The sequence below is a fragment of the Paramormyrops kingsleyae genome, chromosome 2 (assembly GCF_048594095.1).
Source record: "Paramormyrops kingsleyae isolate MSU_618 chromosome 2, PKINGS_0.4, whole genome shotgun sequence".
In the NCBI taxonomy this organism is placed as follows: domain Eukaryota; kingdom Metazoa; phylum Chordata; class Actinopteri; order Osteoglossiformes; family Mormyridae; genus Paramormyrops; species Paramormyrops kingsleyae.
The window spans coordinates 38560082-38632170 of NC_132798.1; the positions used below are offsets into that span (position 1 = coordinate 38560082).

Sequence of the window (72089 nt, forward strand, 5' to 3'; positions counted from 1 at the left end):
GGTGGAAATTAGCGGGAGAACATTTCAAACTGGATTTAAGGAAGCAATTCTTTACACAGCGTGTAGTCAGAGTATGGAAGAGTCTTCCTGATAACGTAGTGCAAGCTGAATCCTTGGGTTCCTTTAAATCAGAGCTAGATAAGATTTTAACAACTCTGAGCTATTAGTTAGGTTCTCCCCAAGCGAGCTCGATGGGCCGAATGGCCTCCTCTCGTTTGTATAGTTCTTATGTTCTTATGATTCCTTAAGCCAATGGTTGATTTTTTTTTTATACCACAGAAATTCCCACGATACTATACGATACGATTTGATTCAGTTCGATACTGGGGATTGTAGTTGAAATGATTTCAATGAAATGCTCCACATTTCCCTTCTTTGGAATAGAAATGGTAGACTGACAGATGAGGCAAATGCACTTCAAATGGTGGAAAAAAAACAGTCCTCCTCCCATTCCGTATGGAAGTGGTAGATTTTTGGCTTCTTACTTGGTCCAGCTCCCCCATTCATTTTTATACCCTTTTTTAAGTTTAGTAGAAATAAATTGGAGGCTGACTAGGCGACTCGGTAGCTTGCAGCAGCTGGCGCGGTTGAACCTGTTGTCCATCCTCTATTTTTTATGACATACGATCTACCCACACTATCTTTGCAATCGACCAGTAGATCGCAAACGACGTATTGGGCACCCCTGGTGTATACACTGCGTTCCAAATTATTATGCAAATCATATTTTTCTCAGATTTTCCAAATTACCTATATGAATTGCAGTCATTGTAATTTTCCAGTCATCAACTATTAGAGTACAATTGAAAGGTTTTTCAACAAACTGCCCAATGATAACAGTATATTTAAAAAAAATAAAGCACTCAAAATGCACTCAAATGCATGTTCCAAATTATTATGCACAACAGAGTTTCCAAACTTTTCATTTTTATAAAGAACAAAAAATGCATTAGCATAAGCATTAGCAGGTTATTACAAACTGAAAGGTAACTGAAATCAAACAGTATTCAAGTCAAAACTTTATTATAGGTGACGTTACATTTGCACATAGGACCCCTTGTTCGAAAGGAGCTTCTGAACTCTCCCATCCATTGAATTTGTCAGGTTTTGGATGGTATCTGCTTCAATTGTTTTGCATGAGGACAGAATAGCCTCCCAGAGCTGTTGCTTAGATGTGAACTGCCTCCCGCCATCATAGACACTCCTTTTGATGATGCTCCAGAGGTTCTCAATAGGGTTGAGGTCAGGGGAGGATGGGGGCCACACCATAAGTTTGTCCCCTTTTATGCCCATAGCAGCCAGAGATGCAGATGTGTTCTTTGCAGCATGAGACGGTGCATTATCATGCATGAAAATGATCTTGCTGCGGAATGCACGGTTCTTCTTTTTGAACCATGGCAGGAAGTGCGCTTTGAGAAACTCCACATACTTTATGGATGTCATTTTTACCCCGTCAGCGATCCTAAAGGGGCCGACAAATCTCTCTCCCCATGATTCCAGCCCAAAACATTACTCCACCTCCTCCTTGTTGGCGCCGTAGCCTTGTTTGCATGGGGTGGCCATCAACCAGCCATCCACCACTCCATCCATCTGGACCATTGAGGGTTGCACGGCACTCATCGGTGAACAAAACAGTTTTGAAGTCAGTCTTCATGTATTGTTTGGCCCACTGGAGCTGTTTCTGCTTGTGTGCAGTGGATAGGGGAGGTTGAAAGGATGGCTTACGCACAGCTGCAAACCTCTGGAGGACCCTGCGTTGGAGGCATCAGCAGCTTCAAAAACTTGTCTGCTGCTAAGACAAGGCATTTTTGCAGCTGCTCTTTTAACCCGATGTAATTGCCTGTTGGAAAGAGTCCTCGATTTTCCCTTATCAGCACGCACACGTGTGTGCTCTGAATCAGCTACAGTGGTGTGAAAAACTATTTCTTATTCCTGATTTCTTATTCTTTTGCATGTGTGTCACACAAAATGTTTCTGATCATCAAAAACCGTTAACTTTTAGTCAAAGATAACACATGGGTGGTGTAGCAGATACTGAACTAGCGGCTCAGCAGCTACAGCGGGATCTTAATTTAATTAGTGACTGGGCTGACACCTGGCAGATGAAATTTAACCTAGACAAATGTAAGGTACTCCATGTAGGGAGCAGAAATATAAAGTACAGGTATTTTATGGGACCTACTGAAATAAAGGTAGCTGATTATGAGAAAGACCTTGGTGTGTATGTTGATGCTTCCATGTCTCATTCTTGCCAGTGTGGGGAAGCAATAAAAAAGGCCAATAGGATGTTGGGGTACATCTCCAGGTGTGTGGAGTTTAAGTCAAGGGAGGTAATGCTAAGATTATACAATTCCTTGGTGAGACCTCACCTAGAATATTGTGTACAGGTTTGGTCACCATATCTTAAAAAGGACATAGCGGCCTTAGAAAAGGTGCAGCGTAGGGCCACAAGAATGATTCCTGGTCTTAGAGGAATGTCATACGAGGAAAGGTTATTTGAGCTAAATCTGTTCAGCCTCAAGCAAAGGAGACTGAGGGGGGACATGATCCAGGTCTATAAGATTCTAACAGGTTTGGATGCTGTTCAACCGAATAGTTACTTCAGCATTAGTTCAAATACAAGAACTCGTGGCCATAGGTGGAAATTAGCGGGAGAACATTTCAAACTGGATTTAAGGAAGCACTTCTTTACACAGCGTGTAGTCAGAGTATGGAATAGTCTTCCTGATAACGTAGTGCAAGCTGAATCCTTGGGTTCCTTTAAATCAGAGCTAGATAAGATTTTAACAACTCTGAGCTATTAGTTAAGTTCTCCCCAAGCGAGCTCGATGGGCCGAATGGCCTCCTCTCGTTTGTATAGTTCTTATGTTCTTATGTTCAAGTAAACACAAAATGCAGTTCTTAAATGAAGGTTTTTATTATTCAGGGAGAAAAAATATCCAAACCTACATGGCCCTGTGTGAAAAAGTAATTGCCCCCTGAACCTAATAACTGGTTGGGCCACCCTTAGCAGCAATAACTGCAATCAAGCGTTTGCGATAACTTGCAACGAGTCTTCTACAGCGCTCTGGAGGAATTTTGGCCCACTCATCTTTGCAGAATTGTTGTAATTCAGCTTTATTTGAGGGTTTTCTAGCATGAACCGCCTATTTAAGGTCATGCCACAGCATCTCAATAGGATTCAGGTCAGGACTTTGACTAGGCCACTCCAAAGTCTTCATTTTGTTTTTCTTCAGCCATTCAGAGGTGGATTTGCTGGTGTGTTTTGGGTCATTGTCCTGCTGCAGCACCCAAGATCGCTTCAGCTTGAGTTGACGAACAGATGGCCGAACATTCTCCTTCAGGATTTTTTGGTAGGCAAATAGTTTTTCACACCACTGTACATACTTCTTGATTGTGCGATGAGCGCGATGAAGTATCTTGGCAATGTTGATTGTTGTCATGCCTTGACCTAAACACTCAACAATTTGTTGCTTCTCAGCAGCCGACAGGTCCTTTTTCTTTCCCATTTTGGTTGAAAATGTAGGCTGCTTAATAATGTGGGACAGCCTTCTTAAGTAGTTTTGCCTTTAATTGGACACAAACTAATTAGCACAGGTGTCTGCAATTGCTTTCAGTGATATAAAGAGCCCGGACACACATCACCATCCATGAGTTCAACTGACAAACAAAAAAATTCTTACCTTATCACTCCTGAACACTTTTTGCATAATAATTTGGAACGCAGTGTACTATGTACAGTGGAGATCGAAAGTTTGGGCACCCCAAGTAAAAATGTGTATTAATGTGCATAAAGAAGCCAAGAAAAGATGGAAACATCCCCAAAAGCCATCAAAATGCAGATGAGACATTCTTATAATATGTCAAAAAAAGTTGGATTTTATTTTCATCATTTACACTTTCAAAATAACAGAAAATTAGCGACTGGGCTGATACTTGGCAGATGAAATTTAACACAGATAAATGTAAGGTAATCCATGCAGGGAGCAGAAATATAAAGTACAGATATTTTATGGTTTCCACTGAAATAAAGGTAGCTGATTACGAGAAAGATCTCGGTGTGTATGTTGATGCTTCCATGTCCCACTCTCGCCAGTGTGGGGAAGCAATAAAAAAGGGCAATAGAATGTTGGGTTATATCTCTAGGTGTGTGGAGTTTAAGTCAAGGGAGGTGATGTTACATTTATATAATTCCTTGGTAAGACCCCACCTAGAATATTGTGTGCAGGTTTGGTCACCATACCTTAAAAAGGACATTGCTGCCTTAGAAAAGGTGCAACGGAGGGCTACGAGAATGATTCCTGGTCTTAGAGGAATATCTTATGAGGAGAGGTTAGCTGAGCTGAATCTGTTTAGCCTTGAGCAAAGGAGACTAAGGGGGGACATGATCCAGGTCTATAAGATTCTAACGGGTCTGGATGCTGTTCAGCCAAATGGCTATTTCAATATTAGTTTAAATACTAGAACTCGTGGCCATAAGTGGAAATTAGCGGAAGAACATTTTAAAACAAATTTGAGGAAGCACTTCTTTACACACCATGTAGTTAGAGTATGGAATAGTCTTCCTGCTAGTGTAGCAGAAGCTAAAACCCTGGATTCCTTAGCTAGATAAGATTTTAACAACTCTGAGCTATTAGTTAAGTTCTCCCCAAACGAGCTTGATGGGCCGAATGGCCCCCTCTCGTTTGTAAATTTCTTATGTTCTTATGTCTATGTGGAGCGATCAGGAAGGTGTCTGGACATAGCCACACTATGTTAGTTGTTAGTTACAGGGGGATAACATTGCTTTCAGTGTTGGGTAAGGTCCTTACTAAGGTCATTCTTAACACGATCCGTGATCACATGCTTGCCTGTCAGCGACTGGAGCAGTCTGGTTTTACGCCTAAGAAGTCTACCATCGACCCTATCCTTGCACTGAGGGTTCTCATCGAGCGCAAGTGCGAATATAGCCAGAGGTTCTTTGCAGCCTTTATCAATTTTCGTGAAGCATTCAGCTCAGTCGATCGAGTTGCCATGTGGGACATCCTGAGACTTTGCGGGATCCCCCCGAAGTTGCTGGATGTCATGGCCAGCCTGTACACTGGTACTGTGAGTGCTGTGCAGAGTGGAGGGAGAACCTCTGCATTCTTCACAGTTAATTCTGGGGTTTGCCAAGGGTGTGATCTTGCTCCTACTGTGTTCAATGCTTATATGGACTGGGTGTTGAGCAGGGTCCAGGCATTTAACGGCACAACCATCAGTAGTGTGTATGTCTGTGGGGAGAATGTCGACTAAGGCTAAGGGGACGTCCACGTAACACCTGGCTGCGGCAGATGGATGACCATTTCTGGAGGGTGTAATGTGTCTGCCTGGGGGATTGCCGGCCAGGATCCTGAGGAGTCTCACCGTGTGGCATCAGCGCATGCTCCCCAACCTGACCTCACATGACCTGACCTTATGACTTTGATGACTAGACTGGGGAGCAGAGGACTGGGAACACCTTTATACCAGGAATAACGAAAGAGAAAACGAGAGGCAGCTGGCATGAATCACACAAGGGCTGGAACGTGAGGCAGGACTAACGATGAACAGATGTGGCTCATTAAGGTCATCCTGGGAAGGAAGCAGGTGGGGCAGAGGAAGGGTGTGACACTAAATACGGTTACATATTGATAAAACACTTTGCTATCTGATTTTTTCAAAACATCAGGTTCATTTTTTTGGACTGCTTGCGAGCAATCTACATCAGCCCGGAATGGGATATTCAGCCAGAGAGTCCGATTTTAGATTCTTTGTGTTCTGTCTATTTAATAAAAGTTCTGCATAGCACTTGCACTTGTGTTTGAGTGTGTGTTTATGGGTCTTGCTAAGTTCCTCGGTCACAGTCAGGTGATCATGTATGTTCCTGACTATATCTACACTCACCTAAAGGATTATTAGGAACACCATACTAATACGGTGTTTGACCCCCTTTCGCCTTCAGAACTGCCTTAATTCTACGTGGCATTGATTCAACAAGGTGCTGAAAGCATTCTTTAGAAATGTTGGTCCATATTAATAGGATAGCATCTTGCAGTTGATGGAGATTTGTGGGATGCACATCCAGGGCACGAAGCTCCCGTTCCACCACATCCCAAAGATGCTCTATTGGGTTGAGATCTGGTGACTGTGGGGGCCATTTTAGTACAGTGAACTCATTGTCATGTTCAAGAAACCAATTTGAAATGATTCGAGCTTTGTGACATGGTGCATTATCCTGCTGGAAGTAGCCATCAGAGGATGGGTACATGGTGGTCATAAAGGGATGGACATGGTCAGAAACAATGCTCAGGTAGGCCGTGGCATTTAAACGATGCCCAATTGGCACTAAGGGGCCTAAAGTGTGCCAAAAAAACATCCCCCACACCATTACACCACCACCACCAGCCTGCACAGTGGTAACAAGGCATGATGGATCCATGTTCTCATTCTGTTTACGCCAAATTCTGACTCTACCATTTGAATGTCTCAACAGAAATCGAGACTCATCAGACCAGGCAACATTTTTCCAGTCTTCAACTGTCCAATTTTGGTGAGCTCGTGCAAATTGTAGCCTCTTTTTCCTATTTGTAGTGGAGATGAGTGGTACCCGGTGGGGTCTTCTGCTGTTGTAGCCCATCCGCCTCAAGGTTGTGCGTGTTGTGGCTTCATAAATGCTTTGCTGCATACCTCGGTTGTAACGAGTTTTTATTTCAGTCAAAGTTGCTCTTCTATCAGCTTGAATCAGTCGGCCCATTCTCCTCTGACCTCTAGCATCAACAAGGCATTTTCGCCCACAGGACTGCCGCATACTGGATGTTTTTCCCTTTGCACACCATTCTTTGTAAACCCTAGAAATGGTTGTGCGTGAAAATCCCAGTAACTGAGCAGATTGTGAAATACTCAGACCGGCCCATCTGGCACCAACAACCATGCCACGCTCAAAATTGCTTAAATCACTTTTCTTTCCCATTCTGACATTCAGTTTGGAGTTCAGGAGATTGTCTTGACCAGGACCACACCCCTAAATGCATTGAAGCAACTGCCATGTGATTGGTTGATTAGATAATTGCATTCATGAGAAATTGAACAGGTATTCCTAATAATCCTTTAGGTGAGTGTATGTCCCTGATGGCTGCCACTAATATGCTGCAGCCAGTTCAGATTATGCTAATAGGACAAACAACTAGAGAAATCTATGTTGCTTATTTTTTTCCATTTCTTTCTGGTTCCACTGATTTGGTTTGATAAACATATAGCTGCAACAAATGCAAAATATGCTTAACTTCATATTTCAGTTCAGAGTAAACAAAAAAATACCAAAATACCATGTCGCTAGATAGCAGCAATTTAAACTAATTGAAAGATAAACAAATATGAGATATATAGGTTCTAGTGTTCATCCAAAAACTGGAAATAGACTAGAGTGTAAGAGTGACTAGAGTGAGGTTACCTTAAATGACAAGCAGTAATTCGAATCATTAACATCAGTTCTCATCAAACCACTAAGCACTGTAGTTTGCTTTACTGTAGACAATATGATTTGCCATAAAATGGCAGGATGAATGAACCAGGCAGTGCCAGAAAATGTAATGTGGTGTATGCATGTAGAGATGTGCAAGGTACAAATCTGGTAGTGACACACTAGAAGAGACTTCAGATGGCAGCACGAGTTGCCAAGTCTAAGAGGCAGAGAAAATATTCTCCATTTGGTTGCATTTGTTTCAATACCGGTAATGGGCAATGTACATGTTATGATAAAATTCAATTTCCATGTTGTGAAACTGTTATATCACTGCAACCCTAGTTGTAAGGTTGAAGATCTGGACCTGATCAAATTTTGAAACAAATCGCACTAAAACTGAAGCAGCACCACATACTGAAAGCAAAGAGAATGCCAGCTCAGACTCTTGATCTTCAGCATAATTATTTGGCTGATCTTTTCAAACTTTGCAGGCACATTGTATGGACAAATATCTGGACCTCTTCAAATTTTGAAACAAATTTAAACAATGGTGCTTATTGATATCAAAGAGAAGGAAGAGATTATTAGAAGCTTATCCTTGTGAACAGGATCATTCTATTTATTATTTACTCTTTTTGATCATTGATGGATCTTATTACTACTTCACAAAAACATTATATGGATAAAATCTACAGCTAAAAATGTACACTAGATCAGATTTAAAATCACAGTAAAGTTGTAACCTGAGCAACAGGGGGCAGCAAAACCGGAAGTGAAATACAAGGCAGCCAGGAGTTCAAATGGAGCCTGCAGCTACCATTTTGTGAACAGTCATCTTCCATCTAAGCTTATTCCATGGATCTTTATACAAACTTCCCAGGAACATTGTACCAGGCAGTAATTCTAAAACTGTGAGGAGTTAGATGATTTTATGAATATTCTATCATAAAGTTTATATTGATTTTTAGTGGTTAACCACCCCATTCAGTAAATTTTATCCATAGCAGTTTGGTGGCCAGTTGGCAAAATATATTGTGGTGAACTTTATTTTGGGAGAATTTACTTGTATCATGGTGTTTTTTTGGAGTGTGTAAGATAAAATATTTTCTTTAGACTGCAGCATTGTCATTTGGCAAAATAAATCACACAAATGCCCTTAGACTCCAAGCTTCACAGCGGTTCTCATCTGTGTATATGTGTGTGTATGTGTTTGTCTGAGTATGTCTGCACGAGAGAGTGATTAACCACGTTTAACTATTCAAAACATGAGTTCAGTCATCAGGTAAGCGCAAGTTACTGGTTTCCTGTTGTTCCAGATGACCCATCCAGTACTTCTATAAATTGTACAGGTTATTGAGTGTGGCATGAGTATGGATTAGATGGGCGGAGCAAGTGACAGGGCTGTCTGAGGAAGACAATGCTGTCGTTTCCAACAACCCCCTTTCCAGATTATAAAGTCTTTTTCACTGATATTTCGCTCTTTGTTGTTGACTTTTAATGCAAAGCAAATAAGTGGGCCATTCTATGAGTTCTTAGACATTTTCATTTATATAAAGACTGATGTAGTTATGTATGTAATAACATTAAATTTAATTAGCTGAACATATGAAGATTCTACTAAAGATTTATACTTTAGAGTTCCTTGCTAACTACAATATTTCCATGTCTAACTTTCAAACTGAAGGAGAACTGAGTTATATCTTACAAGGTCACCGATCGAGTAGACAGCCCACTCCACCCTATAGGAGTTGAGGTTCATTTATATCAATGTAGGTTGCCCTCTGAATATTGTGATTCTCTGAGCAGGAGACGACATGGAACCACATCCAGTCCACTGCAGCCAAGGAGACCCTCCTGCTAGGCCAAATCAAAGTGGTTACACTTAACCTCTTCTACTTGATTGGCGAGAAAACAGGCGGGAAGCATGGAGTGCACATCAATAACATAACAGAGCAGCTGAAGAAGGTATGTCCTCACAAGTGTCATTACTGTTCAGATCATTAGGACATTTTCGAGATTAATACAGGGATTACTTGAGTTATTTTGCAGTGATTCTTTTGTAAATGTATGCAGACTGTTTATTTGTTTTTTATTACTGGCCTGCCATTGATTATTAGACAACATAAATTATAGATATAATGATAGATGTTTATAAGCAAAATATTATTTACCTTGGATTTTGTAGTATTTTGGTGTAATAAATGACGGTGAGACGGAGTATATCAACCAGTCCTTTACTAGTCACATTGCAGAACTCGTACATACGGGTAACATCCTATCCAGCCTCATGCATAGTATATCCTGTATAGGTGCTTCCTCTATTCAAATAAAGGCACAGAACACAACATTTTCCCCTTTTTTTAAGGAGCACCTACCCTAAGTATTACTCAAAACATATGAGGTAAAAACGTCCTGTGGCTTAAAGTAGTAACATTCCGTTAGCTTATTCTTGGTCACAGACAATGAAATAAGGCGCTTTCCAGGAATAGTAACATGGGTATGCAGAACTAACCCTACTGACCGCAACATCACTGTGTAGTTACACATAACTAAAGTACAGTTACATTAAAGTGCATCACCTAAAGTGCATTGATAATTTAACAACGGAAAGTAACCTAGTGAAACACCATATACATCACGATATGAAAGTGTAACATTCAAGTGACATAGTCCTTCAGCAAGGTAGGCTGGCGAACATCTCGCATGGGCCTAGGTTCAGGAGGACGGTTAGCTGGAAAGTGTCCTCCTTTGTAGATGTAGTTATAGTGTCAGAAAATCCAGTAAGGTGGGAGGCATTCCATGTATTGCCATTACTCAGTCTGTATGTACCCTCACCAACCTTCTCACTTATTGTAAGAGGGTCGCTGAACTTCCTGTGCCCCTTAGGCACATGTAGCGGGTTTCTCACATGCACCCTGTCCCCTTTTTGAAAAGGAGGAGGACGAGCATCACGTTTGGCATCAGTGTACGCCTTCATTTAGTGGCGCTGGCTGACCCTGTGACATATGTCCATGTCGGTCTTTGTAGGCACAGGAGCGGGAGGCAGCAGAGTCAGCTTTGTGCGCATGGGCCGTCCACAAAGTAGCTGGAAAGGGGAAGTCCCAGTTGTGGCATGAGGTGTAGCACGGTAGACGTGCAAAAAGTCAGTCACAGCTGGCTTCCATGGCTTCTGTTGCTGAATGGCTATCTGTATCGTTTGCTTAAGCACTCGGTTAAATTTGCCCATTGGCAGCAGGGTAGTAGAGAGATGAATGGTGATGGCGGATTTGTCTGTCTTCTAAGAAAGCAGCAAAGGCAGCAGAGGTGAACTGAAGACCGTTATCCGTCACAATGCTCAGCAGGTTGCCATAACGGCTGAACACAGATGACAGAAATGTAATAACAGTGTCTGTTGTAATGTTCAGAGTAAAGGCAACTTCTGGCCATTTACTATAGTAATCATTCAGTGTAATTGCATACCTGCATGCTGGAGGAGCAAGGTTGAATGGACCCACAATGTCCGCAGCAACCTTCTGCCATGGGCCATCTGGCAGAGGTACTGCTTGTAGTGGAACTGGGCGTGGCTTTGCTGTCTTGTCATTCAACTGGCACCAATGACAAGAACGGATGGCACTGAGCACCTCGGCGTCCATCTATCGGCCACCAGTAGAGTTCACATAATCGCTTTGTCCGCACCACTCCTTGATGAGACTCGTGTGCAATGGAAATCAGGTCAGGTCGCAAAGCTATGGGTACGACCAGCCGAGAGTCACGAAAACAAAGTGGTCCTTGGCACATACTGTAATTCCAAGCGGAGCTTGTAGTACGGCAGCAGGTCAGGTTCAAGGCTTTTAGGTGAAGGAGGCCATCCACACGTGATCTGAGCGCGGGGTTTTGTGAGTTCGGGGCATGAAGCACAAGCAGTCCAGGTCAGTGGCAGACAGAGTATTATGGGCGGTAGAGAGGAGGGCAACGAATTCAGGGTCAGTGTCATCGATGTGAGCAGGAGCAACGGAGCCATCAGGTGATGGAGCAGCAGGTAAGGGCAAGCGGGACATGCAGTCGGCTGGAGCATTTTCAGCACCTAGGCGGTAGATGATATCATAGTTGTAGGACATGAGACGAGCAGACCATCTTGACACCCGTAGGCCAGCACGCCCAACGCCGTTTGTGGTCAGTAGGGTCGTCAACACCTGGTGGTCAGTCCGCAGGGTAAAGCAACATCCCCAAAGGTATGTACGCCATCGCTCAACAGCCCATACACATGCTAGGGCTTCCTTTTCTACTGTAGCGTATTTACGTTCAGCAGCAGAGAGAGTTTGGGATGCAAACGCCACAGCCCATTCAATCTTGTCTGGGCCCACTTGTGACAATACGCCACCTAGACCATAGTCAAATACATCTGTGGACACTATGCTATGCAATGTGGGGTCAAACAAAGCTAGGGCCTGGCTATGAACCAGCATTTTCTTAATGGTCTCAAAACTAGCCCGTGCCTCATTTGTCCATTGAAAAGCACTGTCAGTCAACCTCAGACATGCTCGCATGGGTTCCACCACAGAAGTGTGGTTCGGCAGGAACTTGAAGTACTATGAAAGCAGTCCAAGGAAGGAGCGAAGAGTTAAGGCATCAGTAGGTGCAGGTGCATCACCAATGACCCGTATACGTCCTGGGTCAGGTTGCAGTCCATCAGCTGAAACGATATGTCCAAGGAAAGGCAATTTAGGCTGGCGGAAACGACACTTTTCTTTGTTGAGTTGTAAGCCAGCAGATTTCAGCCGATGCAGAACGACTTCCAAAGCTTTGTCGTGGGCAGGAATGTCACGGCCATGTATAATTATGTCGTCCAGGTAGTTCTCTACCCTTGACAGGCCAGCAAGGACAATGCTCATCATTTTCTGAAATGCGGCAGGAGCTGAGGCAAGCCCATACGGTACACTACAAAAGCAGAACAAGCCATCATGGGTGATAAATGCTGTAAGGTCACGGCTATTTTCATGTAGGGGCCTTTGGTAGTAAGCACTAGCCAGGTCAATTGTGGAGAAGATGGTGGCGCTTTTTAGGTTAGACAGCAGTTCATCCATATGGGGCAATGGAAATGCATCCACAATGACTGCTTTATTGGGTTTGCGCAGATCAACACACATGTGAATTTTTCCCGACTTTTTCTGAATAACAACAATCGGTGACACCCATGCTGAAGCATCAATGTGCTGAATTATACCTGCAGGTGATTCAGTTCCTCTGTTACCGCATTGCGAACAGACAATGGCAAGCGACGGAGCTTTTGGCGCACTGGTGTGATGCTGTCATCAATTTTCAAGTTCATTGCACAGCCCATGGTAGGTGTATGTGTAGCAGCACATTCCAGTAGAAGGCAGGACCATGTTATGCTCTATGCGCACCTGCAGTGATGTTATGAGGTATCGCCCAAGCAGTGGAGTCCCATTGTTCACAATGAAGAAAGTGCATGGAGTTGTGTGGCCATGTAGTGACACATTCACGGACAAGCAGCCAAGGACAGGGATGTGTGTTTTAGAGCAAGACACAAGCCTGACCTTGGGCTGAGTCAGCTGAGCGTGGCTGAAATGGCGCACGTAGAGGCTCTGTGGCAGCATGGATACAGAAGACCCAGTGTCAACAACTAAATCCACTGTGCAGGGTTGAGAGTGGTTAGTTGAAATCTCCACAGTGCATGTAATTTTAGTAGCTGCACTAGCAGCATTGTCTGCAAATAACACTAAAACCTCAGGGAGTACAACTTCATGTACTTCTTGTGTATTAGGCTGAGTAGAACAACAAACTTTAGAAAAGTGTCCAGTTTTTTGCATTGCCTGCATGTTGCTGTAGCTGCTGGGTAGTTAGGTGCATTGGCTAAATGAGCATCTGATCCACAACGGTAGCATATCTCTTTTCCCATGATTGGCAGAAGCATTAGCGCCAGTAGCATTTGTCTTATTCCCTCTCCCCTTCCGTTTTAAGGTGTGCTGCACAGCCTGCACCGCTGCTGCGCGCGTGTCAGCAATCGCCTTGGCGTGGTCTGTAGCCGCCAGTGATGGGAAGTTCGGATCATTTTACCGACTCTGACCTTTGAGTCTCGTTCAGCAAAATGAACAAATCTTTTTTCGAGTCATTTCGTTCATTTTAGCAAAATATAATTAAAATGTTACCTGTTACCTCCCTAACACATCTACTGCTTACACAAATGTTGATCACACTACAAACAAGACAAAACTATAGTGCTATAAGAAACAGAAAATATTAATTCATTGTTTACCTGGGTCTTTAGTCTATGATTCGCTCACCTCGCCTCTTATCTGACAAGTTTTCGGGTTTGAGTCGTTCGTTCATCACGTGACAGCCCAATTAGCTAACCAAGGCAGTCTGAGCCGGAAAAAGAATTTGTTAGTTCATCTCTCCAGTCTTCGGGTTTGAGTCATTCGTTCATCACGTCACAGCTCCATAAGTTTAACCTATGCAGTCTGAGCCGGAAACAGAATTGATTAGTTCATCTCTCGAGTCTTTGGGTTTGAATCGTTCGTTCATCACGTGACAGCCCCATAAGCTTAACCTATGCAGTCTGAGCCAGAAAGAGAATTGATTAGTTCATTCCTCGAGTCCTTCAAGTCGTTCATTCTTATATTATGTGACGTGACAGCACTGGATATAGAAATTAGTTACTAATTTAACTTCCTTACAAACGGGTGCATAGTTTATTATTATTATTATTTATTATTATTGTTATTATTATTAGTTTTTAGTTTATAAATGTGTGAATTTCTGTCCTGATGGTTCTTTTCCATAACACTGAATGTACTAAAAGGTAATAAAGAATTGGTTATTCTTTAAATTTTGCCCATATGATGCTGAAATCACTATTAGAGATCAAATCAAGTATCAGACATACTTGTTTTGTTTTTGTTTTTTTTACAGTGGATTCTAATCTTCATAAAATACAATACCTTGTTGTATGATTTATGAAACATTTTTGAGTCAATTACTATATGTTTAGGCCATAATAAATTACCTTCAATGTTTACAAGTTGTTTTTTTAACTGAAAAGTCACATGTACTTACCAATGATACTTAATAACTTGTAACTAAATAACTTTTATACTTGATTACTTAACTGTGCAGTTATTTACTAAATCAGATTGTCTTTGTAAACTATACTTTTGAAACACTGACACTTTAGACACTGTACACACTTGAATTGTTTTTATTGTTTATTTTTGTGGGAGAAAAGCTTTATAGCAAAAAGGATAACTATTCACAAATGAATTAAAACAATTTACATAAAAATAATTACAAATTAAAAGATACTAAAGCCACAGAGCCTAATAACCTTAACAAATTATCAAAAAAATTGCACAAGCTAGGCTTTTAAAAAAATAATAAAAATAAATAACCTTTAAAATAAATAACACTTTTGTGCCAGAAAGGCTTCATAGCAAAGAGGATAACTATTCCCAAATGAATTAAAAACAACTTAAATAAAAATAGGCCTAAATGAAAAAAATAAATAAATAAAATAAAGCCACGTGGCCTAATAACCTTAACAAATTAACTCACAATATTAAAAAATATATATACTGCACTACAAGCTAGGCTTTTTAAAAATAAATACAAATAAAGAAGCTTTAAAATAAATACACTGTGGCTATATTTTTAGGACTTGCTTTAAGGCATGTCTGCGCTCAAAAAACAAGTTCCCGGACCTTGGATGGGCTTAGTCTGTTAATCTGCCCAGTTTTCGAAAAAATTCTTTCAGATGGCACAGATGTGGCCACAATGGAAAGTCTTGCCTTCATGACCTCAGAAAGGGTTTTGTATACAGCAGAACATCTCCTCCACCAGGTCAGAGGGTCTGATGTGCGGGGTAAGAGTGGCTCTGCAAGGTAGGCCCGCATCTCCATCATAGCATCTGTCTTAGAAGCGGTAGCAGAAGGCCTCATGCTTGCTACCCTTTCATCAAAGTCCTCTCAGAACATGGCCCCTGTACTGGCAGTCGCACTAGGGTCTGAAGCATTCTCCTCCTCCTCACTATGAGCTGGGTTAATAGCTGCTGCAGCTGCTGTAACCCTCTTTACTGTGTCTTTTGCTGCCTGGTGATTGACAAAGGCTTGCTTTTTGAACCTTGGCTCAAGGCAAGTAGCATCAGCAAGCTTCTCAATGTGTTCCACTTTGCCAAACCTCCTAGTCATTTCTGACATCAGGGAATCCACTAGCTTTTTAACAGGGCAAAAGCTGGAGGGATTCCTTTGATATCGGACAACAATCTTCTGAAATGACTTTCGAGGCAGGCACAAACCTATGAAGAGTAAAAATTGTTTATAAATTAATTATAACAAAATCAAAATCAGTACTGCATATACTTCTCTGTTAAAAATAAGGTTACAGAAGAACATACATCATAATAGACAGAGTTTAAAATGTGGTTTTAAAATGAATAGTAATAAAATATATTGGATTACTTACTTTTCTGCAATTACTTCAGTGGTGGCCTCCTCAAATGGTTGATCTTGATTTTGTCTATTATATCACCTCTTAACTTTTCATACAGCCTAGGCATTACAGTTTTTGATAGTGTTTTTCTGCTAGGTAGACTGTATGATGGGTCCAGAAGATGTGAATACTCCTTGAAGCCCTTATCCTCCACTATAGAAAATCGAGGATTATTTGTAATAGCCTTGCTTGCGTTAGCCTAACAGTTCACTTCAGGCTCATTGAGTTCCACGAACAAAATTCAGGTATATTTAATCTCCGCTAATTCAAGCCAAGCTTGACAAGCGAGGCTCGTGCGCGTCCACGCGATATAAAAGGCAGCCTTCTTAATCGATGCTGGATAAGTAAGAATGGAAGGAAAGGAAAAAGCTGTGTTTTTCCCCCAGCGGAGCAAGAATTATTACTGTGTAGCGGGTTCATTAGCAATCAGAATTCTCAGGGCAGATGTGCTCTTATTCTGAAGGCTTGTTCAACTTCCGGTTACAGTTTTTAGTTATCTTGGCGGCAACCGGATCTTGCTCTCTCTTGTTTGTTTGTTGTTAATAAAAAGTGCATCGTCCCTTTCACGGACTAAGCATCTGCCTCCTGCCTTTTTCCTCTCGCCACATTGGTGACCCCGACATCGATCTCCTCGTACGTGTTTCAAGATTTCCCTCAGCATGACAGCTAATGCTGTGGCTTTAAAGCTGCCAGACTTCTGGCGTGAAAATGCCGCTGTGTGGTTTGCACAGGCTGAAACCCAGTTCGCCATCCGGGGCATCACGCAGGACGACACAAAATACTGTTGTTGTTGCTGCACTGGACAACGCCACGGCATCCCGGGTGGTGAGCTTTCTGCAGGATCCCCCAGCGGACGGCAAGTATGGGGCTTTTAAATTGCTGCTGCTAGCGACTTTCGAGTTGTCAGAGCCGGAGCGGGCACGTCGGCTTCTCGCCTTGCCCTCCTTGGGAGATCAGAAGCCATCCGAACTTATGGACCACATGCTGTCTTTGCTGGGCAGTGTAGGAATTATTAGCTCAAATAAATGTTAATATTCTCCACCAATATGTTTGAAATTAATTAAAGTTTAATTAAGTATTATTTAATGCTGATCATTAACCAATTGTTATGCCGAATGGTCGGCTCCTCCAAACTCAATTGAAGTATCCCCGTAAGTCTGTTAATGTGAGACTTAAACGGGATTGACTAATTACCAATATCACTTATAACCTAGGTTAGAAGGCTCGTCCAGCGAGTTGCATCATCAGGTAACGTAAACGATTGGTAGCGAAGCTCCCCTCACGGCCGATGAGAGAGAGTCTCGCGATGTTTCAGGCGAGTTTGAGGTTCAGAGCGTGTAGCAAGATCGCACAGAGGCAAGAACTTAGTGTGAGTACTCAATGACGGAGGCTGAAGTTGTGTAAAAGACATGCATTTATTCCTAACTAACACTACAACTAACATAAGACAGACATTACACCTAACACAAACAACAAACACGAAATAACGGAATAAAACAAACGATGTAATTATGAAAATGCAATGACCGGATTTAAATGAGTAACCTTAAATGGGAAATACTGTTCTGCAAAGCAAGCAGTTTGTGGAACACGACCCTAAAGTCTTATAGCAGGTTAACAGAACAGCTTAAGTTGTTAGAATGAAAGGAAGTTGGTTTACTTGGTTGAAGAGTGGGGGGGTCTTGGCAGTTGATGGCAGAGCTGCTGAGCTGATGGCACTCAGGAAGGCGCGGCGTTTGGAGCAGTGGAGTGGAGTCCATTTAGATCAGGGGTCTCCAACTCCGGTCCTGGAGAGCTACTATCCAGTAGGTTTTCTGTCCCACTTGGCTTCTGATGAGCCACACCTGTTCCTGGTATTTACCTGAGAACGGGTGTGGCTCATCAGAAGCCGGGTAGGATAGAAAACCTACTGGATGGTAGCTCTCCAGGACCGGAGTTGGAGACCCCTGATTTAGATTCTCTCTCCTGGTGAAGCTTTGTCTTGGGTGCTGTTCTCTGTTCAGCTGGGCCTTCACCGGAGGGTTTCTTGTGGGTTTCTCTTCTCCCGGGCTGATGTTCTCCTTCGGGCGGATGGTTTTCTCTTTGGTGCTTTGTTCTGAGGTCCAGGTTTTTATGGTCTAAAGTTCATGAATAGGGATGACCAGGAATTCGAATCCTGGCCCAATGGCTGGCCATCCATTTGGCGGGCTTTCGGAAGGGGGTCTGTATCAGTCCTTTTGGGATTTATGGCCCGACTGATTCTCCCTTTACTGATGATTTTCATTAAGCTGTTATAACTTTTGATACATCCACTTTTATGGTAATCACTGACCAGATTTGGAATCAGGAGTGATTTTCCATCAGTTTGACACCAAACATGCCATACCAGCTTCACAGGTACATACCTCATATCATCTGTATTAATTGATTAAACAATTAATTATTTTATCTATGTGACTGATTCACATCAGTATAGGATACGGGTGTTTTTGGGTTGCACCTCAACAGATGTTACACTTTGTGCAGATATTACATCAAATATTCATATTACAAACAGCACATCTTATTCATAGATAGGCGTGGCCGTTAGTTTGTGGTAATATCAATATAAGTTGCACATCTGGAAACAACATATTTTGTTTGGTGTGGCTTATGCCAATTCATCTTCTCCAGAATGGATAAGATACACCTAAATTCAGTTCTTTTAACATGGTAGCATGGTAGAAACAAAGAAACTTGGTAACCGTCCACCAAGATCAGATAAGGACCACAAAGGAATGTTGGAAGAGAAGGGGGAGGGTTTTAACAAAGCAGACTCTCTAAAAGTTAGGACACATTGGTTACACTCACTTTCCAGATTCTTCTGGTATACCATGAGAACATACATACAATGGTAGCTATACCTATCTATTTATTTAAATTTATATGTGTTCAAGTGCAAAGGGGTGAAATAGGTGATACTCCGTGAACATGGTTATAAGGATGGCACACAAAACACTAAGATTGTCTAAGGACACATACAAACATAACGTATCTGTATATTGAGACTAGTAGTCGTGAGTAAATCAATATACAGGGTACACAAAAGCCAAACTTAAATGAAATTTCCTTTAGGGTGTTCGTCTGTTGGGTGAGTGAGATGTAAAGCAGAGTGTATGTGGAGGGGGACCCCTGTCCGTGAAGTCCACTCTGCTTGTCTGTAGGTCCCTAAATCTTGTGTGCCAAGTCGAGGGACCCCTGTCCGTGAAGTCCACTCTGCTTGTCTGTAGGTCCCTAAATCTTTGGGCAATAAAAGTTGGAGTGCTAGCCTCCCTGGTTATCTGTGTGTGTGTGTTTGTGTGTGTAACCCTCCTTTGGTGCCTCTCGTACCAGGCTCGGCCTTGTCTCAGGCCACCTGGAATTTAGGCCCTGTGATATGTGCATGTGTGATCCTACAGCAGACATCAGCCATGTTTTATTTTTCGCGAGCTATTTATGCAGCGGACGCCGGCTCCCATTCGCTCAGCCCTAGCAAGCTCCCCAAATACAGATTTCCGCGAGTTGGCGAGAGAAGCGGACAGAGTTTACATTGCCAGTCGGCAGTCCTGCGCCGTGCTGGACAGCGGAGGACCGGCTGATTTCACTTTTTCTGCCCCTGGTGTCGTTGCTGCAGCTCAGCGTGACTCTAAGTCCGGTCATTGTTTTTATCATGCCCGTTTTGGTATGCGTGCTAAGAGATGCATTCCGCCCTGCTCCTTGAAGGACCGGCGCCCTGTAGCTGCGCTGGGTGCCGGACGGCAAAGCAGCCTGCTATTCGTTGAAGACTCCGTTTCTGGCCGGCGTTTTCTGTGCGACACGGGCGCTTTGGTGAGCGTCCTCCCCGCCTCACAGCTAGACATGCAGTCAGGAGTGCGTGGTTTTCCCCTAGAGGCTGCTAACGGCACTTCGATTGAAACTTTTGGGGATCGGCCAGTAGAACTCTGTTTTCACGGGCAGCGTTTCCGATGGGTTTTTGTTTTGGCCTCTTTTTCCACTCCATTGTTAGGGGCTGATTTTTTGTGTGCCAACAATTTGCTAGTGGATGTTAAAAATAAGCGCCTGATAAATGCAGAGACTTTTTGCTCTTTCCCTTGCACACTCAGCGGGGCTGGCCCTTCCAACCTGTCTGGTGTTTCTGCTTCGGCTGATGTTTTCCAGCGTCTCCTGACAGTTTCCCACCCTCACCACACCCACCTTTTCTGCATCCTCGGCGAGACACGGTGTATAGCACCACATAACCACAGCAGGCCCACCAGTGCATGCCAAAGCAAGGCGCCTAGACCCTGAGAAACTGGCTGTCGCCAGGGAGGAGTTTGCCACATTGGAACGTTTGGGGATTGTTCGGCGTTCTGACAGCTCCTGGTCTTCTCCTCTCCATATGGTGCCCAAGCCTGGGGGTGGCTGGCGCTTTCCTAACAGTGCGAATCTGTCATTCCCATATTCCACCTTGATGGGAGGCAGTTGGAGTGTTAAAAAGCCATGTTATTCCCTTCTTTGCTAGAATATCACTTATTCTGGAGTGATCAAGCTCCTTTAGGGACTCTCTCAGTTCTCGTTCTGCACCAACAAAATTGGTGCCATTGTCCGAACGAATAGTAGATACTTGCCCTCTTCTACAGATAAATCGTCGTATGGCATTTATGCAAGAGGAAGTATCCAAAGAGTGGGCCACCTCAATATGAACTGCCCTAACTGCAAGGCATGTAAACAGAACTCCATACCGTTTGACCATACTACGTGCCCTTTTGACCTCAAAAGGTCCAAAGTAGTCTATGCCCACATTCGTAAAGGGCGGCTTGTCTGGCCGTACACGTTCCTCAAGTAAATCTGCCATTTTTTGATTCGGAGGTTTGGCATGCAATTTCCTACATGTGGTACATCTGGATATTATTTTGCGGGCAGCTCTGTTCAATCCTGGTATCCAGTATTTCTGTCTGATTTTTGCAATTAACTGATTCCTTCCACAGTGACCAGCTTGATAATGTGCTTGCTGCAGAATCAAGTGTGAAATGTGGTGATCTTTGTGTAACACAGCTGGGCATCTGGCTTCTTCTGGCATGGCTGACTTGTTCAACCGACCACCCACTCTGATTACACCGTTTTGTAGAACAGGATCTAACTTGTAGAGTGGACTTGACTTCTTTACGTGTGAACTTTTACTTTGCAGTGAGACCAGCTCATCTGGATACATCTCCCTTTGACTGTAACATATAAGCGCCTGTTCTGCGTTATCCAAATCCAATACAGATAAAGGTCTCTCATCCACTGACCTTCTCAATTTCATTCTTTCCTCTTGTGCCTTTGATTTTAGTTTTGCTGCCTCCATTTCTGTCGGAGCAACAACTGATTCACATTCCTTTCTCATAACAACAAGAGAATGGAGCGTGTCTTTCATGCGCAACATCCATGCAACAGCCTTCTTCAGTTTATGCCAGTCAGAATAGTATTCAACCAATTTCCTCATAGCAGTAACCTTGGTTGTGCTGAGGTGACTGGCTAGGGCTGCCTTTCTTACTTCTGTAGCATCATTCATGATGCTGGGCAAGTCAGGTTTTGTAGGCCACTCGCTAGGATGTTTACAAAGGAAATGTGGTCCGTACATCCAACATTCCTTCTTGAAAAGACTGGTGAACTTCATACCTCTTGAGGCTAAATCTGCTGGATTAAGCGAACTATTCACATATTTCCACTGGCATGGGATAGTAGCTTCAAGGATGAATGAAACCCGATTATCAACAAAGGTTTCGAAGCGTGAAGCATCATTCTCAATGTACCTCAGTACAGTAAGACTGTCTGTCCAGAAAACAGAGTCTTCAAGTTTAGTCTCCAACTCCTGTCTTAATAGTGTATCTACTTTCACTGCTATAACTGCTGGAGTTAGCTCCATTCTAGGCATTGTGATCTTTTTCAATGGTGCTACTCTGGACTTCCCCATCAAGAATGTGCAGCATTTCTGTCATTCTTCGCCAGTAAGTACTATGTATGAAGCTGTCCCATGCCCAGTTTCACTGGCATCTGAAAAATGGTGTAACTGAGCTCTAAGAGTGGGACCAAAGCCGTCCGGCTTGATGCATCTGCTCACCTGAAAACTGGATAGCTCCTGGAGATCTGAAAGCCACTGGATCCACTTTTGTGAATGCCTTTCCCCAACTTCATCATCCCAGCTTAACTTCTCTTGACAAAGCTCTCTCAATATCAGCTTGGCTGGGAGAATACATGGAGCAAGCCAACCTAAAGGATCATAGACAGAGCTTACTACTGAGAGTATTCCTCTTCTTGTAGCTGGTCTTTCTAGCATATTTACTTTAAAACTGAAGGTATCCGACTCCGTGCACCACTGAACTCCTAAGGCTCTTTCAGTTGGCAGTATGTCTTTGCTCAGGTCTAAGTCCTTCATTTCCGCAGTTCTATAACAGACAATAAAACCTTTCTGCTGTTGCTGACCCATTTGGTCAAGTGGAATCCACCATTTAAACATAAGGATCTCAGAGACTGTGAAAGCACTACTGCTTGTTCTTCTGATGCTACAGATTTCAAGCAATCATCCATGTAGAAATTTCTCAGAATTGTTTCAGCAGCCTTAGCTGTTGCTTTATCTCTTCCATCTTCTGCTGTCTTTCTCAAGGCAAAACAAGCCCATTTTTGGGGGTGCTTCAGCTGTAATATTTTAATAACTAGTATAGATACCCCCCCCACCCAGCCCCGAAAAATGGTTCGTTCCAGCTTCACTCTCCGCTACTCTGACAATGGTGGCTGAGACGCATTGGAGCGGTGGTGTGAGTACTTGGCTTAAAACAGGACATGTTAGCTGCATTTAACCTTCAGTAACTCTTTCTTTATATAGTTAGGTAGTAGGAGTCAGACCATGTCTCCTATTAGCTGAAAAACATTACCCCAGGGCTCTCAAGTGTCACGCATTGAGAGTGACAGTCACTCTTTTCATTCTTTTGTCACACACTCCCGCCACACATTGTATTTCTCACGCGGAAAAATAATTTGTAGGCTAATATGCCGCAGAGCCCAATTTTTCCCCAGACCGCGGCACAGTAGCGCCTCACTATAAAACAAACGTGTCTCCGCTGGAGTCTAATGGTGCGTTCGTTTTTCTCTCGGAACTCGGAAATTCTGAGCTGAGTAACATTATGATACATTCGAATATTTTAAAATGGTCCCCAGCCCCAAACACACTCATGACTACAAGACTAAGGCCCAATCTCATTTCTCCACCCTTAGCCCTACCACTAAATATCGAGGGCCCTCCCTTCCGAAGTTGACTTCACAGCTCGTAGCCACAAGGGGTAGGGCTTGGAATCGGGACACCACTCGCTTATGAGCTGCCTGGTTTGCTCGGGAGTCCCTGGAATAGTACAACATGCTTATAACACGGAGAAGTCACTTTAACATTACAACATGATTATACCACTGACGTGTCCCTAGAATATTACAAAATGATTATGACACTGTAGATTTGTGGATTAGCATTCCTTTGGCAATGGCACGCAGATTTAAAATTAAGAATATTGCATGCAATATTTCTATAAAACATGCACACATTTTGCATAAACAATGTGTTTATGTTGCATAAACAATATGTCAGAAACAATGTCTTTTACATATTCCACGATGTAGAATAATGCACTTAGAAGACTATTGAACGAAACACAGAAAACAATAGGGGGTGAGTTTCCCAAAAGTGTCGTAGCCAAAAAACTACATAAAACGGACTATGAATGCTCTCTCTGAATAAATACGTTCTTAATTCTTCGACGGTTTTGTGAAACTCACCCCTGCTCAGTTCTTTTTCTATAAATACTAGAATAGTAGAGATACTGCTCTGTCTCTACGCACGGAATTAGTAGTGTTGTAGTCAAGACCGCCTAAACCGAGACCAAGACATTGCCGAGACCGGAGGGTATCAAGACCAAGACACTGCCGAGACGTGAGGGTACCAAGACCAAGTCCAAGACCAAGACCAAGACATACTAAGGTGAGACCAAGACCAAGACTGGTCGAGACCAAGACCAAGACCAAGACCGAAAACAGACTAGGGCTAGAATCGACATCACATTACCCAGATCAACTGTAGAGAAAAAAGGCATTGCTGTAAAGTGTCATTACTCGTTAAATCAAATTCATGTTATCTTTTCAATTATATTGTCCGTATGTCCATACTGTATGTCTCTCATTTAAAATCTCCCAGATTTGTCAGTTACGAGACCTGATAGAAAATAATATTCTCAGCAATCCTCTCCTATAACCATTTTATCAGACCTCGTCAAGGGAAAGAGATGGGATGTACCAGAAAGATGTTCATATTAAGTCTCTTATACCAGGGACAGAGGCCTCGGGTAAGCTATGAATACAGCTATGTAATGATCCTTTGCTTTGAATTGAAGAGAATGAGCCTCCAGATTGACTTGCACCTCCAAGACCATGCTTTCTAATCAATGTAAAATACCTAATTTATTTGAATTATAACTATGCTATAGACTTCGCGGACATTTTCGGACATTTTTTTGCCGATGTATGATACGATGTGTATGATGTTTGTGGACTGTGAAGCACTGGCAGTGTCCGTGGAGAAAATGTATAAAATGTAACGTTTTTCAAATGGATGCATCTGACTGGTTGCATTTGAATTGAGGCGCGTAATAAATAATGATACTGTTCTGTGAGGATGTGCAGTTTTCTCTTTTTTTCCCCATCCCATCGAGACCGCTATGTCCGAGACCAAGACAAGACCGAGACCAAATAGAGTCGAGACCAAGACAAGACCGAGACCACAAAAAATTGGTCTCGAGACCGGTCTCGAGACCAAGACCGGTCTCGAGAACTACAACACTAGGAATTAGCGATTTTCAGAAAATTGTTTGTGAAAAATTCAACCTCATACTCCGTTTCACTTACATTAAACTAAGATATTCTGCTAAAATTAGTTTTTTTTATATATTTATAAAGATATGAGCTTCTTTCCCCACACCGCTAGGCATCTTTTCTTTTCTTGTTGTGTATTGCAATGCATTGTAGGAATTTTCTTCTTTCACTCGGTTTTGAGTCAGCATCTGAAAAATCTTCGTTTCGAGGGCTATCTTGAGGGCTGAACACCACTACCCCTCGCTGCTAAAAAGAAATGGGACAACACTACCCTACGCGGGTACGCGCAAAACGGAGGGGTAGGGCTAAGTGGGGGTATTGGGATTGAGCCTAAGTACAACCCTTCTGGATCATGCACCTGGCACTGCAACTATTTTTCCATCATTAAAATAGCAAAAGTGAGTTGGCCAGGATCTAAAACGATTTGCGCCATGTGCTTCAGACCATGCACTTTATTAAAACAGGGCCCAGTCACTTTAGACCAGGTTTTGGTTGGTCCATAGTGCACTGCTTTCCATTGTCTCAAAACAGCAATGCACCAACAATTCACCTGACTACACCTTATTTTAAGACCTACACACACATGGGTGCTCAAATGGGCGCAAGTACATTTGCTGTTTAAACAACATGGGCACTGGATGGGGAAAATGACAACTGCTAGCAAAAGCACTTGTGTGGTGCCTCATGCTGCTTTGCGCCAGATGTAAAATAGGGCCCTTGGTCTTATCAACTACTCTCTCCAGTGCTGGTATACTTTATTGAAAAATAAAATGTCCCCAAATCACCAATTATGACTAACTGTAACTAGTATTAACCATAACCAACTGACATCCTAAAATAGCATAATGTTTTGTGTGTTGAACATCTACTTGTGAATTTAGGTACCGCCTGTGTCAGTAAATGTATTAATTTTTTTCATTGTGTGTACCAAATGGAAAATGATGAACCAAACAGTACACAACAAATATGTGTGCAGTTACAGCCCTATTAATTACCAATAGAGTTTGTCAAATAAGTTGGTGGTGTTGCCCCAATTTGTGCCAACAAATCACTTACTTTTGCTCAAAATTGTCTCTATGGAATCCAAAATATTTCTATACAGTGGAAGGCTAATGTATTTTAGTGACCATTCCTTGCTCACTTTTCTACTAATTTTTGTTAAATTATCCACAAATGCATCACACTGTCTTGAAAAGGAATAATCATTAAAATTGCTTGCTAAGTTTTGTTTCATATGAAGAGTAAAAATGTTTAGTGAAACTTATAAATTACCTTTTCATGAGCACTCCACCTCACCACTTGCCAAAATTTCAAAATACCAAAACTACAGCATGTACAGCAATATAATGTTCAAATGGCATGACGGTATGAATCTCAAACCAGCTGACTATTGCAGTTTTTGCGATGTGCCATTTGTATGTGCATAACATGCAATGTCGTTTTACATAACGCCAAACCCAACTTGACATGCACCGTTTTTACAAGTTCCAACCTGCATGGGTTTTTGAGTCCGTATGTATTCTTTCTTTTTAATATTGTATTAGCGGACTGAGTCGCTGAGAAGAAAAAATAATAACATTTCAATAAGAAGCTTCTATATAAATTAAGCAGGCAGACATGCTGAGCTTGATTTTCACATGTGAAGTAATAAAGAGTGTTAATTTAGACAGCTCGCCTGATGATGCTGGGATTGGCTCCTGCTTCCCTGCGACCCAGATGGATAAAGCGGTGTAGATAATGGATGGATGGATGGAATTTTGACAGCATATTTTGCTTTAGTTTAGTCTTAAGATTGACAATAATGCAATTTAGTGTTAATCATATTTTAGTCATCGTTAGTTTTAGTACAGTTACGGTCGATGAATACTACAGGAAATTGTCGGCTAAATCAACTTAAGAGATCATGACAGTGAATTTTTAACACACATTAAAAGAAAAAAATAATTTGTTTCTATTCATTGGTGCTTTTCCCTATTATTGCTGCTCAACATGGCTTGCACTGAGTCTTCTTTTCCTTTTCAGTAAATGTGAAACAGACAGAGATATGATGTATGCACTTGAAGCAGATTAGATCAGCATTACTCAATTATGCACAACTACAGTCAACACTAACTAAAGATACAACATCTGATTGGAACAGTTTCAAATTTGTCTTTTCCTTACATTTTCATCTTGTTTTTAGTCCTTGACTAAATTATTACATTTAGGGCCAGTTTCCCGAACTAGGATTAAGACTAGTCTTGAACTAAATTGCCGTTTCAATGGAGATTCACCATTGTAACTCAAAGCTAGTCTAGGCTTAGGCTTAATCCTTGACTGGGAAACTGGCCATATATCATAGTTTTCAGCATCATGAATTAATCTGTATTATTGTCCCATTTTTATTAATGAAAAATCTCTGTTGATTAATTTTAGTCATAGTCTTCATCAACAAAAATTAATGAGGAAGATGATTGGCTATAGGAATGCCTGTTTATTGATCCCTGATCCTCCTGAGCCTGTGTTATCTTCAATAGATTCAACTCTTCATCCAGGACCAGACAGGCATTGTACATGATCTACAAAAACCTGGCTATTATCCAAATACAAGCAGTGTCTAGTAGAGGTAAGTGTTTTATAATAGCTACATCCTTTCCTTTTTAGCCATATCTAAAAATAATACATTAAAGTAATTTTACTTATTTCCAGATGCAGAGGCCCAAGGTATTTGTGTGACTCCCAGACAAAACTGACAGCATGTGAAAATAGCAAAGCCCAGGCAGTATCTGCTTTTAATAAAGAATTTTGAACATTATATATTTTATTCTGTTAGATTACCTTTGTTAAATTGCTTCTGAATGCCAGTTGACTGTCTTCATGCATTACCTGTTGTTAATGCTAAGAATGTAGACACCTTGACTTTGCTTCTTGCCTCTCAGAGACATACCACTGACGCAGGTGAATCCTAAAGAGAGCAGCCAGGTTTGAACCCTACTGTTGGCAGGATTTCTTTCCTTCTTATCCGTGTACACTTACACTAATGTTAGCTGTCGGGGAATCAACCCAATAGTATTTTACTCCAAATGTACCATATCAGTCGCAAATAGCAGTGCCACAGATTAAAGCCCAAATGGAAATCTACGGGTTTAGAAGTGTTCAAATTGGCATGGTCCGACAGCCTGCAAGAAAACAAGAAAGCCCTCTATAGGGTGTGTTCAGCCTATTACTCTCACCTTATTGATCATAATAAAAATAACCCTTGCTACCTTTTCAAGACAATAGCTTATCTAACAAATAAGGCTGAACCTCTGCTACCAAGTAATTTTGGTATTTAACATTTTATATGCTTCTTTAACAATTAAATTACAACCATTAAACTTCAAACATGTTCAAATGGCTCACAGATAACTCTGATGCAAACAGAATGCGCACACACCCTGTTTTTCAATTAATCAATGAACAGGAGTTAAAAACTATAACTAAAACCAAGCTGACCATTTCTCCACTGGACCCGATCCCCACTCAACTTCTTAAAGAACACCTGGGAGTTCTGGCAAGACCTATAACTGCCATAATGAATGCATCACTGTCCTCGGGTGATGTGCCTGACCAATTTAAAGTAGCTGTAATCAAACAACTACTGAAGAAACCAAGTTTGGATCCATAGGAGCTCAACAATTACAGACCTGTCTCTAATGTACCATTTTTGTCCAAAGTTCTGGAGAAGATAGTCGCTGCTCAACTTCAGGCTTACTTTGAGGTACAAAAGATACTGAATAGATTCCAGTCAGGCTTCAGTTTGGGACACAGCACTGAAACTGCCTTAACTAAAGTCGTAAATGGCATAACAATGGCAACTGATGCTGATGTTTTTGGACCTTAGTGCAGCCTTTGCCATGGCTGACTGTTTTACTCTATTACAAAGACTTAAATTTCATGTTGGGTTGTGTGGAATGGTGTTGATGTGGTTTCAATCCTATTTGACTAATCAATATCAATACGGTGAAGTGTCAATTGTCTGTCATCAGTAAAATATGGAGTACAATAGGGATCAGTTCTTGGTCCTTTATTGTTTTCTCTCTACATGCTACCATTAGGTAACATAATAAGAAAACGTAATGTTAATTATCATTCCTATGCCAATGACACCCAAATATACAATTCAGTTACACCTAATGACACTACATCTATTGTCACTTTAGCTAATTGCTTTACCAAAGCAAACCTGGATGATTGAAACTTTTTATCAGTAAATGCTGAGAAAACCGAGGTTCTATTGTTTGGAGGCAAGTCTGCGGATAGGAATGCTATAATCTCTGCACTCCACTCCAAGGGGCTGAACTTTTCCCTCAGCAACTCAGCCCATAACCTATGCGTCATCTTAGATACAAGTCTGTCATTCGTATTGCATGTGGATGCAGTATCAAATATATGCTTCCTATAGCTACGTAACATTGCCAAACTACCACGATTCCTTACTATTCAAGACACTGGAAAATTGACACATTCTTTTGCATACAGTGGGTTAGACTACCGTAATGCTCTATTATCTGGGAGCACACATCGCTCATTAAACACCTTGTAGCATATTTAAAATGCAGCAGCTTGAATTATCACCAGGAGCTGGAAATTTGAACAGATAACCCCTGCTCGTTGTTATCTGCACTAGCTTCCTGTTAGGTTCAGGACTGACTTCAAAGTTCTCCTACTTACATATAAGGCACTTAAAAGGTCTAGCACCTGCCTACCTAACAGAATTGCCTTAGGTTTACGAGATGTATTGCCCACTCAGATCAGATCAGAACGCAGATTTCCATGTTGTTCCACATATAAATAAATTGACACCTACAGTAGCAGTAAAGCATTCTGCTACAGGGCCCCTATAATGCGGAATGGTTTTGCCAGCCTGTGTGTGGGATGCTTAATTAGTCTCAGACTTTTCAGTTTAGCTTACAGTTTAGCTCAGACTTTTCTTTATTGCTTCCCCACACTGGTGAGAATGAGACATGGAAGCATCAACATACATACCAAGGTCTTTCGCCTAATCAGCTACCTTTATTTCAGTAGGTCCTATAAAATACCTGTACTTTATATTTCTACTTCCTACATGGAGTACCTTACATTTGTCTATGTTAAATTTCATCTGCCAGGTATCGGCCCAGTCACTAATTAAATCAAGATCCCACTGTAGCTGCTGAGCTGCTAGTTCAGTATCTGCTACACCATCCACCTTGGTGTCATCTGCAAATTTCACCAGTTTACTGTATATATTGATGTCTATATCATTTATGTAAATTAGGAACAATAGTGGTCCTAAAATTGAACCCTGCGGTACCCCACTATGAATGCAGGCCCATTGTGACATTGTGTCTCTTATAACTACTCGCTGCTTCCTATCTGTTAACCAGTTATCAATCCAGGTCGCTACAGTTCCTAAAATACCTGTCGCTTTGAGTTTAACTCTCTGGGGTCGAGTATGTCATCGGCGACATCGCATACTTTTTGCGTCTATTTCAGTTTATATCTCGCTGAAATCTTAATGTAGAATCATGAAAAAAACGCTGGCTAAATCCGTAATCTGTCTTCTTTTGAAAACGTCCATTGTCGGAAGTATTACATTTTTTTTAATTAGGTTAAATCGGCAAAAAAGTAAACCATGTCATCTTACTTTGTTTTACCTGCATCGGGGGCGTGTAGTACCGCTCTCACCCGAAGATCGCTATTCACATTCTAAATAGCCGCATTAGCGCGTATTCAAATCGCATTCGCATGGTAATTTGATTAACAGCGCAACGGTGAAACGCGATCCAGATACATCCCCTTCAGCGCCATGAAAGGGGGTTGGGGACGTGGCCAGGTGACAATGGCTCATTCATACACATGAAAGTTGCTACATATTCAATGAAAGGAGCCAGAAATAGTGACATGAGTTAGGTTTTTCTTATTTATTTATCCAAATGAATGTTGCATCTACACCATTTAGTCATCTTCATGTAGCCAAGACTTTGGTGATCAGATATCTGGGATAAAAAAAAACTGCCAGCATTGCTTACTATGTACTTTTATAATGTTTCTGCAAATGTTCCAAACTGCATTTTGCAATGTCTATACTTTGATGTCAAATTTCAAACTTAACAAAAATCTGACATATTTACAAAATATATAAAAATAAAGATGAGTGTGATGGCAAAACTAATATATAAGAAATAATTTATTTGCCATGAATTAAGTTTATGATATATTTTTTTTTTTTTTTTCAACTTTTTATTTATGAAGTGTCAACACAATACAAAAGAGAAGAGAGGAAAATAAAGGAATCAGTCTGAGGTCATGAGATACACAATGTGTATATATATATATATATATAAAAAAAGATCATTAAACAATCACAAATTAACATATACTATTTAATCAAGTAATATCTCTCTGTTCAGCATGTAAATGGACCACTTTCCCCACCTTCTCTCCCCTAGCTCCTTTTGAAGCCTTAAAGAATAAGTCATCTGCTCAAGGAGGTGTAGCTGTTTCACAATACCGATAAAGACCCCCAGAGTAGGGATATCTTTTTGAAGCCAATACTTTGTAATTGCCTTTTTACACGCTACTAACATAATCTTTAGGAGGTACTCATCATCTTCACCTAGCCCCTTGGGGAGACTCCCCAGGTACAGAGATGTGAACGTGATGTCAACCCTAAAGCCCAACACCTTTGCTATAATTACTGCAACCTCCTTCCAAAAATTTTGAATAAGAGGACACAGCCAGAATACATGGGCATGATCAACCAAAGCTTCTCCACATTCCCTCCAGCACTGTAGTTGCATATTTGTTTGTTTGCTTTTTTGTTTTGGGGTAATAAAAAATCTTATAATATTTTTCCAGCAAAAGTCTCTCCAAATCAGAGAGTTGGTGGTGGATGATTGTGTTAACCAAGCGTTCATCCATGTGTCCTCAGTTATGTCAATGTCCAGGTCTTTTTCCCATCGTTTCTTCACATAGGCAGTAGTGTGCTTATTTAATGAAAATATACCATTGTACAACCTGCCTATAAGTCCTTTAGTACTACTGGACTTGTATGCATCGACAAACAGCTGGATAACAATTGGCAGTTCTTTCTGGTCAGAGTCTTTAACTTCTTTATTAACATAATCACGAAGCTGTAAATATCTGAATAGATAATTTTTACTAAGCCCATAAGTCTAAGTTTATGATATTTGAAGAAATGTGTGATCATGCCCCAGTCCGTGAAAGTGTGTTTCCTACCCCTAGACCCCAGAGGGTTAAGTAAGAGCCTCTTGTGGGGGACAACATCAAAAGCCTTTTGGAAATCTAAGTAGATGACATCATAGGCCTTCTTATCATCAACTTCCTGAGTAGCTTCCTCAAAAAACTCCAACAGATTTGTTAAACAGGATCTACCTCTCCTAAATCCATGCTGGCTATCCCTCAAAATGACAAATTACTTCTATCCCCTTTTTTGAAAATGGGCATTATGTTGGCATGCTTCCAATCAGAAGGTACCACACCTTCAGATAAGAATTTTTGAAACAGTAAAGTTAAGGGTCAGCAAATAATATCCCTCATATCTTTTAACACTATAGGTAAGATGCTATCAGGGCCCTGTGATTTATTTATTTTGAGCTTAGCTAGGCTTTGCAAAACGTCAGCTTCAGTTATATATATATATATATATATATATATATATATTGGTTATAGACGATGCTGGATTAGTAATAAGAACTGGTAAGTTACTAGTGTCCTCAACAGTGAATACCCGTGCAAAACTATCATTGAACTCATTTACTATATCAATGTCGTTTTCAATTATAAGACCTTTACTATAATGCAGGTTAGTAATTTCAGCTTTTAGAGCTCTTTTAGAGTTAAAATACTGGAAGAAACTTTTAACGTCATCCTTAGCCTCCAATGTGATCTTCCTTTCAACATTCCTTTTGGCTCGTCTAATGTCATTTTTTAACTCAGCCTGTAGATTTAGATACTCTTGCTTTATTCTGTCATCATCAGTTATTTTCCATTTCTGGAACAAAGCCCTTTTCCTCCTTACTTCATACTTTATTTCCCTAGTAAACCACCTAGGTTGCAATTTCCTAGATTTATTCTTGCTGGAAACAGGTATGAAGTCCTCTTGCACTTGCAATAATGTGCTTTTAAAAAATTCCCATGCCTCTTCAACAGTTTTGTTATTTAACTCCATCCAGTTCACAGTTTCTAGTTTTAATCTCATACAATTGAAGTTAGCCTTCCTAACATTATATATTTTTCATTTGGACTTTGCTCTTCGGGCACTAAACTTAACCTCAAATTTAACCATGTTATGATCGCTACTGTCAAGTGGTTCTAAAACGTCTAATTTACCAATCCTGTCCTGGCTGTTAGAGAAAACCAGATCAAGAATGGCATCTCCCCTGGTAGGGGTGTTAACAAACTGAGTAAAAAAACAATCCTGTACTAATTCCACCATCTCCAGTTCATTTTCAGAAGAGCCAGTGACAATGTCCCACTGCATCCCCGGTAGATTAAAATCACCCACAACTACCACATCATTTTTATTGCTCATAATCCTAATATCACTGTATAACAATCTGCTTTCCTCGGCATCTACATTAGGTGCTCTGTAACAAACACCGACAATTAGGCTACAGCCCTCCTACCCTTGCCTATATCGTTGGTGTCAACATGCACCACGACAACTGGATCCACCCCAGCTGTTAAGCTTACTTCAGTGAGCAAGGAATGATTTAGGCTACAGTGCGTAACAGTAGTCGTAAACGATAATTTGTCTCACTCTCACATGACAAAATAAGTAAACAGAAAATATAAAACATATGAAACAGTGTCACGTCTAGGCAGAAAGGGAAGCAGAGATCCAGGGATGCAGGGAACAGAAGGCTTTAATGTGGCAAAATACAGGTAAGCGGCAACAGGGGGCAGCCCTCTCCTAAGAAGGGGTGCAGCCGCCTCGGAGCGGCAAGTCCCGGCTGGAGCCACGGACTCGGGAATGAGGTCCCTAGCTGCAGACCGATGCGTAGGTGCTGAAGGGGTGCGCAGAAATTGAGGTCGTAGTTCGGGAGATGGGTTCGTTGCCAGGATAATCCGTGCGAAAAGTAGGCACAGAGACAAGGAACACTGGGAACGGGGAACAGAGGACGCCGGGCTCAGCAGGACAGGTGGGTTACGGGCGGGAGCTGGTCTGGGAGAGGAATGAGAGAAGGTCAGGATAACACAAGGAGGAGACAGGTGAGGCAGGGGTAACCGGGCAGACTGGAGACAAGAAGATTACTTGGTACGGCGTCTTAACATCGGCTCAATACTTCGCAACGTAGTTCTGGGGCATTCAGTTTATATAGGTGGCTAATCGTGTGTCGCCGGATTGCGTTTGTCTGACCCCGCCCCTGTGGGCGTGACAGACCCCCCCTCCCGACGGCCGCCTCCGGGAGGCCGACAGCGCTTGTGAGGGCGCCCCCTAGGACGGGGACTAGGTTTAGTCGGGTGTGCCTGATGGAAAGCCGCTATCATCGTCGGGTCCGTCACCACGGAGGCTGGAACCCAACTACGGTCATCCGGACTGTTACCGTCCCAGTCGACAAGATATTGCAGCTTTCCCCGCCGTCTCCTCGAATCCCGGAGGGCATGAATCCGAGTCGACGATCCATTGTCTGCCACCGGAGGAAGCGGTTCTTCAGCAGCATTGGATGCGGGGCGCAGAGGGCTGTATTTAACAGGTTTGAGGAGAGAGACATGAAAGGTTGGGCATATTCTATACACGCGGGGTAGTTGTAGTTTCATCGTCATGGGTCAGACTCTCTTCAGGATCCGGAATGGCCCGATGTAGCGAGCGGTGAGTTTCCGACACCCAGGAATTCTCAGATTCCTGGTAGATAGCCACACCTGTTGTCCCACGCGATAGGGGAACCCCGGTCGTCGGTTTCGATCTGCTTGAGCCTTGTGCCGATCAGCTTGAGTTCGGAGGGAGGTCTTGATCTGGCGCCAGGCGCGTTTGCAGTTTTGGTACCAGTCATCCACTCTAGGCACTGCTCCGGAAGGTGAGTCCCAGGGGAACAGGGGGGGCTGAAAGCCCAACACACACTGAAACGTCAGTTTTGTTACCGGACTCACCCTAGAATTGATGGAGTACTCCACCCACACCAGATGAGAGGACCAGCTTGCTACAGTAGTTCGGCATAATAGGCGAATGGCTTTGGACATCTCTTTGTTCGTGCGTTCAGCAAGCCCATTCGCCTGGGGATGGTAAGCTGAGGTAAGGATTAGTGACACCTGAAATTTTCTACAGAATTCTCTGAATACTCTAGAGGCAAACTGAGGTCCTCGGTCTGATACAATATCTTCCGGGATGCCTGTGAAACGGAAGAGCTCATTTATTAATACCTCTGCGAGTTCGACGGCGGAGGGTAGCTTCGGGAGGGCTACCAGCCGACACATGTTGGAGAACCGATCGACCAGGGTGAGAATCACGGTCTTACCCGAAGACCGAGGGAGGTCCGTGATGAAGTCCATAGCAATATGTGACCACGGTCTGGAGGGAACAGGCAACGGCTGGAGAAGACCTGCGGGACTTAGGGAAGAGGACTTATATCTAGCACAGTCTGGACAACTGTCTACGAAGGTTTGTACTTGTCGGCGCCAACCGGGCCACCAATACCGGCGGGAGAGCAAACGTTGGGTAGCCGATACTCCGGGGTGCCCGGTTCCTGATTGCGCGTGAATCCACCTAAGAAACTCCTGGCGATGCGAAGGCGATACGTACAACAAATCAGGTGGACAACCCACTGGTAGAGCACAGGTTTCGTTCTCCGCTTTAATGGTCTCCTCCAATCCCCAGGTAATGGACGCGATGAAGCAGGACGGTCCAGAACAGGATAATCCTTTTCCTCACTCTCAGGGGGGTCAAACTGCCGGGATAAAGCGTCCGCTTTCACGTTTTTCTTACCGGGTAGGTAACTCACCCGGAACGTGAAGCGAGCAAACCACTGCGCCCAGCGAGCCTGATGGGAGGTGAGTCGTTTGGCCGACTGGAGATATTCCAAATTACAATGATCGGTTAATACAACGAAGGGGTGTCGAGCCCCCTCTAACCAATGACGCCACTCTTCTAGGGCTAGCTTGATGGCGAGGAGTTCCCGATCTCCCACATTGTAATTGCGTTCTGCGGAGGTCAACTTACGTGAAAAATAGGTACAGGGCTGCCGGTGTCCGGTCTCCGGATCTCGTTGGATCAGCACAGCCCCCACTCCGGCTTTGGAGGTGTCCACCTCGACTTCAAAAGGAAGCTCCGGTCGAGGTTGGATTAACACTGGGGCAGTGCAGACTCCCCAGTCCGGACTCGGGTAGGGGTTCCCCTAGTGAGAGAAGTAAGAGGGGCCGCGATCTTGCTGAAATTACGGATGAATCTCCGGTAAAAGTTAGCAAACCCCAGGAAGCGTTGCAGATCTTTAAGGGTTTTGGGTTTAGGCCACTCCCGCACAGCTGCGATCTTCTGCTCCTCCATCGCCACCGCCCCTGGCTTAATGAGGTACCCGAGGAACGTTACGGAGTGCCTATGAAATTCACATTTTCCTCCCTTCACGTAGAGATGATGTTCCCGTAACCGTTGCAGCACCTGCCTTACATGCTGAACATGAACCTGCTCAGAAGGGGAGTGAATTAAAATGTCATCTATATAAACCACCACAAACTGATACAACATGTCATGGAAGACTTTGTTCATGAAAGCAAACTGTTTGTTTGTGACAGTTTCATTGACGTCAGCTACAGTAGAGGTGCAGAAAAGGTGTCATGATTGAAGTATTCCCAAAGTTTGGAAAACCACGTGCGAGTTTTTTTTGCCACATGTTTCTTCTGAGGTTTTGGAGCTCTGTCGGTAGACGCAGCCATGTTGCCTACAGGGGGGCAGGGCAGGCGGTAAATTTCCTTTTTGCATGGCGGTAGGTGATGTCTCATTAATATTTATGAGAGAAGTGCTACATGATTGGCCAGTGCATGTCTTACAAAATAGTGCGGCACTGCTGGCACCAGCGATATTAGACAAAACTACTGTATATCAGAATTCAGTCTATAATTGATATAATTTTAATGGTGCGAGCAGTGAAACAACTAGCCAGCTTATTAGCGGTATAACTATGTATTGTAAATGAAAACCATGCCGCAGGTCCAATAATTAAAATATTGTAGCTCTCCAGTGGCAAAGAGATCATCAGGTGGACAGTAAAGTTCAGTTATTAGCAGACTAAGCGTGATTCTTAAAAGGACAGCGTTAATGTTGACGTGCTCCCGAGGGGATAAAATACTTTCCCTAACAGCAGGGGTGTCAAACTCCAGTCCTGGGGGGCCGGAGTCCTGTGTAGCTTAGCTCTCTCCCTGTTCCACCACAAATGATTTAGCTTATGAGCTCTGTGGTAATTAGCACAAGGAGTTGAATCAGGTGTGTTAAATGAAGGCAAACCAAAAACTGTGCAGGGCTCCGGCTGTCCAGGACTAGAGTTTGACACCCGTGACATTGCAGTTACAAAACATTTACGTAGTTTTACACAACGCATCGACACTATAAAATTCCACGTTAACACATTTTTATAATCGACATCGTCGATTACGTCGAATAATCGTCCCAGCCCTAATTACAGCACATCCATGTAATGTGCCTTGGGGCAGTGAAAAGTGCTATATAAAAATAAATTAAATTGAATTGAATGGAAGCTTTAGACTGAAAACAGTCTGGTAGCTCAGAGAATGCATATCAGTGACACTTCCATCACATGTTGTATGTCAGAATTACATGTCCTTTCTTGATTAAGGGAGAAATATATACTTTATTAGCTTATTTTACAGTTAAAACTTCAAAAACAGTATATTATTTTTAGTACATTTGTACATAAAATGCATAGAGCATATATTGTGAGCCCTGCATCACCTGTCAGTATGCAATACTAAATCCACATATGATATGAATAAACTTCCTAAAAACATTTTTGCATGTTATGTGGAAGAATATTGGACATACATCAACATTACTGTATACTAATATCATTCATTCTTTTTCCAACCACTTATCTTAGTCAGAGTTGCAGGGGGGCCTGGCTAGGCTGGAATACACACAGTCCAACATGGGACACGTACACATGCATTCATATATCATGGGCAAATTGGAGACACTGATCGGTCTCCAGCACATATTTAGACAACAGAAGAAAAATGGAGTATCTAGAGCAGGGTTCCCCAGTTCTGCTCCTAGAGGGCCAGTCTTCAACATGGTTTTCAAATTTCCCTGCTCAAACACACCTACTAAACCTGGCAATTACTGTAGCTGATGAGCTGAATGAGGTATGTTTGAGCAAGGAAATCTGCAAATTATCTTGCAGACTTGCCTTCCAGAACCGGAACTGGGGAACCCTGACCTAGAGGATACTCCATACACAGAGCAGTGGCAGACTACAAGTCCCTAAACATAGAGGTCTGAGTCAAAATTGCTATCCTCCTAGACACAACACTCAATGCTTTGTAAATGTCAGCTGAAACCTACTGTCTTTCTTAACACTTAGCAAAAATATAATAAGCCTGGAAAACTGAACTTAAATAGGAACAGGACTCACTTTCCCTTCTTTCCTTTTTTGTGCTTGCTTTTAACCCTCATCATCTTGCGTACTCTGTGGCCTTTCCAGTAGGCTTGGATGATCAGGGCAGCATGGCTCTTCACAGCCAGATCTTGCTGTTCCTCCTCCTCTTGCTGGTTAGCAAGCCTCTTTTCCTCCATGATTTGTAGGAACTCCACCTCAAGCAGGGCATAGTGCTCTTCCAGCTCTTGCAGTTCCCCCTTCTCCTTAACATAGAGTGAGGACAGCTCCTCTAGCTCAGCCTGATGAACAGTGCATGTGGTGTGGGTTTGAAGCAAAATCAGAGACCCAACCCACTCTTAAGCAGTAGTTTCTACATATTTACATTTCCATTGCTTTCATATACAGCTGGGGAATACTTGTGACATAGATTTGATCTTAATCTTGATTTACTGGCATGCAAATAGCACATGCCTTTATTCCAAGAAATTACTCCATACTGTTGTGGTGAGGTCAAGGCTCTGCATCAAACACTGCATCGTTTTAGTGTTATTCCTTCCATTATTCTGTAGTTACACTCATAGCTGTTAAAACTGCATTTTACAGGCATGTACAGTGTACTACAAATGTGCAACTAATAACATACCATCCAATTATTTAGCCACACCAAAGAAAGAGTATCTCCTTACCTGTTTTTCACTTATGTCTTTATCATACTTTTGGATCCAGTTTTCAGTTTCACTTTCAATCTTGTATACCCTCTGTCAAGTGTTAGAGAATTATATACAGCAGAAGCAGTTTCACAATGAATCCAGTCTCACATCATTCAGTTACGTGGAAATGCAAACAGTAATTACCACTATGGAAGCAGCAGTAATACAGTAAAATAGTAGTTCTATGACCAGGGAAGAAAGACAATGTAAGAAAGGCTGTGTGACTTTGAGTGGGATCCCAATGCCCACCTTTCTGAGGACTGTCTCATATCCGTGGTTTTCTGCGATCAGGTTGCTCAGCTGTATGTGCAGCTGGTTAACCTCCTGCTGTAGCTGTACACATCGCCCTTCTGATATCTTCTTGTCTGATTGGCTCTGTTTCTCAGCATCATTTTGAGTATGTGTCACAAAGTCTAACATACTCTTCTTCATGTGGTACAAGGAGGTCTTCAAGTTGTAGATGATCTCATTCTTATTTGAAATCTGAAGGATAAAATCATCTTAGCACTGAACAAAAGAAACTGAATCCAATATATTTTTAAACTAATATATGCATTTATAAAACAAAATATAAAATCTCAGTTGTCATAACTGTAAAAACTATATTCTTATTTCTTCAATTTCTGGATTTAAACAAATTAAAAACATTAGCACTGAGGGAGTCTCTCTTACCTCAGCATCCCGATCTTGAGCTGCATTTGTCACCTCTGCTTCCAGCAAGGAGACCAGCTCCATGCTGCTTCTGGGCTGTTGTGCTACTTCCTTGAAATTTTGGTTCCTCTCCCACTCCTCCCCTGGGCGTATAAGAAGTTTTTCCAATAGAAGGTCATGTAATTTCTTCAGCCCCTGGACCAGCTGATGAGAAGCCATGGAAACAGTTCTGCTTTGCAACATCTGCATAGCTGCTGGGTTGGCAAACAGGAGCTGGAGAATGTTCTTGAGTGAACTCCTCAACCCCTGCTCCAGCCTGGCCATCTCAGCGTGCCTCTCCTCTGTCTCTTTCTCCAGGTACTTCAGCTGCTGGGCACCTAGAGTGTCTTCAATTTGCTGATGCTCCTTCAGAGCTTCCACCAACTCCTCTCCCAACTCTATCAACACCCCTTCAAGACTGACCAGCAGCTTGGGAAGCTGCAACACAATGTACACTTTCTGGATGCATTCGTCCAGGACCCAGGCAATGCACTGTTCCCCCAGAGAGGCCAGCTTCTTTTGGGATGATTCCACAAGCTTAAGGGAATCTTCTTTAGCAACCTTACTCTGAGGAGCAGAACTCAGTGTCTGTGCTATCTCCATATGCAGCAAGTGCGAAGTGCAATGCTATAGGATAGTTTGTATCAGGTTCCTAGAAGCAGGACTGAAGTCCCATATAGCAAGGAGGAAGCCCTTCATTAATGATAAACAGAGAAGAACCAGGCTGAAGTTTGCCAAATGAAATATATTATTCACAGAGGCATACACATAAATTAAGAAATGAGTGAAACAAAAAATTGTGCTGCAGTCTCTTAATTTTTCCGTGGTTGTATGTAGTAGTGCAGTCAACCCTAATTATTTACTCCATTAAATTGTGTTAGACGGGCATATGTGGTTGGCAGGAAGGGTGCCTGAGCATCTGTTTGTTTTGCCCGAACTACTTAACCTTTGAGCACCTGCTCCTGAAACAGTTTTTGCACAGCCCAATGGCCAGATAGCAAAATAAAAAACTGCAAATACGCTGAAGACAATATTTTTCATAGTGATATTACCAACGAATTCTCATATTCAGTTTCGCATCTTACATTTTTAACAGTACTGATTTATTTTTCTGATACTTCAGAAGATCTGCTAATGGTGTATGTGACTTAAAGCTGTAGCGTTGTCTAAGTGAGTTCTGCGATTAGCTACTCTGCTACGTTCGAATAAAAGAAAACAGAGAATCGATTACATGAACTAACAACCTACCCCGGTTTCCTAAAACATTATCAACACACATAAACGGCACAGATTCAAAAGCAATATGAGTGAAAATGCGCTTTTATAGTTGTCTACACTTGGTGACTTGCGTTGCTAGGAAACCGTCAACAGAGGAGACTAACGACGCAGTTTCTCCATTTGAACAGGGTGGCTAAATATATTTTGCATGTACATACTATTCAAGCTGTTGCCACAATGTATGATTTTAATATTTTTCCATTTTCCCATGTTTAAGTCGATGAGGTGAGTCGATAGGTAGCCAATACTGTCACACGCTAAGATACGCTAAGATACCTGACTTGTACATGCTAGATACCTTTTAATTAACAACAGAATTGCATACAGTATATACTACCAAGTCTCTCAGTTCATCTGCATATATTTTCATTTTCCAACAGACCAAACAATCTTTTTCGATACTCAGCAGTTACTTGATATAATTAAAATCTAAACAATGATTCGAAATAGGCGTTTGGGTTTTTGAAAACCCTTTCTCTATTTCTCATTTTCTGTTAAAATAACTCACATTGATAAGTTATATGTTGCCGTCTGTCTCGATAACATGAATTAACACATTCCCTAATGCGCAATACTCACGTAAACATTCAGCTTAGCTGAATGCACCCCCTGATTTACGGCCAGTGTACCCTATGAAAACGAAATTTCTGGATTTTCCTTACCTCAGAGGTCAGCATTACTAAACACTATGTGTACCATCACTATAGGGTTGCCAACTGTCCCGTTTCAACACTTGTTTGCTCTAAACTGCCTCTTGCCACGGACTTCCTCCCCTGACGTAATCGGTCTTTTTTAAAAGCAATGCTGCTTCGTTTCTCCTGCGCTTCAGAAGCGACTGCTCGCTGTAACTTCGTTTATCTTGCCTTAAGCAGACTAAAAAAACTCACATTACTTGTTTATTATTGTATTTTACAATCAAACCTTAAGATTAATAACCTATAAAACAGCAAATGTGACAGTTACTACTTCAAAATTCAAACGCGACATGCGGTGATGTTATGCAAATACAGTCGCTCTTAGTCACAAGAAGCGATTCATTTATTTGAATAATATACCTTTACATGCACCTGGCTGCTATCCCTTATGAAAATTCACTATGGTTTCCTATGGTTTTTATGCAGTAACCATAGTTTTACTATGGTACCTCCTGGTACTTTGGTACTACCCATAGTACTACCATGATTTGGAAAGACCATGGTAAAACAAAAACCATGATAAAGACCATGGTAAAATAAACCCATGGTTTATGACTAACATTAGATTAGGGTTTAACTGTAGTGAAACCATGATAAAACCATAGTCATGTGTTCCATAGTCACTGTTGGAGCACGGCGTCTCCACTGGGTCCGTGGATGAGAAGAGATTCACAGCTGACACGGGGAAAAGCTGCAAATCACCGGTTTATTGTCTTGACTGATTATAATCAGGGAGCGGCCGTCTGACATACATTCAGCATGTACAGGAGGAGGCTCTGCCATATGTATCAGCTGTATCCCTTTTAAAGCCCTTTGGGCATCCCCCCCCCTTTCTCGGTACCTTCCGTGTACGTGACAACCACATGTATGATTCCAGCCGGCTCGTAGTTGTCCTTCTGGAAGGCTAAAAGATAAGTAGGGGCCACTGATATTCTCTGTCGCCCTCCCTATCTGTTCCGATTAGGTAGCCTTGCCTTGCCGGAGCACCAGTCAGTTCTCGTTTTGATTAGTTACAGCATTATAGAATCATTCCCTTTATTTTTTAATTATTCCCTCATTACCCAAAAAAACATGAAAAACGGCAAACCATTGTAAACCATGGTTATTTAGTCATAGTAAAACCATGGTTAATTTTCGTAAGGGTATGACAACATAATTTCCCTCCGGGGATTGATTAAGTTTCTTTCTTTCTTTCTTTCTTTCTTTCTTTCTACCTATCTATCTATCTATCTATCTATCTATCTATCTATCTATCTAATCTATCTAATCTATCTAATCTATCTATCTCTTATGTTTGGCACTTTGTTGAAGTCATTCTGCTTCAAAATGTTTCCTATTATATCTTTTTTCATACCTATAATATGGCAATTAGCTTCATACTCGGCACCATCACACCTGGAAATGATATGACAACGAACCAATCACCAAAAGTAATCATAAGTCAACAAAGTATGCAAGTATCGATAATAATGTTGGTATTGATATTGATCAATACCAGTTTAATGAGATCGATACTTCAGTTTCCATTTCTCTCCCGAATCCACTGTGGCTGTTTGTGTAAGCGCTGCTGCTCTCAATAGGTTGTATTAAGTTGACATCATTGTCCAAGGTACGCATAAATGAAAACGAGGCGGCGGCCATTTTATCGGGGTGCGAGTGACAACAGCAGCAAGAAAACCCCGAATCCAAGTTTCTTCTGTATACCTTCGGATCGTACAAATCAAGGCAAAGAGACAGAAGAGCTGCCGGAAAGGCTACAGAAAACTTGGCTAAGATCCATCGATCAAAAGAACTTGAACGACGATACTGTGAAGAAGTGGCATGTTCTGTGTTCTGAGAATGGCAGTATTTTTAGTGAAATGCATTAAAAATGCGTATTCATGTCCTTTTGAGCATTTTGTAATTTGTATTTTTCTGGACGTAAAAAATAAGATGTATGCTAATTTGTAACAAAATAGATTGAGAGATTGTACTATGTGTATTTAAAATACTTAATAAAATGCCATTTTAAGAACGTTCATCGCTAGGCTTACAGACTTTTAAATACAGCCTATCGCCATCCTTCGCATTATTCCAAGGAAAGAAGCTGCTTTGATGATCGGCTCAAATTACCTATTAGTATATGCAGTAAAATAGGCATATATTGCTGACTGTCATGAAGAGTGAAGACGACTGATGGAGGGAGTGGTGGGCGGCTAGTGCCACCATGTGGACTGCGTAGGAACTGTAGTTTTAAGTTTAGCCCGCTGCGGTTTCTGTAGTTCGTCATCATAATTAGTGCGGTTTGCTCAGTTCAGGAAGCGTGTGCGTCCAAAGAGCCGTAAGTTTGTGTTTGGTTAACGTTTGTTCCCTTTACTCTAATCCTTTATTGTGTTATGGTTTAAGTTTTGTATTTTAAGTATGTTTAAATACCTCATTTACGAGGGATAGCGTAACATTACATTCTCTGTGCTTATAGTTAGCCCATGCTAAGACGGCTGCAGAGCTATTGTGCTAACTCGTTTAAATATTGTATAAATATAAAAGAGGGCTGTTAATTTGTAATTACGGAATTCAATAATAGCTGTTATTTGGAGGGTGTGTGATATTTACCGGGAGTTCAATTTGTTGCAGAACCACACGTGTATACCCGCGAAAGCAAGCGGCTGTTGTCAATAAAGGCTGGTGGAACAACGGACTTATACATTCTGACCGATGCACACTCAGGGCTCATAACGCCATACGTAACCAGCACTAATATGCAGCAACTCCTTTCTCACATGGTCCTTCGAGCCAGATAGTTGAGAGCTGAGTGATAATAGCTGAGAGCTCCCCAGAGCAGACACGACCATGGAGAACAGTGCGTCTCCCGGTGTGGTTACAAGACTACGAGGTTTACGTTCCACCAAAGGCTGCCCCTGGTGTTATACAGCAGACTCCGAGATATCAAGAGGGATTGGCCGAGATGACGCCCCTCCAATCCCATTCACTCCAATACCCGTATTATAGCAGTACACCCCCTGTATGCGAAAATACTCACCTACGCACCAAAGCCCTTCAGCAGTGGCGGTGGCAATACATCAGCTGCAGGAGGAGAACAGGTGTTTGCATGAGATGGTGAAGGATATTAGGCACCACCAGGATAGTAATGCCATGCCACCATCACGACCCAATGTGCTGACCATCCAGCCCAAACAGCGCCAGGAGGAGATGTGGTCACTGCCCCCACCTCCACTGAGACATGTCACGGGCCAGCCACGAGCCATTCGGGTGGAGCAGTTTCATGGTCGCAGCCATCCACCTTTGACAGAGGAAGATGATGAGTGGCCACTCCCACCTCCACCTACAGATTTCCCAGATGATGCTCCTGACCCCATTCCAGCGCCTAGTGCACAGTTGGACCCAACAATGAGAATCGAGCTCCTGGAACGTTTCCTGTCACCACGCCCCTCATCGCCGCATTATGATGACCCAGCTGATGTTGTTGGAGAATCTGCACATTACTTCCCCAACCAGCCAGAGCTTTGTCATAACCCCTGGTCTTCTATTGAACAGCAGAGACACCAAAGACCCCCCACCCAACTATCAAGAAAGGATATATCGAGGTCCCAAACCCTCCATTCCCAAGTTTACCAGGGATGATCCTTGAGAATTTGCAAGGCTCCGAATTGCACTGGAGAACATCCTGCCAGCTGATGCAACGGAGAGATTCAAGTATCAGATCCTGTGTGACCACTTGAAGTTTGAGGAAGCTCTCCTGATAGCAGACTCTTATGTCAACTCCCCATCCCCCTACACCGACACAATGGCTTCACTGACTAGACAGTATGGTCAACCTCACCAGTTGTCGTTAAGGCGAATATCAGAGTTGATGGATGAGCCCCCCATACGACCAGGTGACATAGCAGGGTTCCGTAGGTTTGCATTACGAGTTAGAGCACTCGTGGGGATGCTGAAGCAGCTTGGGGAAGATGGAGTGATTGAGCTGCAGTGTGGATCTCACGTTGCAAGGTTAATGAGGAAGCTGCCACAAGATCTCCGTGCTACCTTCCGTCGATACCTCTGTTGGAGACAAGATGGAGTCCCCTCCCTATTAGACTTTTCTCGCCGGTTGGAACAAGAGCTTCTTGTTCAAGAAGGAGGGGACAGCATAGATAGGATAGAGGAGGGGAGACGTAAGGACTACAGACCCAAGAAAGATTATAGCAGGGAGGGAAAGCCCAGCAGGGTCGCCACAGTTCTCCATGGCACCATAGAGGCCCACCCTGCTGATACCTCCTGCGGACAGACCTCAGAGGTGAAACCCAGAGTATACTGCCCATACTGCTGCAACAACCAACATTTCCTGGATCAGTGTGCCAACTTCAAGCAGCTCTCCAGAGACCAGAGGATAACCTGGGTGAAAAGCAACAATCGATGCTGGCGATGTGGACGCCAGCATCTGGCTGCTCAGTGCAAACTGAAATTGCAGTGCAAGATCTGCAGAGGCAAACATCTTGAGTCTTTGCATGTTGTTAATGACAGGACTGCTGCCCAGCAGAAGGATGCCAACCCCACTTCTTCAAAGGGTCCAGATCAGCCCACTGATATCTTGTATCTGGATCGACATGCTGGCTGCAACCAGGTCCTTCTCAAGATCAGTAAGGTGCTCCTGCGGAGTGGTGATCACTCTTTGGAGACATACGCCATTCTGGATGATGGTTCAGAGAGGACGATTCTACTGCCAGAAGCTACACGGCACCTGAAGCTCCAAGGTCAGCCAGAGAGTCTGACAGTAAGGACAATACGTCACGACGAGAGAACGTTGCAGGGCTCATCAGTGACATTTACTATTTCTCCAGTTAATCACCCAGCCAAGACATTCACAGTTGATAAGGCATTCACTGCAGCACAGCTAGGTTTGGCCGATCATACCTACACAGTAGATGGTTTGAAGAGCCTAGACCTGATTCTTAGTCATGGTGTCCTGGTAGAACACATATCAATTATCCCTCAGAACCCTCTACTTTCAGATCATTACCTTTTAACATTTCAAATACAACATAACTCCCCTAAGGCCCCAGGCCAGAGGTACGATACTAGACGTTCCATAGCCTCATTATCCGCTGCAACTTTTCTGGAACAGCTCCCACAGTCCTTTAACCTAACCTCTGAAGTATCATGCGTGAATGAACTTGAACAAGTAACCGTGAACATGGTAGAATCATTTCGTACCACTCTTGATCATGTAGCACCACTCAAGAAAATAAAACATAGAGATAAGAAACCTGCCCCCTGGTACTCTAACCGTACACGTGAACTTAAACAAGCTTCACGAAAGCTAGAACGCAAATGGCGGTCAACAATATTAGAAGTGTTTAGATTTGCCTGGAAAGAGAGCCTGTCTAAGTATAGACATGCACTAATGACTGCTAGGTCTATGTATCTCTCTAAACTAATAGAAAATAACAAAACCAATCCTAAATTCCTATTTGAATCTGTATCTAGGTTAACAAAGAATCGTTCAATGTTAAACTCACAAGTCCCAGAAGCTCTTGGTAGTGATGCCTTTATTGCGTTTTTTAATAATAAAATAACCACGATTAGACATACCATCACGAGCACGCCCATGGTTGCACACAACCACCAATCCTCTGCTAGCGCTACTGTTATTAGTACTAATGATAACACCTTTGAATGTTTCACTCCTGTAGTGCAGACAGAACTCCTTCAGTTAATTTCCTCTTGCAAACCCACTACTAGCCTTGTTGACCCAATACCCACCAATCTACTTAAGGAAATTGCACCACTGATTAGCACTACATTGTTAAATTTGTTAAAATCATCTCTTAGTCTTGGATATGTTCCTAAATCTTTTAAAATGGCTGTTATTAGACCTATCTTAAAGAAACCAAATCTTGAACCTAGTGACTTACAGTAGGAAACTATAGACCCATCTTAAATCTTCCCTTCATTTCTAAAATTCTAGAGAAAGTTGTTGCTCACCAGCTGTCTTCCTTTCTCCAAGATAATAATGCTAACGAGCTATATCAGTCTGGTTTCAGACCCAATCATAGCACAGAAACGGCCTTAGTCAAAGTGATAAACGACTTGCTTATGGCTTCCGACCGTGGCTGTATATCGCTATTATTCTTACTGGATCTAACGGCAGCATTCGATACTGTAGACCATAATATTCTTTTGGACCGGTTGGAAACATTGATTGGCATTAAAGGAACAGCACTACTGTGGTTTCGTTCGTATTTAACTGATCGTTACCAGTTTGTCCATGTAAAGTAAGATATGGCCACTAAAGTAAGATATGGTGTCCCGCAGGGATCAGTGTTGGGCCCACTACTGTTCAATCTATATATGCTACCGCTTGGTAACATAATTAGAAATTACAGTGTTAATTTTCATTGTTATGCTGATGATACACAATTGTATTTACTGTATCTGTCAAACCTAGTGACGCATCCCAGCTCTCTTCTTTAGCCGACTGTCTGCTAGACATCCGTTGTTGGATGGCAAGGAATTTCCTCATGTTAAATACCGAAAAAACTGAGGTTCTTTTAATCGGTCCTAAGGAGGCCCGCAATAAGTTTGTAAACCCCAACCCTAGCGGCCTCCGTACTCAATTTAAAACAGTGGTCAGAAATCTTGGTGTCCTGGTAGACTCCGACCTCTGCTTCAGTGCTCACATAAATAACATTACCAGTACGGCATTTTACCATCTACGGAACATAGCCAAGCTTCGGAAGATGCTTTCCTTTCAAGATGCAGAAAAACTAATACATGCCTTTATAACCTCTAGATTGGACTACTGCAATGCCCTCCTTTCGGGTTGTCCATCTGGATCCCTACATAAACTTCAGTTAGTACAAAATGCAGCTGCCAGAGTTCTCACAAAAACTAAAAAATTTGATCACATTAGCCCTATCCTGTCTTCCCTGCACTGGCTACCGGTCAAGTTTAGGATTGATTACAAATTATTGCTATTGACCTACAAAACTCTGAATGGCCTTGCACCACAATATCTTAATGATCTTCTGGTCCCTTACAACCCTTCTCGCCTGCTTCGTTCACAAGGAGCAGGATATCTATTAGTTCCTAAAGTAGACAGGGCTACAGCAGGCTGCAGAGCATTCTCCTACAGAGCGCCGCAGCTGTGGAATGGTCTCCCGGCGGATGTGCGGGATTCAGGCACACTCTCGCTTTTCAAGTCTAGATTAAAAACGCACTTGTATAGCTTAGCGTATAGGAAACCTAGTTCTGGTTCCAGCTAGTCCCTCACTCCCAGTCAGACTAACAGTATGAGGTGATGAGCTGGGTGGGGATCGGTGTCATTGGCTTTGGATAAACTGAGGCGTCAGTGCTGTCACTCTACTGTAGCTCTACACTAGAGTGCTGATGTTCAGGGAGTCCCCATGCCTGTGTTCCCGCCTGTCTCTCCCTCTTTCTCATGCTGCTATACCCAGATCTGCCGGAGCCTAGACGAATATTGCACTCGGACAGTTTGCTTGCACTGCCTCTAGGTTTCCTCAACTGTGACTAATACACAATTTTTTTCTTACTTCCTCCCTCACCCCTTCTGCACAATGTCGTTGAAGAATTTATGCCTCTGCTGCCTACAAGACAATTACCTCCACCACCGGCAACTACCCTCCAACCTGCCTGCCCTTGGCTCAACACGATGCCTCGCCATCCTTCCCTGCGGCTGTGCCTCTATTAATCCTGCCATCGTGCATCAAGCACCACGTGCCTGCACCGGTCGGCCGCTGCATTGAAACATATATTTCAACCCCTGTATTAGCTTAGTCATTTCATCTTGTTTGTTTGACTCATCTGCCGGCCCCTGGAGGATGGGCTCCCCCTTTGGGTCTGGTTCCTCCCAAGGTTTCTTCCTCTTAGGGAGTTTTTCCTTGCCACCGTTGCCTTTGGCTTACTCAATGGGGGGTCCTTACGAGGCAGAAATGTAAAGCGCATTGAGACAATGTAATGTTGTGATAATGCGCTATATAAATAAAATTGAATTGAATTGAATTGAAGAGAAAGTTCAAGCATCTTAAGTCACTTCCGCTTGAGCCTTTTTACAATGCTAAGCCACTCCTTCTGATTGGGTCAGATCACCCCCATCTCATAACACCCATTATGCCAGTACGCCTTGGACCACCGGGTGGCCCCGCGGCAGTGAAAACAAGATTGGGCTGGACTCTTCAGGGGCCTGTAAGTCGCATACAGTGCAATAATTCCTAGCAGTGCCTCTTTCTGTCCACATGTTCTCCTATGTCTGAGCTGTACAGCCAAGTGGAGAAACTCTGGCAGTTAGACACACTCCCATTCCAAAATGAGAAGCTGATGACACGGTCACGTAGAGACCAGGAAGCTATAGAGTTGCTGGAAGCTAAGACTCAACGTGTTGAGGTAGATGGTGTTCGTCGTTATGCCACACCTCTGTTGAGGGTTGCAAGTATGCCCATTCTGAGAGCCCCTCCCCAAGCAGTACTGCCCCACCTGCGAGCGATAGAAAGGCGACTCATGAGAGATCAAGTTAAAGCTCAGGCCTATAGCACTGAGATCAGGAAGTTGGAAGAATCAGGCTACATACGGAAGATCAGTCCTGAGTTTGAAGCGACAAGTACACAGTCTTGGTTCATTCCCCATCATCTAGTGACACACAATGGTAAGAACCGTGTTGTGTTCAACTGCTCCTTTGATTATGAGAATCAGAACATCAATAAGCTTCTGCTGCCAGGCCCAAACCTGGGGCCCTCAATTCTTGGTGTCCTGTTGCGCTTCCCGAGAACACTCCATTGCCATCAGCAGTGACATAAAAGGAATGTTTCATCAGGTGAGATTGCTGCCTGAAGATCGTCCACTTACGCGCTTCCTTTGGCGAGATCTAAAAAGAGACTCCCAGCCTGATGTATACGAGTGGCAAGTCTTGCCCTTCGGGACAACGTGCTCACCATGCTGTGCCATCTATGCACTCCAGCGGCACGTCCGAGACCACAGCTATGAGGGGGAAGATGTCAGACGTTCAGTGGAAGCTCACTTTTATGTCGACAACTGGCTCCAGAGTTTCCCGTCTTCAGATCAGGCTAAACATATGGTGGACAAGACCAGAGCACTGCTGACACAGGGAGGTTTTGAATTGCGACAGTGGGCAAGTAACCAGCTAGAAGTCATCAATCACTTCCCAAGGGCTCTTCGATCATAAAGTAGTGAACAGTGGCTAAACCACGGTGAAGTGGAACAACAAGTGCATGCGCTTGGCTTGAGATGGATGTGCCAGACGGACACAATAAGATACAGATCAAGACCACTTAGGTCATCTCCCACCACAATGAGGATTATATACCGAGTCCTGGCCAGCCAGTACGACCCCCTTGGATTCCTTATACCATATAAGACGACAGCAAAGATCATTGTCCAGCAATTGTGGGATAAAGAAAGGGGGTGGGATGATCCCCTTCTGCCTAAGAATTTACTGAATGCCTGGCAGGCCTGGGAAGGTGAGCTGTGTCACATTGACAGTATCTGCGTACCCCGTTGCTATGTTAGTCCAGAGATGGATCATGCTGACAGTTGGAGAATGGAACACATTTTCTGTGACGCGTCAGAAGGGGCATACGGTAGTGTAGCTTACCTCCGTACAGAAGACACCCAAGGTCGAGTTGAGGTGGCATTCCTGACAGCTCGCTCTAGAGTGGCCCCGAAACGCCAACTATCCATGCCACGGCTAGAGTTGTGTGCCCCTCTTACAGGTGCACAGTTAGCTAAACTGCTGCAACGTGAGCTGACTGAAACAGTTCATAGAGTCACAATGTGGACAGATTCCCAGACGGTCCTATCATGGATCAAGTCAGATTCCTGTCACTTTAAAGTGTTTGTGGGGACCCGTATTGCAGAGATACAGGAATTGACGGACTTACAGGCCTGGCGATACGTGCCATCAGCGGAGAATCCTGCTGATGATCTTACCAGAGGGAAGACGTTGCAGGAGATTGCTGGGAAGAGCCGGTGGGCATGCGGTCCATCGTTCCTCGCCTCACCGCCTGAGCAATGGCCAGTTGAGGTGGCATTTCCCACCACTGACCACAGTGATGAATTACGGAAGGCTGTGATTTGTCTGCTGACCACGCCTACAGCTAGTATTAACCTACCTGACACGCATCAGTACAGCACCTTTAGTGATCTTGTTGCTGAGACCGCACGGCGTTTGCACGGGGCGGCACCAGAGGCAGAGGGTAATCCGATGGAAGAGCATTACAGACAGGCGGAACTTAATGTCTTGAGAGCGGTGCAGTTGGAGAGTTTCCCCGATGAGGTCCAGTGCCTAAAGGAGGGAAGGTCGCTCCCCATGAGCAGTCGCTTGTTGACCTTGGAAATAGAATTGGACCATTCTCTGCAGCTGATACGTGTGGGTGGTCGTTTGCGCCGGTGCGATAAGCTGGAAGCAGACACTGTCTATCCAGTGTTATTAGATCCAAAGCACCCAATTACTAAGCTCCTTATTCAACAGACAGACAGAGAACTGAAACATCCAGGAGCCGAGCATCTGTTTGCTGAGCTGAGGAGGAAGTATTGGATCCTGAGAGGCTGAGAGGCAGTAAGGAAGGAACAGCGATGCTGTGTTGAGAGTCAGAAATGGAGGGCACAACCCATTGTACCTAAGATGTCAGACCTGCCTCCTGCTCGTGTCAGACTGTACCAGCCAGCATTTTATTCCACAGGAATTGACTGCTTCGGTCCATTGCAGGTTAAAAGGGGGCGTCGCACAGAAAAATGCTGGGGACTGCTTTTTAAATGCTTAACCACAAGAGCAGTCCATATTGAAGTGCTCCTTAGCCTGAGCACTGATTCATTCCTCATGGCCTTGCGAAGATTCATCTCCCGCCGTGGGAAACCCATGGAGCTGCTGTCTGACCAGGGGACTAACTTTAAGGGGGGAAACAGGGAGCTCCTGGAAGCCTTTCAAGCCCTACATCCATCCCTGCAGTCACGGTTGACAGCACAACAGATCCGATTCTCATTCAATTCACCCTGCGCCCCACACTTTGGAGGAGCCTGGGAGAGGGAGATAAAGTCAATTAAGTCAGCGCGTAATGCCAGCTTGGGTTCACAGATCGTCACCTCGGAAGTTCTGGAGACTACCCTGATAGAGATTGAAGGGATCTTGAATTCTAAGCCAGTAGGCCATCGGACATCGCCGACCCAGACCCGGTCACGCCAAATCTCCTGCTGATGGGGCGGCTAGACCCATCCATGCCTCAGGTGCTGTATCATGATTCAGAGGTACGAGGCCGCCGACAATGGAGAATGTGCCAAGTGTTAGCTGATCGCTTTTGGACACAGTTCCTGCGGCACTACTTACCCACGCTGCAGACCAGGTCAAAATGGCAAGCCGATACGCCCTCAATTCAGTTTGGTACAGTAGTGATGGTGGTTGACCCACAGCTTCCCAGAGCCCTGTGGCCCGTGGGCAGAATCACCAGACTTCACCCAGGGGTTGATGGCTTGATTCGCATGGCAGAAGTTTGTGTGAAGGACCGTAACTACGTTCCACCCGTCAGTCAATTTGTCAGGCTGCCATCTGTTCCAGAGGACAACCAATCACCGGATGCCGCGAATTTGCCGGACAAATTCGGGGGCGGCTGTCATGAAGAGTGAAGACGACTGATGGAGGGAGTGGTGGGCGGCGAGTACCACCTTGTGGACTGCGTAGGAACTGTAGTTTTAAGTTTAGCCTGCTGCGGTATCTGTAGTTCGTCATCATAATTAGTGCGGCTTGCTCAGTTCAGGAAGCGTGTGCGTCCAAAGAGCCGTAAGTTTGTGTTTGGTTAACATTTGTTCCCTTTACTCTAATCCTTTATTGTGTTATGGTTTAAGTTTTGTATTTTAAGTATGTTTAAATACCTCATTTACGAGGGATAGCGTAACATTACGTTCTCAGTGCTTATAGTTAGCCCATGCTAAGACAGTTGCAGAGCTATTGTGCTAACTCGTTTAAATATTGTATAAATATAAAAGAGGGCTGTTAATTTGTCATTACGGAATTAGATAATCGCTGTTATTTGGAGGGTGTGTGATATTTACCGGGAGTTCAATTTGTTGCAGAACCACACGTGTATACCCGTGAAAGCAAGCGGCTGTTGTCAATAAAGGCTGGTGGAACAACGGACTTATGCATTCTGACCGATGCACACTCAGGGCTCATAATGCCATACGTAACCAGCACTAATATGCAGCAACTCCTTTCTCACACTGACTGAATGTCAGTATAGGATGATTAGCAAACAGCAGTACTGTGCTCTATAACTTGTAAATGAACTCGCTAGCCTCCTAAGGCTAGTGGCATTCTAAATTAATTTCAACAGACATGCTCAGGCAGTGGCATCTTGTGGTTTGTCATATATGGAAAACCTTCATTAGCGATAAAACAGGCTAGCTAGTTTTGTTCCTAAGGACAAAGTTAATTTCTATCATCTAAACGTGGGAGTTTTATAGCCACTGAGCTTGTGTAAAAGAGAGAACCGACTGGTGAACATGACGTTGCATATCATCTGCGTCGCAATCGCTGGTCCCGTTAGTATATTTTGAGTGTATATCTAAATAACAGTTTCTTTGAGTTTATGTTCGGCACCCTACTGAAAGACAAAGCTGGGAATTCATGCATTATGATAATTTAAGAAAGCGTTATGGTACCTCATTGCGCCTGCATTTACACTTTATGGTTAACTGTGTGGTAGATTACGTCCTTCAAATGATACGAAGTTGAATAGTTTTTGCCTGAACAAAATACAGCTTTTCATAGTCCTGAGCTCTCGCTATACATTTAGTTTATATGAAACTTTCTTTAACATTGAAAATAAATACGGAACTTTATGGAACTGTGCGACGGACGTCTCCGACATTACCTGGTAAAATGGCCGCTAAGCACAAATTGTGACGTAATACGCATGTAACAATACAACCTGTCACTACGCTGCTCGTACAAAGGGGGTTTAACCAAATCAGACTTAACCCGGAGGTAATTTGCGAATGCGAGGTTGACAAAATCAGGTTGACTCAATCGGGGCTAATCAGTACTACGACGCCAGTTAAGAAGTTGATTTGTTAAATCGGTGTTAACTGCATTGGAGTTTGTGCGTGTTCACATAAATGGCAGCCCAAAGCACCGTTTGACTCATGGCGCGATCTTCACGTTTCATGGAGGAAGATTGCATGCTGATTATGCAAGGTTATGAGGAGTGTAAATCACTGCGGTCAAGCTAACCGCGCTTCGCCGAAACACGATCAAATCATCCACGCTTAAAATGTGAGGTGCGTGCATAGACATGACATTACGGTAGTGATGGCAAAACGAAGCTTTTCAAAGCACTGAAGCTTCCTTTTCAAGTGTGTCGAAAAATGGTTCAGTACTCGAAGCCTTCCGAAATGGTGACCATTAGTGACACCAAGTGGTCAAATAAGGAAATAACATTTAGTTTTGAGTGAGTGCAGTGAATATGAATATTTATAAATTGGCAAAAATTCAAATGGTCTGTAGTGCGTCATGAACATTAATGACCTGGTGAAATTGAATGTGACTTCTTGTGGACTGGGAATCCATTGACTTAACTGGGAAGAGGTGCTTGTGTAATGGAAGAGGGCCATTAGTCTACAGATTTTTATTCAGGAACAGTATTTGTTCAACAGTGCGGGTGCTAAGTTGGCTACGTTTTGTATTCACCACTTCTCCTGCTTTGGCGAATACCCGCTCACATGGAACGGAGGACACTGGACTGCATAAAAACTGTACTGCAAGTTTGTATAAGTGTGGATACACAGCCTGGTGCATATCCCAGAACCTCAAAGGGTCTTCAGTATGTGGTATATCGGGGTCACTGAGGTTCACGCCTCATTTTCACTTTTCTGAAGCAGTCACGTGGTTGAGCGCAGAACGAAGCTTCGGATCACCATGGTCACGTGTTTAGGGTAGAACGGAAGAAGCATCGAAGTTCTGCTTCAGAACGCACTGTATGGTTTTTTTTTACACATGCCTCGGAGTTTCGATGTCAAGCTTAACATCACTACATTACGGTATCAGCTGTACATTACAGTTTAGGAAAATAACAGACTGCAAGTGATCGCGCATAGGAAAATGGTGAGTAATCGTATGTACAAAGTACAGGATATAATTAAATGCAATTAATGTCTTACTTTCCCTTATACTACGGGACCGTTGAATGCTTGAATCTGATTGGCCGACGAACGTTCTGAGGTGTGCAATTATTTTCAGGGAAACGCACGGCGAACGTAGTTCCGGGCAGCTCTCTTGACTGCATTACAGTTCCATATCACTTCGCATAGTTAACTGTAATAACGGAAATTAAGACTGCATCTTAAAGCAGACTTATTACAGTTTAGAGACGGTGCTTCAGAACACTGTTGAGGGACACACAGAGGTAGCCTAATTCATACAAGCTCTCTCTCTCTCTGTTTCTCTTTCTCTGTCTCTCTCGCTCTCTTTCTAATAACTTCATTATTAACTGCATTAGTCTGCTATCAACGGCTCAAGCCTCCATTGCCAGCTTTAAAATGACGTTTTGGAACTAGCAAAAGAGTCGTTGGATGAGATGCGGAAGAAATAATCCTACTCACAATAGCGATTTAAGTAGAAAAACCGGATGAATCCCTTGAAATATATCATCTGATCGATGTCTTGAGGTGTGGCAACCGTAGTATAAGCAGAATAATTGACTCCGGACCGTTGAATTATTAGAAAAATAATGCACACCCGAGGTGTAACGGCCACTCCGCTTCGCATCGTGGCCGCATCACCACCTCGGGTGTGCATTATTTTTCTAATAATTCAACGGCCCGTCGTCAATTATTCCTTACATAATGTATGAACAAGTCATATGGCATCTGAAAGGCAACGTTCAAAGCTATTTCCTAAACAAATCTGGACAGATTTAATATACCACCTAAAAGAATGCACTTTGAAATCCATATAATTTTGTTATGAGCCAGGTTTGACAGCTCATTTCTCAGGATTATCCCATAAGGTACAAACATATCTGGTACCCCCTGAAAGGCAAGGGCCTACACTATACCTCCACAAAATCTGGTCAACTTTTACTGTAGCATTTTTAAGAAAATCCACTTTGAAATCCATGGGTTTACAGTATATGCATTGGCATATATGAGCCAGGTTTGACAGGTAATTTCTCAGGATTATCCCTTAAGGTACAAACATATCTGGTACCCCCAGAAAGGCAAGGCCCTACCCTATACTTCCACCAAATTTGGGCAACATTCACTGTACCATTTTTATGTAATTTTACACTCAATCTCTATAACATTACAATGGCTGTATTGAGAAATATGGTATGTTTGAGGTCATATTTCTCTGCAATTTTAAATAATCCCTAAACCACGCTTGTCTCACATGAAACAGGAGATCGTCGCTACATTGCTGGCTGTTGGAATGGTGCCCGATAAATGGTGTGGGTTATATAGACAACTGGCAGATGTTTTAGGGTAGGCCTGGGCTTTTGAAGAGGGACGGTATTCACCCCTCGCGGGCTGGTGCTGACCTCTTGTCTAAAAGCATAGCTCATAGTCTCCAGGCAAATCGCTGACTAACTAGAGCCAAGCCCAGGCAAACCGGCATAACCGACCGCCTGCTAGTCGCCTAGAGCAGGGTTCTTCAACTCTGGACCACGATTCCAAATCCAGGCCGTGTTTTCAGTTCCCCCAGGTAGTTGTTTAATAATTACTGATTCTGACTGGTCAGAGGCTTCACACCTGACTGACAGGTAAAGGAAGGCTGGAAAACCAGCAGTGCTCGGACCTCGAGGACCGTGAGTTGAATAACCCTGGCCTAGAGTCATCACCTAGGGTTCATTTTATTGAGACTATGTCTGTTCCCTGCATTTTTAATCATGGAAGCCGATTCCACCGTAGTGTGTGCCATAATAACTTAATAAAAATTACAATGAATCCGTTACTAGAAAACAGCAGTGATGCAGGGCTTAAACTTAAACTTAAACTTGGACTTCTGAATGTAAGATCACTGGCTCCTAAGGCACTATTAATAAATGAAATAATTACTGATTATAGTCTTGGTGCCATATGCCTCACGGAGACCTGGCTTAAACCGAATGAATTCATGGCACTAAATTAATCTACTCCAGCTGAATACAGTTATAAGCATAACCCTCAACCAAATCGCAAAGGTGGTGGTGTTGCTGCAATTTTTCAATCCAGCCTAGGAGTGACTGAGAAATGTGGTCTGAGTTTCAGCACATTTGAAACTCTTGTTCTTAGTCTTGCTGGCTCATCTCTTTCTTGCTCTTCACCCCAAATCACCATTGTTATTGTTTATAGACCACCTGGGCCGTACAGTAATTTTCTTAAGGAGTTTTCTGATTTTTTAACTAACCTGGTGGTCAGTACTGACAAAGCTGTTATTGTGGGTGATTTTAACATTCATATGGAGAAAGATAGTGATCCTTTAAAAATAGCGTTTGCAGCTATTCTTGACTCTCTACGTGTATGTCAGAATGTAGTCGGGCCTACTCATGCCTGTAACCATACCCTTGATTTGATTATTAGTCATGGCATCTTGGTGGAACATGTATCTATTATGCCTCAGAGTCCTCTACTCTCAGATCATTACTTGTTAACATTTGAAATCCAGTATAGCCTCCCAAAGTACAGAATCAGACGTTCCATTGCCTCACTAACTACGACATTTATGAAACAACTTCCAGTCCTTCAGCCTTACATCTGAAGCATTGTGTATAAATGAACTTGAACAGGTGACTGCAAACATGGATAAATCCCTTCGTAGCACAATAGATCTTGTAGCTCCACTTAAGAAGATAAAGCATAGAGATAAGAAACCTGCCCCCTGGTACTCTGATCATACACGTGAACTCAAACAGGCATCACGCAAGCTAGAGCGCAAATGGCGCTCAACTAAACTAGAAGTTTTCAAATCTGCATGGAAAGAGAGCCTGTCTAAATACAGACAAGCACTAGTGACTGCTAGGTCTGTGTATCTCACCAGATTAATAGACGGGAACAAAAACAATCCAAAATTCCTATTTGAATCTGTGGCTAGGTTAACACAGGATTGTCCATTAAACTCGCAAGTCCCACAATCTCTTAAGAGTAATGACTTTATTACATTCTTTAATGGTAAAATAACTAAGATTAGACAGACCATCCAGTGCACGTCCTTAGCTTCCTATGACTGCCAGACTCCTGCTAGTCTTATGCCTATCAATAATGAGACTTTTGAATCTTTCATTCCTATAAAACACCCAGAACTCCTGAGCTTAATTTCCTCCTGTAAATCCTCTACAAGCCTACAAAATTCCTACAAAATTCTTCAAGGAAATTGCACCGCAGATTAGCAATACCCTGTTAAATGTGTTAAACTCATCTCTTAAGCTTGGATATGTTCCAAAACCTTTTAAAATGGCTGTTATTAGACCTGTCCTAAAGAAACCAAATCTTGAACCTAGTGTTTTAGGAAACTATAGACCGATCTCAAATCTTCCTTTTCATTTCAAAGATCATGGAAAAGATATACTAATGAATTATATCAGTCTGGCTTTAGACCAAACCATAGCACAGAAACTGCTCTAGTCAAAGTAATGAATGATTTACTTATGGCTTCTGACCGTGGCTTTATATCGCTGTTGGTATTACTAGATTTAACTGCAGCATTTGATACTATGGACCATAATATCCTTTTGGACCGGTTAGCCTTGGGAGATGAGGAAAAATATTTCTCAGATATTTTCAAAAATCAGACATACGTGTTAAACTACAAATTTTTTTGAAACTTTATCTATATATTAAAATAGTGTGACAATAATGACTTCCTTTTCAAATTTTACTTACTTGGGCTTCACAAAAGAGTGCGGGCCATCTGTCTTTTAGGTCTGCAATAGGGGGAGCTGAATTTACAATTTCTTCACGCCGGAGTGCAAAGGTGTGCAGCACATGTTGATGGATGAGAATCATGTCTCTTTCTATGAATGCCTTCTTAAACTGCTCCACAATTCCAAGCCTCTGTGCCTCCATTGTGTCCTTAGTCTGTCCATGGGGATAATTAGGAAGGAAGTTAATTTCCCCTCTTCTTGGTCTTTTAATGTTGGCCCTGGATGCTGCACCCTCTGGATTGTTCCTGTTGCGCTTTCCTGCATTTACAGCTACATCTTTTATGCCAGCCCTGCTCAGTTTGGTCCTGTAGTTGCCCATCTTGAAACGCAAACTATTTTTCCAACCATCATACCCCGATTTAGAACCGTTTTCTTTGAGACACGGGTGTTTACTCACAAGAGCTTCTGCAGCTTTGCCTAGCTCTCTGCTGCTAGGATATGCTTTAAGTTTATAGATTTCAGCAGCCATTACATCCAATATGTTGTGTTTCTGATCCCTGGTCAATTTGATCATTTCCCCCTCTTTCACAAATGCAGTGTTACCCTCTCTGAGAGCATATTCCACCTTATATGAAAATGTTGGAATTATAAATACTTCTGGCGCTCTGGCGAATTAGTATTATCAGACAGTAACACGGTGTCATCTGTACTGTTTGAACTGACATCAAAATAAACTAATTTAACTATCTTAATTGATGCTTTGGATGGTAGATATTCTATGTTAACTCAATTGCATAAGGCATTGTCGAATTCTGGGTCCTGAAACTGAAGGCGAAAATCATAGGTCAAGTTCAACTTATTTTTCACCTCAAATATGAGGGCATTTACAGTTTCAGAACGTGAAGGCAAAGTAAGCCTCTCAGCATTGAGGTCATCAAGGATGACCCTGAGTTTCAGAACATCAGTTGGCTTTATTTTCATTGGGCCTGCACCTGTAACAAAAAAAACGAAGAGCTGCTGCCAGTGTTTACTATATGATCACTACACTAGTAAATGACCTCAGCTGTTATTGCTTTATAACCTTTGAGACGGACATCCTATAATGCATGGGTCACACTGTAAAATAGATTACCTTTAAATACCTTGACTGTCTTGTCCAGGAAAGCTTCCTTCTAATCCCAAAAAAGCTACACTTTTAGTCTGACACAGGAATGAAATGTTTAGTTGTGAGAATTAGCTTACCTGACAATTTATAGCCAAACAATGACATTTGATCAGTTAGCTGACACACTGATTTCACTGTATGGCCTTCATGATCTGTTAACTCATATGACCGCAAATGCTCAATATACCAGGTGTCGTAGTTTTTCAGTAAAAATATAATTTCATTTCCAATGAGTAAAATGTTCTTTATCTCTTTAAACTCAGATAAGGCAGCATGTAGTCCAGTGCAGACAAACATGCCAACCACAAAATTCGTGCCTTCAACAGTTGCCTGTTTTGTGCCAAACACAATACTGCTGTTTGTGAGGCTTGAGATGAACACGTGGGTATCAGTGGGCAAAGATGTTACAAAGAGAGATTCCATTTTTGAAATCTGAAGTGGTGGCTTCAAAAATCTTGGCGATGAGAAATAGAAGGCCATCATTTTTTGGTGTCTCTCTGCCAAGGTTTTCAGCACATTTTTGTAGTTATGAGTGTCATGTATAATTTTCTTAAATACTTTGTGCTTCCCCTCAAATGTCATTGTCCAGAGATGCACCAGAGGACCAAAGCACTTTATGAGATGTGGATAATGTTCAATATAGTGATGGTTTGGTCGTAATTGTAAGCTGGGGAAGACTTCCTGAAACAGTTGTCTGTGATCTGAAATCATACAGGCCATGTACTGAATGGTTTCATACATAAGAACATAAGAACTATACAAACGAGAGGAGGCCATTCGGCCCATCGAGCTTGCTTGGGGAGAACTTAACTAATAGCTCAGAGTTGTTAAAATCTTATCTAGCTCTGATTTAAAGGAACCCAAGGATTCAGCTTGCTCTATGTTATCAGGAAGACTATTCCATACTCTGACTACACGCTGTGTAAAGAAGTGCTTCCTTAAATCCAGTTTGAAATGTTCTCCCGCTAATTTCCACCTATGGCCACGAGTTCTTGTATTTGAACTAATGCTGAACTAACTATTCGGTTGAACAGCATCCAAACCTGTTAGAATCTTATAGACCTGGATCATGTCCCCCCTCAGTCTCCTTTGCTTGAGGCTAAACAGATTTAGCTCGTATGACATTCCTCTAAGACCAGGAATCATTCTTGTGGCACTACGCTGCACCATTTCTAAAGCTGCAATGTCCTTTTAAGATATGGTGACCAAACCTGCACACAATATTCTAGGTGAGGTCTCACCAAGGAATTGTATAATCTTAGCATTACCTCCCTTGACTTAAACTCCACACACCTGGAGCAACATCCTATTGGCCTTTTTTATTGCTTCCCCGCACTGGCGAGAATGAGACATGGAAGCATCAACATACACACCAAGGTCTTTCTCATAATCAGCTACATTTATTTCAGTAGGTCCCATAAAATACCTGTACTTTATATTTCTGCTCCCTACATGGAGTACCTTACATTTGTCTATGTTAAATTTCATCTGCCAGGTATCGGCCCAGTCACTAATTAAATCAAGATCCCGCTGTAGCTGCTGAGCCGCTAGTTCTGTATCTGCTACACCACCCACCTTGGTGTCATCTGCAAATTTCACCAGTTTACTGTATATATTGGTGTCTATATCATTTATGTAAATTATGAACAATAGTGGTCCTAAAATTGAACCCTGTGAAAGAATGAGACAAAGCAAGTTCAACTCTGTCCTTCAAGTTCATTAGTACTTCCAATAATTTATCCCCCTCTGGTACTCTTGAACCTATGAGAACAGGAAGCAGTCTGAGTATTGTGTTGTTCTCATGCCCATTCCCACCAACCGTTCCTCGAGTGGCAAAATTTTGAGGAATTGGGTGAGGGCGGTCAGAGAGAACACAACTGTGATTTACACCATACATCTCATCACTGCTGTTTTTTGAACAAGGTTATCATGCAGATCTTTGGTTCTCATCTCAAAAATGAACGCATCTGATGTTTGCATCTCTGTCAGACTGGCAAGACAAAATTGGCAGAAATATTTTGACCTGAAACTCTGACTGAAACCAGCTAGTCCATGGGCAGCGAGGTTATCAGCCACAACAGAGTACACCGTGCCTTTGAGACAATCACCAAATGTTTCAATGAAGACACCGTATTCTTTAAGAGTTTTCAGGTCACGCAAGAGAGGTGCAAAAACCTTTGCATATCCAAACTGCCGTACATCATTTGAATTGCACAAAAGGGCAAGTTGTGTGGAGTGAAGGGCTGAGCGGTACTTCACTAGCAGGTTAGCTAATGTCCAATAAACCGCACACACTTTGTGTATTTTCTTTGATGTTCCTAGAGGGTTTGCAATTTCAAAATCATCAATATAGAGAATGATTGATAATTTCTGACCCTCAGCTGAGAGAAGCAGATTCTCGTGGTAGAAGGAGCCATCACAGTATGATGAATACTGTCCAGATATCTGCACAGTGGTTTCTTTGACTTTCTCAAACACATCTGTTTTTTTCAATAACAATTGCAGAGATGTCAGTATAGGCACATACATATACAGTATGTATGCTGTGACGACTCAATAATGTACTCTGTGGGTTTAACAAATGGAAACTTCTGCTCATAATATGATTTTCTCCTCTTAACTGTTGACAGTGGTCCTTCAGAGGTAAGAGATTTATGCAAAACATTACTCTCTAAAACTGCCTGGACTGTCTCATTTACAAGTTGGTCAGTAAAAGAGCAGTTGTGTTTTTTCAATATCTTGATGACAGATTCTCTGACTACAGGTTCTGAGAGAGAAAACAACTGATCAATATGCTCAAATATTTCTTGTGTTGCTCTTTGTGATACATGGAGAATAGTTTCCATTTTCAAGAAGAAGCCAGCCAGGTTATACTGTAATTGTTCCTTTAAATTGTCAGTGCTGCTAGCTGCTTCAGATATGAATTCATTTTCATCCAAGGATTCTGCTGGTCCTTGCTCGATGTGAGTATCCTGAGAAAAGTTTGATACACCTTGCACTACCACTGACACATCATAGTCAGGTGTATTTTGATGATCCCTGCATTTATGAGCATTAAATGTGGAGTAAACATTTGTTTTAACCCTCCTCTTCTCCTCTCTTGTCTCCCTCACACCATCCACGATTCTTTTCAAAGGTAAAGCGCAGGTTAATTTGTTTTATGTATTTTTACTTTATATTTTGTATTAATAATTTTTATATGAATATTTTTGAGTTGTGGAACGGATCATATGAGTTTCCATTATTTCTATTGGGGAAATTCGCTTTGATATACGAGTGCTTTGGATTACAAGCATGTTTCCAGAATGATTTATGCTCGTAAACCAAGGCACAACTGTATTTTTATTCTATGTTTTTTTTTTTTTTTTTTATAATCCTCTGTAAGAACTGGAGCCACATCGTCTCGTCTCACTCTATACATGTACACTCACCTAAAGGATTATTAGGAACACCATACTAATATGGTGTTTGACCCCCTTTCGCCTTCAGAACTGCCTTAATTCTACGTGGCATTGATTCAACAAGGTGCTGAAAGCATTCTTTAGAAATGTTGGCCCATATTGATAGGATAGCATCTTGCAGTTGATGGAAATTTGTGGGATGCACATCCAGGGCATGAAGCTCCCGTTCCACCACATCCCAAAGATGCTCTATTGGATTGAGATCTGGTGACTGTGGGGGCCATTTTAGTACAGTGAACTCATTGTCATGTTCAAGAAACCAATTTGAAATTATTCAAGCTTTGTGACATGGTGCATTATCCTGCTGGAAGTAGCCATCAGAGGATGGGTATGGTGGTCATAAAGGGATGGACATGGTCAGAAACAATGCTCAGGTAGGCCGTGGCATTTAAACGATGCCCAATTGGCACTAAGGGGCCTAAAGTGCGCCAAGAAAACATCCCCCACACCATTACACCACCACCACCAGCCTGCACAGTGGTAACAAGGCATGATGGATCCATGTTCTCATTCTGTTTACGCCAAATTCTGACTCTACTATTTGAATGTCTCAACAGAAATCGAGACTCATCAGACCAGGCAACATTTTTCCAGTCTTCAACTGTCCAATTTTGGTGAGCTCGTGCAAATTGTAGCCTCTTTTTCCTATTTGTAGTGGAGATGAGTGGTACCCGGTGGGGTCTTCTGCTGTTGTAGCCCATCCGCCTCAAGGTTGTGCGTGTTGTGGCTTCACAAATGCTTTGCTGCATACCTCGGTTGTAACGAGTGGTTATTTCAGTCAAAGTTGCTCTTCTATCAGCTTGAATCAGTCGGCCCATTCTCCTCTGACCTCTAGCATCAACAAGGCATTTTCGCCCACAGGACTGCCACATACTGGATGTTTTTCCCTTTGCACACCATTCTTTGTAAACCCTAGAAATGGTTGTGCGTGAAAATCCCAGTAACTGAGCAGATTGTGAAATACTCAGACCGGCCCGTCTGGCACCAACAACCATGCCACGCTCAAAATTGCTTAAATCACCTTTCTTTCCCATTCTGACATTCAGTTTGGAGTTCAGGAGATTGTCTTGAACAGGACCACACCCCTAAATGCATTGAAGCAACTGCCATGTGATTGGTTGATTAGATAATTGCATTAATGAGAAATTGAACAGGTGTTCCTAATAATCCTTTAGGTGAGTGTATATTGCTGAGATGACAATAAAGTTCACTTTGACTTTGACTTAAGGCCCAAAATTTGAATGAGGTAATATTTTGAAAACTCAATTAGAATCTTAGAAGTTGCCGCACTTGTCTTTGCTAATGCTGCTTCTTTTTTCATCAGGGATCTGGTATCCAGCCAGGGGGATGTTAGCCTAGCCACACAGCCTCAGAACCTCCTCTCCACATTCCTTCACCAAGGAAAGTGGCCACCAAGCAAGCTGCCCCAAGCATCGGTATCCTCCCCAACGCAAGCTTCCATAGGCCGGAGGGAAATTGTGGCTGACCAGGTCAGTTCATATGAAATTTGGAGTATAGGAAGCTTTATACTATATGTAACTTTGAGTACCATATATCTGATTTGGGCATTTAAAAATCTCTTATTTTTAAGAGTATCACAGATATCCACTGTACATGGACACGCAGACTGTGGGCAGTCCCGGAAACAGTGACCCGCAAAGCAGCCACTCCTGACAGCGGCGACACCAGGACCATGAGATGATAGGTTAGTACGCTTTCAATGGAGCAGTGATAGAAGGTTACCAGCAGCTTCTGGGAGAGGTGGTTCTCTGCTGTGCCTTCTTTATCAGCTCCGTAGTGATCTGGCTGCCTAGAAACCGGAAATTTGAGACCCTCTCCACCCGGTCCCCGTTGATGTAGAGTGTTTGGATGTCTGTTTTATTCCTCCTGAGGTCCACAATCAGCTCCTTGGTCTTTGCGGTGTTAAGGATCAAGCTGTTGTCCCTGCACCACCTGGACAGCCGCTCTACCTCATCCCTGTAAGCCGACTCCTCCCCCCTGGAGATAAGTCCAACCACCGTGGTGTCATCTGCAAACTTTACTATAGTATTCAATTCAATTCAATTTTATTTATATAGCGCATTATCACAACATTACATTGTCTCAATGCGCTTTACATTTCTGCCTCGTAAGGACCCCCCTTTGAGTAAGCCAAAGGCAACGGTGGCAAGGAAAAACTCCCTAAGAGGAAGAAACCTTGGGAGGAACCAGACCCAAAGGGGGAGCCCATCCTCCAGGGGCCGGCAGATGAGTCAAACAAACAAGATGAAATGACTAAGCTAATACAGACAAGATGAAATGACTAAGCTAATACAGGGGTTGAAATATATGTCTCAATGCAGCGGCCGACCGGTGCAGGCACGTGGTGCTTGATGCACGATGGCAGGATTAATAGACACACAGCCGCAGGATGGATGGCGAGGCATCGTGTTGAGCCAAGGGCAGGCAGGTTGGAGGGTAGTTGCCGGAGGTGGAGGTAGTTGTCTTGCAGGCCGCAGAGGCATAAACTCTTCAACGACATTGTGCTCCAGGGAGCACACCCCAGAAGGGGTGAGGGAGGAAGTAAGAATAATTGTGTATTAGCCAGAGTTGAGGAAACCAGAGGCAGTGCAAGCAAAATGATCGAGTGCAATATTCGTCTAGGCTCCGGCAGATCTGAGTATAGCAGCATGAGAAAGAGGAAGAGACAGGCGGGAACACAGGCATGGGGACTCCCTGAACATCAGCACTCTAGTGTAGAGCTAGAGTGACAGCACTGACGCATCAGTTTATCCAAAGCCAATGACACCGATCCCCACCCAGCTCATCACCTCATACTGTTAGTCTGACTGGGAGTGAGCGACTAGCTGGAACCAGAACTAGGTTTCCTATACGCTAAGCTATACAAGTGCGTTTTGCTGTAGTATTGCTGGGGTGGGCGGGGGTGCAGTCATAGGTGTACAGTGTATATAACAGGGGGCTCAGCACACAGCCCTGTGGGGAGCCAGTGCTTAGGCTGAGAGCTGTGGAGGTATGTGGGCCTACTCTGACCCTCTGGGAGCGATCTGACAGGAAGTCCAGAATCCAATAGCACATGGATGGTAAAAGGCCCAGGACTGTCAGTTTGAACACCAATTTTTGGGGCTAAAATCCACAAAGAGAAGCCTCGCATAGCTCCCGCACTGCTCCAGGTGGGTCAGGGTAGCATGGAGAGCTGTAGCGATCGCTTCCTCTGTGGATCTGTTGGCCCTGTATGCAAATTGGTACTTGTCCATAACTGGTGGTAGGCTGGCAATTATATGACTCCGCACGAGCTTCTCAGAACACTTCATAATAATTGGAGTGAGTGCCACTGGACGGTAGTCATTTATGGTTATTCTGGGTTTTTTGGGTAGTGGGACTATGACAGAGGACTTCAGGCAGGGTGGTACGGTAGACTGGGATAAGGGTTGATTGAGGATATTCATAAAGACCGCTGCCAACTGGTCTGCACAGTCTTTCAACACTCGTCCAGTCACCCCGTCAGGTCCTGGGGCTTTCCTAATATTCACTGCTCTCAGTGTACGTCTCACATCATACTCCTCCAGCGTTAGTGTGTTGCCGTTGCTGGTGGGTGGGTATAATGGATTTTCCTTGGAGTACACGTCGAAGTGGGCAAGGAAGTAGTTTAACTCCTCTGCCAGAGAAGCTTCACCCTCTGCAGCAGATAGGTTGCTGGACTTGTATCCAGTGACATGCTGAACCCCCCGCCACACCTGCCTGGTGTTGTTACTGCTTAGTTGGTCCTCTATCCTCTTCCTGTATGCTGCCTTAGCCTCTTTAATGCCCCTTTTCACTGTATTGTGCCCCATCCCCAGACCTGAACGCAGAGTTTCTCTCCTTCAGCAGGTTCTGGACATTTCTTGTCATCCAGGGCTTCTGATTGGGATAGACCCATATATACTTATCCACAGTGACAGTGTCCATACAGAACTTGATATAACTTAAGACTGCCGCTGTGTATTCCTCCAGGTCCTGATGTTCAAAGATATCCCATTTGGTTCTCTCGAAGCAATCCTGCAGCTGGAGAGTGGCACCTTTAGGCCATGTCGTAACAGTCTTTGTAATGCTAAGAGTTCTTTTCCTAAGGGAGGAGTAAGCAGGGATTAACAGCAGAGAAATGTGGTCCGACAGGCCCAGGTGAGCCAGCGGCTTAACCCTGTAGCTCTGTATGATGTTGGTATACACCTTGTCCAGTGTATTAGGTCCCCTGGTTGCACATTCTACATGCTGATGAAATTTTGGGAGCACTGCCTTTAAATCTGCATGGTTAAAATCCCCAGCTATGATGAAAACAGCCTCAGGATACTTGCTTTGTTGTTTGGTGATGGTGTCATACAAATGTCCGACAGCCACATTAGCATTAGCATCGGGTGGTATATACACAGCAGTTATCAGGATGACGAGAACTCCCGTGGGAGGTATATGGGCCTGCAGAAGGAGTTGTTCTCTAAGTTGCCCAGTCAGGTATGTTCATTTGTTAGTGAGTTAACATCTGTTTGTTTAACACTGAAAGTCAAAAGAGTTTTCTAATTCTGTCACAGGGGCATTATAAAAGTGGTACTTTTTAAAATAAATGCACAAACCACAGAACTGCATTTCCAAAAATATCCAGAGTAAATCATAATGAACAGTTATACTAATTAAAGTGGTATTCCATTACCAGTCAGGAATATTTTGTTGTATGTTGCCATTCAGAAAATTTACATTTTGCAAAAGGAATAAGCATTTTGCATTTACGTAAAAATCAGAATACATGTCTCCTATCGGTTTTGGGGGAAAAGAAAATTTTTGTTCATCGAAGAATGATAAATCTGAAATAATATTTTATCCAGAACAATTACATATAGTTCAGTGTGATTGATGACAGAATGCTGAGAAAAAACTGGAGAGTACAGAGTGTGTACCACATCCAGAACATGCAACTGACACAGCGGATGTACCAAGCAGTCATGTCCAAGTGAGTGAGGAAGGCACTGGCCTTGTTGAGCAGCCCTTTTTTAAGTTGAGTTAAGAAGAATACAGCGAGCATCACTCCTCCATCATGCATTTCAGGTTGGTATGAGTCATTGATTGTCACGCCCAACTCCGTACGATCCTCGTGTGTGCCACGCCCCCTCATTACCTCGTGTCAATTCCTGATTGTGATCACCTGTGTCCTGTTATTTCTGGCTAGTCTTGTGTATTTAGTCCGCGTCTGAGTACGTCTCGTCAGATCCGTCATTGTTGTGTCTTGATGTTCGTCTGCTGCTGTCCTATCGATTGCCTAATAAACCCCGTTTACCCGTCTTACCGGCTTGACTCACCTGCTTCCCCGCTCGCCCGCCAGCGAATACAACATAATGACGGATCTCCACAGCGCACCTCAGCAGATCGCGGACCAACGCCTCGATCTGCTCAATGAGGTCATTTACTGGCTGAACCTGCCGGAGGTCCGAGAGGACCCCGAACTGCGGGACTTAGCCAGCCGGAGCAGGACACTCTTAAGTGAGATGTCGCCGTCCGGGAACGCGCACACCACAGCAGAGGTGCGCGAGAACCTCCGGCAGCTCGTCGACAGGGTTACGGAGAAGCGGCTTCAGCCGCTCGCCCTCTCCAAGGTAACCCCGCCGCAATCGACCTGCCCCAGCCGGAGAAGAAAGAAAAGGTGCAAGGGGAAAGGACCAGAAGAAACCCCGACCGTTTACGTAGGGGCTTGCTCTCTTCTTTCAGCCTCTCTCCCCGCGGAATATCGGGAGGAGCCCCCCCGACACAGAAACCAGCGGGGATCACTGCAGCCGCGCAGCCGCCGTCACCAGCAGCCTCCATATTCCAGGGTGGCCACCTGGGATATGAGGGGATCAGGGCCGTCTGGGATGCGATTCCCCAGATCCCCAAGGCCCTTAAAGGGGCAGCGCCTGCATACCCGGCGCTACTCCTGACGCCCATTTCGGACCTGCCTGCTCTGGACTTGCCAGCAGCACTTGCTGCTACTGCTGCTGCTGCTACTGCTACTGCTGTCACACTGCCCGCGGCAATGCCAGCTGCTGCTGCTGCCGCACTGCCTGTGGCAACACCTGCCACCTGTCCTGCCTGCGGTCCCTGCAGCTGACGCCGCTCTGCTCACGGCACCACCTGCTGCTGCTGACGCCGCTATGCCCGCGGCTCTGCCTGCTGCAGCTGCCATCGCCGCTCTATCCGAGGTGCCTGCTGCAGCGCCCCCTGCTGGCCACGTGATGGCGGCGCCCGCCGAGGCGCCCCCTGCTGGCCACACGCCCGAGGTGCCTGCTGCGGCGCCACCTGCTGGCCACGTGACGGCGGCGCCTGCCGAGGCGCCCCCTGCTGGCCACGTAATGGCGGCGCCCGCCGAGGCACCCCCTGCTGGCCACATGTCGGCGGCGCCTGCCGAGGCGCCCCCTGTTGGCCGCACACCCGAGGTGCCTGCTGAGGCGCCCCCTGCTGGCCGCACACCCGGGGTGCCTGCCGAGACGCACCCTCCTGGCCGCAAGCCCGCGGTCCTGCCTGAGCCCGACGCTCTGCCTGCGGTCCTGCCTGAGGCTGCCGCTCTGCCCGCGGCCCTGCTTGAAGCCGCCTCTCTGCCTGTCCAGCCCTGCTCGTCGGTCCAGCCTGCTCCGGACCCGCCTGCTCCTGACCCGCCTGTTCCCGTCCTGCCCGCAGCTCCGGCTGCACCGCCTGCTGCAGCTGCCACCGCTCTTCACGAGGCGCCCGCCGAGGCACCCCCTGATGGCCACGTGTCGGCTGCGCTTGCTGAGGCGCCCCCTGCTGGCCACGTGTCGGAGGCGCCCACCGAGGCGCCCCCTGCTGGCCACAAGCCCGAGTTGCTCGCTGAGGCGCCCCCTGCTGGCCACGTGTCGGAGGCGCCCGCCGAGGCGCCCCCTGCTGGCCACATGCCCGCGGCACCTCCTGAGGCCACCGCTCTTCCCGCAGCACCGCCCGTCCAGCCCGGCTCTTCTGTCCTGCCTGTGGCCCCGCTAGTCCTGCCCGGCTCACCCGTCCTGACTGCCTCTCCGGCTGCACCGCCTGCCGCCACGCCCGCGGCTCCGGCTGCACTGCCTGACGCCACACCCGCGGCTCCGGCTGCACCACCTGCTGCCTCTCTAGAGGCCCTGACTTGAAGGAGGAGGAGCTTGAGTGGGACCCCTTGGGGACCTCCCGCATGACTCCCTCGCCCTTACCTCGACGAGGCCGCAAAGGAAGGGGACACAAGCGTCGGGCCCGGGTCCCGCCTGCCCTGCCCCCTGGGTCTCCCGTTCGGCCCCTGGCTGTGGCTCGGTGGCTGCCTGCGGGGCCTGCACCATCGGCTCGGCAGTCGCCTCCGGGCCCTCCCCCGGTTCCTCGGTGCCGGTCCTTGGCCTCTCCTCCGGCTCCGTGACGGCCGCCTCTGGGCCCCCCTACTTCGGCGGGGCGTCGGACGGCGCCTTCGCCGGCTCTGGCTTCACCTCTGCCTACTCCGGCAGGACTGCCAACATTGATTGCAGCTGTTTTAACTCTGCTGGTGAAAGATTTGACCCTGTTAATAGTTTGTTTCTCACCTTCCACCCTCGCTTTTTAACTAATGGCCACAGTTTTATCTTGCAACCTTATCTTCAGGAAATAGAGCTTCAGTTTCTCAACTGTCACCTACAACTAAGAAACGTTTGTCCTTTGTTCCCCAAACTCAATGCCAAGCTGCGTGACTGTCGCTGAGAGGGAAGTTACAGCTTCCCAGATTGACATGGCCATTTTTTTTTACATCAGACATGTTTTGGAATAAGGGTTTCGATGTATCATGTTTTGCAGAAAGCTTTTGTATAGCTTTAAGGATAATGTTATTGTCATCATCCATTTTTACCTGGTCATGCTTT

The 72089-nt window shown here is 43.7% G+C and overlaps 1 protein-coding gene and 1 long non-coding RNA gene across 7 annotated transcripts; one reads left to right on the forward strand and one right to left on the reverse strand.

The window, feature by feature from the left end:
- The first annotated feature begins 16678 nt into the window (after window positions 1–16678).
- On the forward strand, window positions 16679–27611 carry LOC111843079 (uncharacterized). Of its 2 annotated transcripts, none has more exons than XR_011989340.1 (3): window positions 16679–16802; window positions 27334–27422; window positions 27506–27611. It is a non-coding gene; the product is annotated as an uncharacterized lncRNA (long non-coding RNA). The 2 variants fall into 2 exon arrangements; XR_011989339.1 differs by having other exon boundaries at window positions 16683–16806.
- A 3446-nt stretch (window positions 27612–31057) lies between these two features.
- iqcd (IQ motif containing D) lies at window positions 31058–41933 on the reverse strand. Of its 5 annotated transcripts, none has more exons than XM_023810302.2 (9): window positions 41726–41931; window positions 39768–40478; window positions 39345–39578; window positions 39072–39143; window positions 38422–38684; window positions 36000–36174; window positions 35299–35727; window positions 34706–34885; window positions 31058–34526 (listed from the first exon to the last, which is right to left on the reverse strand). In XM_023810302.2, the coding sequence occupies exons 2-6, from the start codon at window positions 40386–40388 to the stop codon at window positions 36123–36125; spliced, it is 1242 nt and encodes a 413-aa protein (XP_023666070.1). In that variant the 5' UTR covers window positions 40389–40478; window positions 41726–41931; the 3' UTR covers window positions 31058–34526; window positions 34706–34885; window positions 35299–35727; window positions 36000–36122. The 5 variants fall into 5 exon arrangements, with proteins under 5 accessions (XP_023666070.1, XP_023666069.1, XP_023666071.1 ...); XM_023810301.2 differs by having other exon boundaries at window positions 31058–34007; window positions 34390–34526; window positions 34706–35727; XM_023810303.2 differs by having other exon boundaries at window positions 34706–35727; window positions 38422–38645; window positions 41726–41933.
- Window positions 41934–72089: the final 30156 nt, after the last annotated feature.

Bases quoted from the DNA above. Each gene is read 5' to 3' on its own strand.
- iqcd (XM_023810302.2), bottom strand. From the start codon at position 40,388: ATGGAGATAGCACAGACACTGAGTTCTGCTCCTCAGAGTAAGGTTGCT. The intron at 39,579-39,767 runs GTAAGAGAGACT...TTTATCCTTCAG, and splicing joins CTCAAGATCGGGATGCTGAG to ATTTCAAATAAGAATGAGAT. The intron at 38,685-39,071 runs GTAAGGAGATAC...ACTGTTCATCAG, and splicing joins AAGACATAAGTGAAAAACAG to GCTGAGCTAGAGGAGCTGTC.